The following is a 72089-nucleotide window of genomic DNA, read 5'->3' on the forward strand; positions in this document are numbered from 1 at the left end:
ATTGGCTTAATAATTTCCAAAAAGAGGCCTTGGAAATGCACTTTCTCAACAACAAAAAATATTTAAAAAAAAACAAAACTATTTTTTATCTAAATTGTGTTCATTCTTCATTTAGAAAAAATACATATTTAAATGTACAAATACCTAATGCTGAGATATTTCGAATTACTGTTCATTTGCAATATACTGGGATATAAATGTACATTTTTTTTTGTAGAACAAACAAATAAATTTTTATTGCAGAAAATGCTCAGGTAAGAGTTATGCAATTTTGTTTATTGTTTCAACCAAATTTCTGATAATTGTTACTAATTAATTAGAACTTGATTATTGACTTATGTCAGCTGATAACAACACTGATTTTACAAGTGAAATAAAATTTGCTTGCATTTTTATACATATTTTTTTCATTTTTTTGTCTTTTCTTTGAAAAAAAACCCACATCTGATTAATCATTCAGCTAGCTAGCAAAATTAACAGAATATTTTAATGTAGTGTAGATAAAAAAAAATAATACATTTGTAGGTTTACTATTGAGGTCAAGAATGTGTGTATTCAGTTAGGTGTGTAATAAATTGTGTCTATTTAATTATGAATCATTATGTAACAGGTCATGAGATATTAACTGTGGTGAATTAAAACTGGGGTTGTTTTCAATTAATACTTACACCTTTGAGTGTAATTATCTGAAAATCATGACAGTTGATAATCATTCTGACTCTTACTTGCCTATGGAAAGAATTGGAGTAATACCATTTCAAAAAAGTGTGGGAATCAACTTAGATATATTAATACACAATTGACCCAAATTTCATTTAACAAAAACTTACACAAGCATTAGATACTAATATAATACTTTCAAAATTCTTATCAACTGATTCAATTGATGTACAAATACTTTTTCAAATTAATTCATAAATAGTAAATCATTATAAATTTTGATTTACAAAAGAACTATATGCAAGTGTATATCTAAAATAAAAGGGTTGTTCGACCAACCTTTTCTTAATTTAAGGGCAAATAACATGTCAAAAGTTGGCAGTTGATGATTAAAATGGTGTAGAAAGTTTCTGCAAGTCATAGAAACACATAATTAGTTTCATGATATGTCTTCAACTAAGTATTCTGCACCATCTCCAAAACCAGAGTGATCGCATAGATCCAGCATGGCTGAATAAAAAATTCTCCATCTTTGGACAATAGAATAAAATCAAATATGTTAGTAAGATTATGGAAATGAACTTTACCCTATGCCACTACAGAGGGTTCACTGATTTTTTAAGTCTTCTTTTAACTAAATATTCATCATTAATAATGATTTTGATAGAAAGAGAAATTTCCAAGGGACTTTTATTAGATTTTTATTTCATATATTTTCCAACTTAACAATAACAATATCAAAACATTTAAAACTTGATTTTTGTTTCTGCTCCATTAAAATGGGGCTCATTTTTCAATGCCAAAAAATAAATAAATTCTGCACTAAATAAACAAATACCTAAAACATCTGTTAAAAATCAATTTTTTAGGGAATAAACACACATAATTTTATTACAGTTTTTTCAGGCTAGAGTAATGCAATTTTCTTTATTGTTGCAGGTTGCAATTCTGTAAATATAGACAATGCAATTTCCTATAGGAACTCCCTTTGCGGCTAAAACTGCGCCACTTTTACTAGGAAGTTTCGTGAAAAATTATATCCCAGAACGGAAAGTTGATATGCACTACTATTTTATTCAAAGGTCAAAATATAGGGCTGTGCGGCATATTTTCAGAATTTATATGCCCTGAACTTCTAAGAGTTTAAACTTATACTAAAATTCTATACTACCCCTACCTCCACTTTTGGACCTCCTAAGAATTAAATTTTAGGCGCTACCATTTTTTTCTATACTAGTAACATTCTCAAGTTATCTCTATGAGATGAAACACAGAGATCATATCTCGGAACCAGTACGTTAACAAATTAACATATCTATGAATATTATATATCTCCCCAAAAGAGGCGTGGCTTGTGAAACAGCTGTATTTACAAAGTGCAACCTGCAAGCAAATTACTGATAATTATAACTTAAATTATGGACTGATTTCAGTTAATTATTGCACATATTTGAACAAGTGAAATAGATCCTATTGCTTTTATTATTTATTCAGATTTTATTTTTTGTCTTTTCATGGTGATGAAAAACCTCCATACACATTTTTGTCATCCTATGTATTGAGATTACTGCATTTTGCAAATTTTTGATGCTGAGTGTGGGATAATTTATACTTGTGTCACACACCCTTCCACTTTCATCATATCTATAGATAGAGGTTTAAGATAATAGACAAAACTTTTATTTAAAGACCCCTATGTTCTATTTCTATCCATGTGGACCATGTTGGTTGGTAGGCAGGGTCATCAGACTCATGTTTGTCTTGCTGATGAAAGTTGCAGAATGGGAGACATAGGGATTACAAACCAGTGGCGTAAACTGTTTGTATTAAGATTATATTTCTGGCAGGTGTCATCTGTCTTTGACCTCAATTGCATGGTTCATAGGTCAATGTAATTTCAGTAGTTAGGTCCTCTTCTAAAATACTATAATCAATAGGTCAGCTATATTTGGTGTATGGAATGATTGTAAGGTGTACATGTCTGTCAAGCTTGGTTTATCTAACCTTGACCTCATTTTCATGGATCATTGATAGTGTTAAGATTCTGTGATACTTGTAGTAAAACTTTATCTTAAGGACTATCACTATAAAATCAACCATGGTGTTTGAAGTAGGTGAGATATTTCAGCGTGTGCACTTTTGTTTAAATAATATACCACAATGATGACTTTGGCCAAGTATAGTTAAATTTAGCATGGTAGTTTCAGCAAAGATTTTTGTAAAAGTTACTGGATGTCGATTATGACAGACACCAAGTGATGAAATAAGCTTACTTAGTCCTTTGGTCCAGGTGAGCTAAAAATAAGGAGATGTGGTATGATTGCCAAATGAGACAACTTACCACCAGAGTTAAATGGCTTAACTCATTAGATTGGTACATGCATTAAAACAACTAACATAAAAACACAAAGCGTGGATATAAGAATACTCACAGTTACTGTAAGCTAGTTTAAAGTCAATTGCAACTAATAAATAAATCATGTTCTCCCAGACTACAGTATCAATCAGTACACATCCAACGGATTTAGTGTAAAGAAAAAATAAACAGTCAGAGAAACCCATGATCTTTTGCAATGCCAAAATATAGGTAAACAGTATCTACAGGATGTAAGATTCTCATAGCATACATATATAGCAATATATATTTACAAGTAATTATGTTTTAATTTTTACCAAAAACAAATCTATGTTAATACCTAGAAAGCAATATATAAAGTTCAAAGAAATCTTAAACCCAGCTACAGACACAGGCATACAGAACAAGTTGTGAAATATACACACTGTAAGAAGGGGTCAAAATGAGCATCACAATCCAAAAATGGAAAATTATCAATTAGAAACTAAAAATCATCTCTTTTGTTTTAAAATTTTGTATAGTTTCCTGTGTGAAACTAAATTATCCAAACCTAGTTAACTAAGGACAATTATTGCTGTCTGTATTAGATTTATTTAAAGTAAGTTCCATATAAATTTCATGTTAATCTGCATGGAACACAGCTAGTGTCATTCTTTTATGAGTGACAATAGTCACAATACACCATCTAAACCACTAGTTACCGCTAGTTGAAATGTGCTGCAGTAATATAGAATAGTCAAAATCAATACAGAAGTATGAACAACATCTGGTTTGAGAAATTAAAATATTTCTATAGATGATCATAGATGCTTTAGCTAAAAAAATAAATACAATGAAACATTTGGATATTTCAAAATCTTTGACTGAAATGAAATAAAATGAAACAACATTGAACACTAAAAATAATGCAAGAGCACTTTCTGAATAATACTGCACTCAACCCATCTTAAATAAATATATAATATCTTTTATACTCTAAAATATGAGAAAGAGAAGCTGTCTTTGTTTTAAATTTTGTCTGACAAACTGGAACAGGAAAGACTTAGTTCCCATTTTTCGAACAAAAAATTAAGTCGATAACAGAGGGTCTTGGATAATTACCCAGTGATAATATTTTTTTTTATTTTGCATCATCAATTCAAAACACATTTGTTTACATGACATACATGATTACTGAAAAAAAGCCAAAATAAGTCAACAATTATGACTTTAAGAGAACAAGTATAATGAAATAAAATCTGCTAGGTTTGTTACATGTAGGACACATGGATATTCATACTAGTTTTTTAAAGCTAACAAACAGTTTACCTTATTTAATGATAATACTTATAGGTAAAGGTGTTGCTTTTGTTCTTAAATGAAGAATATGAACTTATACTTTATATAGTGTTGATGTAAATCATGATTTTTTTTATTAGTTGTTATTGGCTTTGAACTAGCTTTCAGTAACTGCGAGTACTCTCAGATCTTGTGTCTTTAGTGTTTTTGTTAATAGAAATACAAAGGATATGGGGTATCCATCCATGACACAAAATCAATACATGCACAGCAAAAAAACACACAAAAAGCAAAGGAACAGCGCTTTTATTGCTGTTCTTGATCTCAAAGTCACAGTGAGGCCTTCAACACAACAAGGATAAAAAAAACTCTCACCTCACTGCAAGTTTAAGACGGCCCCTAGCACCGGCTTGAGCAGAATTCTTTGCAAAAATAATTTGGATAGACTTTGTAAGATGCAACACAACCCAATTGGGCCCCGTCAAAAAAGATCATACTGCAAAGTACTGTAAATTCAGAAATTATTGTGTGCATTTATTATTGCGATTTTGTCATTTTAGACTAAAGTGTGATTTAAAATTTTTGAGATATTGAGAAAAATCCTGTTTAATTTATATAAAGAATTTCAAAATGCGAGTTAAAATTATTGAGATTATAACCCTGTTGCATTTTTTGCAATAGTTAAAACATTGCAATAATTTCTGAATTTACAATAGTATATATTTAAAACAAAATAGTTCTCATGCATAGGTGTAAATCTTAAACTATGTAGCATATATTTTAGTAATTAAGGTATTAGGGAGATACCCCCCCCATAAAAATCAAATGGCAGCTCCCTTAGATGAAAGGTGAAGGACTGATGATCCTTGTAGAACACATAATTTACTGATAATTTTGAATAATACAAAAATGTATGAATGAATTCTAAAATTGAGGGCATATATTGCCTGTTTCTCAGATATGAAGTGCCTGGTTTGGTGTATCCAAAATTCCAGTAACCAGTGCAGTACGGTCTGATGTATAAATACAAGTATATTGATCCCGCTTCTTTAAAATGTTTTGAAGTGAATAATTTAACATGGATAGGAATGAGGACCAAGTTAGTTGTTTTTGAGTTTTGTATCAATCTGATGAGTTAAGATGTATTACACCACTGTCCCAGGTTAGGGGGAAGGGTTGAGCACCTGCTAACATGTTTAACCCCATACATTCTGTATGTGCCTGTCCCAAGTCAGGAGCCTGTAATTCAGTGCTTGTCATTTGTTGCTGTATATTATATTTGTTTTTTTCTTTATTGTGGTGTACATTAATCAAGCCGTTAGTTTTCACGTTTGAATTGTTTTACATATTTGTCAATGTCAGGGCCTTTTATAGCTTGCTATGAGGTATGGGTTTCCCTCATTGTACAGTGACCTATAGTTGCTAACTTCTATGTCATTTGGTACCTGGTGGAGAGTTGTTTCACTGGCAATCATACCACATCTTATTTTAAAGAACTTTTAGTGACTATAGCAAGCTCGCACCCTCCACGTTTCATATAAATAATATGGGTTACCCAAAATTAAAAATCTAAATACACAGTCAGATTTTGCATAACAAATAAATAAATGTGGTCAAAGATTTTACAAATCTAATGCGCCATACTGTGCAATATTAAAGATTACTTCTTGAAATTTTTCAATATTTGAAATTTGAAAAAAAAAAAATATTTGAAGAATAATTCTTTTTAATTTCTGAAATCTGAAATGAGAAAAAATTGACCCCCCACAATTTCTTTTTACCCCCCCCCCCCCCCTTTTTTACCCCAAAAAATTCTTTCCCTCAAGATATGGTCATAATCTCAATTCAAATTTCCAATGGAGTTTGCAACCATAATTACCCATTAAAATTTACCATAGTGCTAACTTAATCTATTTTATAATAGAATCTAAAATATGGTGTCAAATCTTTCATATGGATTTTTTTGTAAAAAAAAAAAGATGCAACATTTGCAGATATTTTTACTGGTCTTCCTTTATAAATATGCATTTCTTTAAACATAATTTAAAAGCAGTGTAAGGGAAGTAATCAAAACATATGTGGATTATCTCCCTTACACTGTTTTAAATTGTCTTAATTGTTCATTAACCATTACTTTATACATAATTTAAAAGCAGTGTAAGGGAGGTAATTCAATTGATGTATTTGATTTATCTCCCTTACACTGCTTTAAATTATGTTTTGTACTAAAGTATTTGTCCATATAAAAATGCTTGTTTTTTGCCCCTTTTTGGCCCCTAATTCCTAAAATTTTGAGGCAATTACCCCCAAAATCAATCCCAGCATTCCCTTTGTGATATGGAACCTTGTGGTACAATGTCAGAGAGATCCATACACTAACACACAAGTTATGTCTGGAAGTTACAAAAATGCTTATTTATGGCCCCTTTTTGGCCCCTAATTCCTTAAGTGTTGGTACCATAACCCCTAAAATCAATCCCCACCTTCCTTTTGTTGTATTGAACCTCATGGTAAAATTTCATAGAGATCCATTCACTTAAACTAAAGTTAGAGTGCGAAAACCAATGTGTCTTCGGAAGACGACGACGCCAACGTCATACCAATATACGATCGCAAAATATTTTTTGTGGTCGTATAAAAATGCTTGTTTTGGCCCCTAAATCCTAAACGGTTTGGACCATCACCCCCAAAAACAATCCCAACCTTCCTTATGTGGTATTAAACCTTTTGGTTAAATTTCATGGAGATCCATACTAAAGTTATTGTCCTGAAACCAAATGTCTTCTGACGACGATATACCAATATAATTTAATTTTGGATGTAACACGTCCTCTGAATGGCTGAAAGTGTTTTGTCTATCAGCTCATAGACATAATTTTGTCATGTGACAGTGACGTCATCAACATTTATATCATGGTTTACTCCTTTTTAGAATTAAATTATAAGGAATGACTTTAATACTTTTTCTGTCTATTCGAAATAACATAAAAAATGTGGTGCACACTTTTAAATAACCTGCTACGCGGGTTTTTCAGTGTGCTCCACATTTTTTATGTTATTTCTTTATACCGGTAGACAAAAAAAATATTACAGTCATTCCTTAAATATGACAGCAAAATTTTTTTACGGTCCTATAAAAACAAATATGTCGGTCAATATTGTTTTAAGATAATCTTAATGGGGACAAATTTGATTGGGATTTTTGTTGTTGACATTTAAGACAAGAAACTGGATTTGAACATTCTTACATTTAATATATTTAACAAATGATAGATTCCAATGTAAAGACATTTTTAAATAAATAAGTTTGCAGTCCTTAGTCTAAATCGCTGCTCATTGTGCTGAGGCCTTCATTATTGTGAGGGGCCATCTTAAATTAGCGAAAATACATTTATTCCTGGAATATTTGGACTGGTGTCAGATTTTTCAATGAATTATTTATTATCTGTAATGAGTTCCATATGCATATCATCAGATCTGATTGAGTATTTCTTATAAAAATACATGACAAGTGCTCCCAATATAAGTCCTGGTATAAACACACCAAAGGCCAGTCCTACCATAACACCTGAAATTCAAGAAAAATGGCAACATTTAGGGGACAGCTTTATTTCTTGATTATATATACATTTTCATTGATACAGGAAAATAATACAATTGTAACCCATATACCTGTTTTACACAAAAGACAATTTACAGGGTTTCATCAAAATTATTCTAAACGAAATGGAAAAAGAATGGATTTGCTAATAATGTAAATTCAGGGAAAACATGTTTTATTTATTAGATCAAATTATGCTTCTTTTGAATTAGCTTTCAGTTACTGAGAGTGCATTGTGTCTTTGTCTTATTTTAATTGTTTTTTTGTTTAGTACCGATTTGATGAGTTAGGCCTTGTTGAAACTGATTTTTACAGTTTGATCTTATGATATGCTGTTACACTACTGTCCCAGCATTGAGGGGGGGTAAAGTGCTCACAAAAATGTTTAACTCCAAAACATTCTTTATATTGCTTTGATTGTTGATTTTTGTTTAAATCAAGGGGGAATTAACTTATATAAGATCAAACACATAAATGATTGATCGATTGGTGATTGCTTTACACCGCATCAGCACAAAAAAGCTATATCGCGGTGAGAGCTATTTTAAATATTATAACAAGACGTAAACACATAAATGAAATCTAAATCAACAATAATGAGGGCAATCTTGAAAAACATACATATGTTCACTCTTTGTTAAAAATAAGATTACCTGGATTATTTTTAGTTTCTACTTGTTTCTGTGGAGAACAAATACTATTGTTTTGTTTTAATGCACTATTTGTAATGGTTGATTTTGAGGCGGTATTTGTACTGGTTATCCCTGGTCTATTAGTAATGACAGGTGTCTGTGTACCATGAGGATTTGTTGTCCATCTTGATGGAGGTAGATTTGAATTATTACATCCTTGTGCAGGTGGTGGCAAATCTGGATTAAAACTTCCTGTAAAAAAATGGAAATTGAAAAAAAAAGTTTTATGCTTTTAATATTCCATTCATTGACAATACTGGTGACTGGCATATATTTTTGTACACTTTTTTCCCCAAATTACCCAACTGATCTTGAAACTTCACATTCTGACTGTAGCTGTTAGTCACAATACTGACTGTAGCTGTTAGTCACAATACTGACTGTAGCTGTTAGTCACAATACTGATTATGGAAGATAACAAAGTTACTATCAAATATAAAAGTTGTAAAACTTTGGAAGACACAAACTAAGATATAAGGAAAAGCACTGGTTATGGAAAATAATAAACTTATTACTGAGGTATAAGTAATTATACTGACTTAGGAAGATACAAACTTACTGAGATATAAGTCACAATATTGACTAGCTACCACTGCCTGTTTGGATGGCATTGACTTGAGTCGACACACAGTCTGGTTACCACAGTATATAAATGACCTACAGTTACCAGCTTCCTGATCTACACACAGTTTGGCACATTGATCAGCAGTTATACCAATGATCTCCTGACTAGAATCTATCATCATATCTCTGCCAGTCTTTATCACGAAATCATTTATATATTTACCTAGAACAAAAAATATATTTGTTTAAGTCTTTTATTCTTTAAATTGGAAACTATTTTTACATACTTATGAATACCATCTAAAAAATAACAACACAATATCTGTTGTTGCAATAAAAAAAAAATTAACAAGTATAATGAAAATCCTAGGGTTTGTAATTTGGTTAAATTAACAAAATACCAAAATCTATAAGAGTATGCATAACTTAAAATAAAAAGACTTCGAGTGGAAACTTCACAAAATGATCACATACATACTATTGGGTGTTCATGGTTGGTGTGGTCAGTGTGGTCAGTTTTACAATCAAACTATTATCTCCTATTATCCTTCTTATCAATTATAACAAATGCTAACAAACTACCTCTTTGTGTCAATACTCCATTCAAAGGATACTGTTTATATTTACTTGCAATTATCCTTTACATAATGAGTACCAGTATGCAGAAATTTATTTATGTTACTTACGTGAATAATGGTTACAGGTTGCCTGAACTGTCATGGTGTTGTTAGGCATTTCTAGTTTATGCGTCCTTCTCAGCTGACATGATAATGTGTTGATACAATAGTCAAATGATTTACAGTCAGGATCCTTAGAGCATTGCTGAGCACATAAATTGTCGGTCTGGATACCAGTTATAGTTTCATACCCTGGGGTTGTGTACATCACACCTGGGGTCTTATCATATCTGTCTAAATACAACCCTGTTAAGCAGTAAGTAAGTACATTAGTAAGAAATTAGTAGCAGGAAAGGTAAGGTAGATCATGAAAAATGATGAAAACCATTTACAGTCTCACAAGTAGAGTTTGTGTATTATACAACAAATTTCTTACCATCTCTGTCTAAACACAACCCAGCAAATTTACAGCTTTAAGCATGATTATTTTTGTTTGTACATTTTCCAATAACATTTATTTAAAACTATTTTCCATTGAGTTAGCCAATTTGAGATTCCAAAACAATATAAAAATAAAACAAATAGAAGAACAAATGTTACATTGTAATTTACACATTACAGGGGTACTTAAGTTAAGATCATACAGTTTTAAAGAAGAAACTGATTGAATGCATATCCTGTAATTTAGAATGTTAAATTGTGTTCTTTAGTTGACACCATCTTTAATTTCACAAATTTTATTAAAGAACATCCAAAATACCAGCCATGCATAATATTACTTTATAGTCTATGTGGCAATTTTCCTAAATAACACTAAATTCAACATTTAATTTTTTATACAATGGCAACCATTTTCAGTTTTTGACTGGCATTAAATAATTCAATTGAAGTAAGAATATCATATATAGTATATCATATACATACAGTTTAGGATATTACCAGGACCATTAATATATATATAAACCCAATGTAATTGTTTCAGTCAGAGATCATGAACTATTGATCGTGACAGCAATCTTAAATTTAAGTCTGCAAAAATTCAAGAGCTTCGTTTCACTTTTAAATTGCTGCTTGGGCAAATTATACTGATTTTAAAAAGATACATTATTTGCAATCTGTCCAGTTTTTATAAGAATGGTTGGTAACTTAGTACTTAATACTCACTTGAATAAAGATTACATGAATCACTCGGAGCCAGTAATGTAGTGTTTATATCTGGTTGTACTTTACTGAGATAACACATCTCTGTAGCTTGACAGTATTCAAAGGATTGACAATCAAACAATTCTTCCAACAGACAGGCCACGGCACAATCATCTACTGCTACTCCTGTCAATATCTCATCATTATGTTTGTAAATGACATTGTTTTTAAATAGACTAAACTTTTTAAGTGGTCTCCCTACAAAAAAGAAAATTTCCTCTGTGAATAATTTTGTTTTTTTCAGTAGTATCCCTGGAATGAAGAAAAAAGAAGAACATTTTTTAAAAAACCCATTTTTAACCATTTATATTTAACTTATATAGTTGGTCTATAAACCACTGATTTTGTCTTATCTCCTCTATCGAGCTAGCATTCATCTATCTACGGTTAATATTAGAGAAAAAGAAAAAACAACAACATACAAATAGTCTACTGATGAGACAAAGACAATGAAATACTTCTGCTAAAGCTTATCCCCTGCTTGCATGCTAATCAAACTAGTTAATATTTTAAAATATTAATATGAGTACATCATTCTAAAGTTTTCCTGGCCATAAATGACTAAAGGATTATTTATAAAGGACAGAATATTCACTGCAAAGCATACTTTATGACTACATGCATTTCACCATTGGAATGGAATATGGATGCTTATTAAATGTACAAAAGACAACAGTCCTATGATTACTTGAAACAAAATATTATTGAGTATTTATTCCATTTGATTCATTTAATGTTAGTTCTTCCGAATCTTTATGTTTATAGAAGTTTTAAATATATACTATTTCACAGATGGATTTTATCCATAAAAAGAAAAAGGGTTATATGCCAATGAAACAGCAACTAAACAACACAAAAAACTTAAAAAACATCTACAGGTTTACAGCACTTCAATAAAGATTTTTTCATTATTAACACAAAAAACCACTTTGCTGTTTTAAATAACCTCATTCCTTTCAAACTGTCTTAGATTGAAATCAAATAGAAAGATATAAAAGATAATAAAAAGAGATATAAAAGATAGTAGAACAGTTCTATTTGACCTTCAAATATTTTTTTTTTTTGGTTTTGTTGTGCTGTCATGTTGCTATTTCACCATCATATATGACACATCACCTTTTATCCATGAAATACTTGGAAATAACAATATGTAACATCAGGTCTTCATCTTGAGGTACTTACCACCTTGTGGAACATTGGTCTGTTGTAAAATTGTATCCCTTATTGTCAATGCTGTATAGGTTTTTATCTGAATCAGAAAATAAACTTGTCATGCATTCTAGGTGACCGTAAAAAACAATTCAGTTTGCTACTGTCAGCAGAAATGTAAAAGAATTATATTGTCTTCAATGGAAGGGGAAAAATCATACAAAACACCAAGCATATATTTAACTTCTTTTTGCATTATTTTTTACCTAAAACATGGAATAATAAAAAAATGTTCTCTTTTTCTTTTAAAATAGATTACGTCTAAGGGACATATAATTTTGTGAAAATCGAAAAAACAAAAACTTGAACTGTACCTTCTAATAGACTGAGCAAAAAACCTAAAGTCAGGTTAATAACTCCACTTAAGCTATGGAAAAATGAATGTTGGTCTCACCTGACATGTGAAAATTAAAAGGCCTGTCAGGCAGGAAAATATTTTTATTTTATTGTTTTTGTGTAAAATCAGTTTTGCTCTACAGAGTATGTGGTTGTTAACCTGACAGTAAATTCTCATTTAACATTCTATATTGTGATATAAGCTATATATATATGTGAAACTAAAGGAATGATAGTTGAGCAATGTTGACACACATTTAAGAGATTATCAGAAAATTAAAAAAACCAAAATTGTCAAGAGCAACACTTTTTTTCATCTACAAAAAAAAACTAGAGGATCTAAAGAGCCTGTGTTGTTTACCTTGGTCTATGTGCATATTCAGCAAAGTATACTCAGACTAGAATAAAATTCATGACAAAAATCTGTTTTGTTGATCTTGTATTGCTAATCATTCAGTCTGTTTAGTTTCTCTCTATCTTCTTTAGTTTTGCTCAAAAAACAAAAAAAAGGTTAAAAAAATCCTCATTTAAGGGCAATCACTCCTATAAAGAGTGTCAGTCTACTAACCATATTGGCAAAATTTGACTTTAGTAGATCTTGCCTTGCTGATCATTTTTGTGATTTAAAGTGTCTATTTATCTATTATAATTTTTATTCTATAAGGTTAAACGCAAAAAAATGGTAAAAATTGTCATTAAAGAGCAATAACTCCAATAAGGGCTTGTCAGACAATTTCCTCCAAATTGTCTTAATTGTAGATCTTGTCTTGCTGGTCATTTTTGCTTATTTAAGTTTCTATCTATCTATTATAAATTTTAACATATGAGGCAAAAATGCAAACAATTGGTAAAAATCGTCATCAAAGGGCAATAACTCTTATAAGGAGTCAACTGACAATTTCTACTATGCAAACTTATTTAAAGTTTTACTCTATTTATTATAGTTTTCAAGATAATAGACAAAAATGAAAAAAAATTGTAAAATTTGTCATTTAAGGACAATATTAATAAGTCCTATAAAAAGTTGTATGACAGTTTTGACATTGTATGGACAATTGGTAGAGCTCAACATTTTGAACATTTCTGCTCTTGTCAGATTTTCTCTGTCAGATTTTCTCTATTTATAACAGTTTTCAAAATAATAGACAAAACTTGCATTTTACCAATATGTTCTATTTTTAGCCATGTCAGCCATCTTGATTGGCAGGTGGGGTCATCGAACACATTTTTTAAACTAGATACCCCAATGATGATTGTGGCCAAGTTTGGTTTAATTTGGCCCAGTAGTTTCAGAGGAGAAGATTTTTGTAAAATTTAACAGACGACGAAAGATGGCCAGGTGAGCTAAAAAGTAGAAAAAAAGAATTAACCCAGATGGTAAAAAAAGAACCAGCAGGGTTAAGGGAAACAAAAAGTCATTTTTGCATGGCCTTTGGAAAAGTGTTGAAATTTTTAAGACCCAATAAATTTTCTATATTCAAGGAACTCAATTTTATGAAAAAATCATACCACACTCCAAATGATGTGATCATAAGGTATATATCAGTTGATATTTGGATACACTGGAACTTATAACTGTGTGACAGAACTTATAACTTATTACTATGTGTGATAGAATTATTACTAGTGCGACAGATTTTATTACTATGTGTGACAGAACTTATAACTCAATGTGTGACACAACTCAATAAGTACTTACAGTATCATTTATAGTAGGTATATTAACTTTTAAGATTCCTGAGTAAATATCATTTTTCAGGTTAATATAGGCCGTATAAAGGTCTGGGCTTGGTATAACTGTAGCGTTTTCTGTTCCTGTAATGTAATATTTAAGATTCAGATCAAGATTCAGATCAATATAGGTTGTATAAAGGTCTGTGATTAGTATAAATGTAGGGTTTACTGTTCCTGTTATGTCAAACTAAAGATAAAGTTCAAGATTCAGGTCAATATAGGCTGTACAAAGGTCTGTGCTTGGTATTAATGTAGTATTTACTGTTCTTGTAATGTAAGACCTCAGATTGAGTTCAAGATTCAGTTTAAGCCATGTTTATGTCACTGTGTAATTTACCAATTTTAAAATACTGTTAAGCAGTTGCCAATCAATCTGTACAAAATGTAGTAATTCAGAGTCCAAATTTACAGAAAAACACTTTTTGAGGCATCTGCTTCAAACAAATGTGGCAAGGGTTCATCTGACCCTGGCTAACCCATGGAAGCACATGCCAATAAAAATATTTTAGAAAAATTAAAAGCCATAATTAAGGAATTTCATCTACAAACAAACAATTTGAACTCATTTTTCTATTTTTCTGTCTACTTTAAGCAACTGTAAACTTTTTTCCAAAAATGTCTATTGTAGTATTAAACAGTGACCTTGAGCTTTGCCCTATTGACATCATAATGAATATGCCTTTTCCTCTTATATGTCATTTAGCTGTATAAGTTTAATCCCAAATAGGCAAGGGAAAGTCAAGTTACAACAGGGAATACATTTTTCCATAAATTACAATGTTTTTTTAGTAACAGTGACCATGATCTTTGATATATGAACCCCTATATCAAGATGCTTCTTTCTCTCCCCTTTTGTGGTCAATCTGTATATGTTTCGTTCCATAACTCAAGTTACCATCATTAACCCATTTGTTCCAAACACACAAAACCAAAAATAAAAAAAAATAGGAAAATGAAAAAAACATGCTTACTTGAATAATGATCACATATAGATCCATTACTAACAAGTTGTCCAAAAGAAACATGCCCTGTACTGATAAAACAATAATGTACTGATGAACAAATGTCAAAACTGTTACAGGGGAAACTCTTTGTCTGAACACAGGCATGAGCACAATCATCTGCTGTTGATATGTCTACGAAAAAACCAGCAGATTTATGTGGCATCACCTTCCCTGCAATCTTTGTGAATTCAGCTATAAATAAAAAGGAATAAATACTGTGTGATGAATAGGATGACCTCCCTTTTAAGATACAACAAGTCTTTAAGAAATTATTAATTTTAATTTTCTCATGATAAAGGAAAGACTTCCATTTGAACTCCTCACTGTAGACAGAATAAGCAAAGAAATTCATGAAAAGGGTTCAAAAGGAACTCTTAGCCACAAAAACACAAAAAATTAATTAAAAATTAATATTTAAATGTAATCGTGAAAAGTTGCTCTCTTAGAATTAATAAATCCATATTTACCAGAAAAAACACATTTCCTATTCAGCTAATGACAGCAAAACTACCCCCTTCTTACAATAAGCAACTGCACCCATGATTTTCTATTTAAAACAGTTTTTACAGGTCCTTCATATGATAAGCCCACGATGAATCAATTTTTATCCGCTATGCATCATTTTGTAAGAATATTTGAGCACCATGACGTAACATAAAATAATTTTTGAATGTTTTCTTTCCTTTATTTCAATATAGAAATAGGGGAGGTTTGCCTAAATACCTGAATATTTCTTATGTTTATTTAACTGTTATATATGTTGACAATGCTTTTTTTTTCATCATTCTGCTGAATAGTTTTTTTTTAAACTATCTAGTTACAAATTCTAAGATTTTTAAATCACCATCATTCAAATATCACCTACCCAAAAATGGTGGTTTGTCCATCAGTGTTGCTGTGACGTAAATATTATCATCATCATGATCAATCCTAGCCTCCTGAACTCGAAGTGGAGAAACACTAGCAGCTTGACTGGTCATTAATACAGCTAATTCTACAAACATCTTCCGATTGATGTCAATAAATGGATGGAAAGGACCTAGTATGTAAAAGTAACACTCATATTTAACCTTCATTTTATATTTTATTAAATACAATCAAATTTGTAAGGTCTTTTACTGTGGATTCTAATATGATGTGCTTCTTTCGCTTTGTAAACAACACCGTGATAAAATTCTCGATATATCTATACTTAGCGCAGACTCAGAGATGTGCATATTGGTGGCTGTTACTATTTACCTCCCACGTAAATCCACATGTATCGTAACCTATGTGCAAACACTATGTCGATTTCGTTGTGTTCAAATTGAAATTGAAAAAGAAACTACAGAACCGTTATTCCTATTATAATGCATAACAAAAAGAATTAATGCACAAGAGCTTAAAAAATGTATAAAATCAAAATAAAACAAAATTCCGTGAAATTTCATGAATAATCTTGGCGCATTAACGTCATGTCATAACATGATGTCATACGAATGAAAACTCTCAAGCTGATGGTTTTCCGTTACGTATACGCCCTAAATTCGGATAATAATGCATTAAAATGGAGTTTTGAGGTAGGTGTTGTTTCATTTTCTATTCCATTACATTTGTTGCACATTTGTGGATTTCAGCAAGTCAACATGGCGGCTCACTCCTTAGTTACGACATGTCAACTCTGGATTTGACAGTAAATAGAAGCCAACGAAAAAAAGTGTTTGGGTCAAGAATTGTGAGAATTGAACACATTTTTTCTAGTGCTTATTTAAGAAATAATTCATCTAAGACTTAGATTTATTTAAAATTTGTAGCTTTTATCTTACAGGGGGTAAAATAGAACAGCCATACACACGGCAATCTTACCTTCGCTTCAGTTTTTAAATTACCGTATTTGTCCTATTAGAATCGAAATAATTCATGGAAGCCATAGATTTTTTGGACACTTACACATGGCCTGGGCCGTGATATTCGTTTATTTTATCCCTCGCTAACGCTCAGGATAAAATTCGAATATTACATTCGTTAATTTTATCCCTCGCTAACGCTCAGGATAAAATTCGAATATCACGGCCCAGGCCATGTGTAAATGTCCAACAAATCTATGGCTTCCATGAATTATTTCTTAATTAATTTGTATTGATGGGATACTGATTTTCATGGATTCCGTAGGTAAAGGTGAACCGTTCAATGAAAAAAACAAATTTGCTATAGGCTTGTATGCAGACTATGTCAAAACTAGGAAATCAAATTCCTGAATATATAATTTTTCCTCAATCAGCAAAAATTGGTACCGGTACTCACAAAAATAAATGAATCCACAGAAAATCATTATTTTACTTCATTTTAAGAGACTGTATATCATTTTAATATCTGAGGAATAATTATAATAAGACGGGAACTTTTGTTTTGATTTAAAAAAAAATGAATGCACAAGGCTGAAGTATAAAAGTATATTTATTTCTTCAACTTCAGTGATTGAGATATCAGTCCTGACTTATTTTTTTTTGTTGTTTATAGATTCAGTATTTAAAAATGTTCTGTTTGTTAATGGCTAAACAACAGATTTTTGCAGTACAGATGGCAAGTAATTGGGTAGGAATAGTATTGACAGGGTAACATCAAAGATAACTCACCAGGAAATTTGATTTGGAATCGATGCTGCTGCTTGTCTGTATAACATTTCTGGATATCAAATACCATTATATCAGGATGACTGACTTCAAAGTTGAAAAAATTATAGGTAAAGAAGAGACCTTGCTGAAAGAAAGGTACATACTCTTAGATTTTCTGTTAAATACAATTGCATTTATATGACATTTGCTTCTTCACATTTTTCTTTGTTGTTATTTTTCTGTTAATGTTTTTATGTTATGTTTTTAACATTCAAAAATGCGCTCCGCCTGCAGCAGCTGGATACGACCGCAGAGGTCGAACTCTGAACAGTTGGGGCAAGTATGGACACAATATTCAAGCTTGATATAGCTCTGAATTTGGATAGTGATTAAATATTTGACAAATTATAGATTTCTCACACAGAATAAATGTGGTCAGATAACTTAAAAATTTGAAATGGGACATTTAATCTACTTAATGGTCCAATATCCAAAATCTAATTCCATGGTTAGATTCAGCATATAAAAAAGAAACCATGAATTCAAACAAAGTTTAATTTTGGACCCTTTGGACCTTAATATGGACTAATTTGAAAACAGAGCCCAAAATTATAAATCTGAATGCACAGTTAGATTCAGCATATCCTAGAACCACAAGAATTCAATTTTTTATGAAATTAAACAAAGTCTAATTTTGGACCCTTTGGACCTCAATGTAGACATATTTAAAAATGTCCAAATATCCAATATAGTAATACATGGCCTTTTTTGGCCCCTTTTTGACCCCTTTTTCCTAAACAATTGAGACCATAAGCCCCAAAATCAATCTCAACCTTCCTTTTATGCTATTGAACCTTGTGGTTAAATTTCATAGAGATCCATTCACTTATACTAAAGTTGTTGTCTGGAAACCAAATGTCTTCGGACAACAACAACGACAACGACATGATAGCAATATACGAACGCAAATTTTTTGCGGTTGTATAAAAATAATTTGTTTACACTCACTGCAGATGACAGTAAATTCTAGTTGTATGTTAATTTTTATTTATATATATATATTTGAAATATTATCGTGTCGTTACCCTACACTTTTCATCTAATGTTCTGTCACCAGCAAAAATTTCAACAATGGAAAAATAGTACTCTACATGAACAAATCCTATAAAAAATGTGACCGATTGGACAACTTGTGACTCTATTATCCAACAAGCAAGTTAACATTTAATTAGAAATTCCTGAAGAAAAATCATGAAACAAATTTAAAGTCATAATAATCAAACAGGGGTAAAACACAAATGAACAAAACATCAACTTAAGAATAAATGACATCCATTCCTAAAGTTCGTTACCAATAGAAGAAATTGCATAGAATATACTATAAAACATCAAGCAAAGGAAAATAACTTATTAAATGTCTGCTATATTACTAACATAGAGTTTAATACAGTCTTTCAGTAGTATATAATCAAAAATAGCTTAAGTAATATTTAAAACATAAAATATAATTATACTTTACATCTACAATAGTTATATCTAGTTTAACAGGAACAAATGGATTGATAGCATCATCATCCTTTCCAACTTCTGTCCAACCACCCTGGAAAACAGTGTATTAGTTTAATAGCTAGCAGACCATTTTTTAGTGTGATATCTAAGAGAACAGTTATTCTACCTTTATTCATCTTTCAAGAAGTCAACAACAGAAAGTGCCTCATGTGTTTCATGACCTTATCCCATGTATAAAAACAAATGCTAAAATTTGCAAATTTGATAGGTATGAAGTTCTCTATTTGTATTGAAAGTCTGAGTAAAGTCTTTGTTTATGGGTCAGACACTAATACACTTTAAATTAATGCAAGGTGTTTAAAACTTCATTGATATGAATAAATCAAAAAGTTGAGTAGAAGTGAGTAAGACAGGGAGTATCTTTATACATTGCAAATTCTCTAATTTGCAAAAGTATAAAAATACAAGCAATTTTATATACTCAGTTTTAAATGATATATATGCTTTGGCATACTATAGATCAACTTATTTGCATGGATACTTTAAATATAGGGTTGTGCACTTTTAAGACTTCTTCACAGTGATGTATTTTCAAGATTTTCTAATTTTCTTAATGCATTTATGTAAGAGAAGATCCAAGTTTTACATATTCACAATGAAAAATATTTTCATCTATATTTTTGTGAATGTCATGAAAATAAATGGCTCACGAAAACTAGTTGGTTTACAGTATATACTTACTGTCAAGAAATAATACTCTAGTATAGCAGGATGTGAACCATTCAGTCCAGGCATTGAATAACTCTGAATCATTCCCAGGAATACATCACATAATAAATTTCTCACAGTTTTCTATAAATAGACAAATTGTTACAATAAATAAACTCATCATCTGTCTAATATAATGATAATCAAACTTCTTGCAACATTCCATATAAAATGGCTTTGTTCCAAAATATGTTTTCCTTTAGCGAAAATTACCACAGATTTGTATTTTTTTGGAAGGAGATCATTACAATTTCCATTAAAAGAAATATATGTTATATTTATGGATACATGTATATAAATGTTGAATGATATAAATTGATGTATTTTCTTTTTGTTAATTGCCAGAACATTGCTATATCTAAATAAATTTGACAAACTTGTAACAATAAAATTACACCATATTTATACCTGTCCTACATATCTTGTTTCTGTATTTAAGTGGAATAGTTCTATTGGACTTTTCATTTTAATCACATACGATTTGTCTTTCATGTACTCTTGTGGATTAAGTTCTGAGTCGTATTGGCCTGGTGTGATTGGTGATATAGTACAGTTCTCATAATACTTGTCTATCACATACTGAAGACCTATATAAAACATGTATTAGGTAAATATTCAAACAAGCACAAAATGTATAATGAATATCTAAATTATGATAGAAAACAAATGTAACTGGATTAAGAACTTTTACTAGCTGTCTTCCTAGAGAATACTATTTTGATTTAACAAAAACTAATGTAGCTATATAATAAATGTTAACAGTTGCTTATTATGTTCATCAATAAAAATAAAACAAAATATATGATTATTGCAACAAAGCAAAAAGCAATGCCACATTACAATGAGAGTTGTTTAACTATTAACAATCAAGTGATACAATCTTCCACATGCGAAAGTCTCTTAGGCATTAAAATTGACCCTTCCCTCACATGGACAAACCAAATTGATGTGATCTGCTCAAAATTTCATCTAGGCTATATCTACTATTAAAGATTAAGAAATTTCTAAATCTAGACTGCAGAAAATTATTCTATAATGGTTATATCTTGCCACTAATTGATTATTGTTGTATAGTGTGGAGTAGTTGTAGCAGTGAGGGTTTAAATAGGATATTTAAATTACAAAAGAGAGCTGCTAGATTAATACTAGAAACAGACCCTTTCGCTCCTTCCGAGCCCTTATTCAAACACTTAAACTGGATGACAGTTGAACAGAGAATAAAATATGACAAGTTTGTGATGACATTTAAGTGCATCAAAAATGACGCACCATCATATCTTACTAACAAGTTCCATTATGTTTCAGACAGAAATCCATACCCCTTGAGAAATGCTATTCAAGGAAACCTCATACTCCCTAAACCAAAACAGAATTGTTCAAAAAATCTTTTACGTATTCTGGACCATTCTTGTGGAATAATTTGCCAATACCGCTAAGAAATATTACAAATGTTAATTCTTTCAAATACAAAATAACAGATCATTTATTGAAATCAACCTAGCTGTATAAAAAATATTGAAAACTGATTATGTCATCACGTTTATTTTTTCATAACATTTTATCAAGTTGTATTGAACATTATTATCATACTTGTCTTTTTATACTAATGTATGCAATGTATATGTTTGCATTTTGTTTGATTTTTTATGATGAGGGCCTCAGGGAAGATTAGTAATATAGCTAACTGTGTAACCCTCTTAAAGTATTGTTGTTGTTGTTGTTGTTATTTCATGGAAGAATCCTCAGAATGCATTCAATCTCTAATATGATGTAGTATTGCTTTTGTGGGATATCAAAAGAAAATGTCCATCAAATCCCATAATTTCCTAACAGTTGTAATAGTGATGTTTGTTACATTTTTTCATGAGTCTTCCAAGGAAAACATTGTGTCGCTTGTCTTCTCCAAATTAAATTTCTAGTTTTGACAATTGACCAACATCAAAGTTTTTGTTGATTACAAGACTTATCATTATGTATGTCAGTTAACTCAAGCAAATATAAACGAGTAATAGAATCCCTTTACACAGATGATCTTTATAATTGTCCCATCTGAAATTTTAAGGATGGGAAAGACACATTTTACCTCATTGAAGTCTACTGGAGGTTAGAGTTGTAACTGTGCAAGTCTACTGGAGGTTTAAGTTGTAAGTGTGCAAGTCTATTGGAGGTTTAAGTTGCAAGTGTGCAAGTCTACTGGAGATTAAAGTTTTAAGTGTGCTTGTCTTCTGAAGGTTTAAGTTGTAAGTGTGCAAGTCTACCAGAGGTTAACATTGTAAGTGTGCAATACTACACGAGGTTAATGTTGTAAGTGTACAAGTCTACCAGAGGTTAACGTTGCAAGTGTGCAAGTCTTCTGGAGGTTAACGTTGTAAATGTGCAAGTCTACAGGAGGTTAGCGTTGTAAGGGTACAAGTCTACTGGAGGTTAACGTTGTAAGCATGCAAGTCTATTGGAGGTTAACATTGTAAGTGTGCAAGTCTACTAAAGTTTTACATTGTAAGTGTGCAAGTCTACTGAAGGTTTACATTGTAATTGTGCAAGTCTACTGAAGGTTTATGTTGTAAATGTACAAGTCTACTGCAGGTTTAAGTTGTTAATGTGCAAGTCTACAAGATATTAAGTTCATACAATCAGTTGTTAAAACCCAATAATTCCAAACTTTGCTCTAGTTATCCTCTTTTTAATCAGTTGGAAGGAAGTATAATTTGGAGGTGGATTTTTGACACATACTAAATACTAGCCAATGGCAAATGTTTTTGTTCACAGATTGGTATTTGAAAACCAAAATTCTTGTACACGGCCTTAATAATGAAAACATTATGCTAACTTCATACAGTGATGAAAAGACTTACCTGTGCTAAAATCATGTATTATCGTCATTGGATTGATGGAATAGAATGGTGGTACACCTTTAGAATCATGGTAGTCATATCTAGCCAATTTGTAGCTAGAGTCATACCATACCTATAACAATATCAAAATAAAGAGATGTGGTGTTATTGTCAATCACCTGTCATTCTGCAAATGTTATGACAGCCACAACAAGATTTTATTGGAGTCATTCCAGACCTATTATTATATAAAAATTAAAACAGTGAGTGAACTTATAAAGGGATACCCCTATTCTACTATACTAATAGTATATTGAAGTAGGTATTTTTTATAATCCCCCTTTTAACATGTTGAGGTTATATTCCTATTTGCACATCCTCAGGTAATCCTCTATATCAGTGTAAAGTTTCATTAATAACTGTCAAGCAGTTTTGGAGGAGTTGCACTGACAAGGCACATTGACAGACAAGGGAATGGAAAGACAGACAGGGTAATTCCTATTTACCCCCAACATTTTGTTTGTTGGGTTTATATGAATGAAATAATTAATTGTCAATGAGACAACTATCTACCCAGACCAAAGGACAAGATTAGAATGTTGATAATTATAGGTCATTGTGCTACCTTCAACAATAACCCAAATAGATGCAGTATAAAAGGCTAAAAAATGCTGTAGGATAACAAAATTTTATTATCTAACAAGTTTATTACACTTATCAAACAAGATAAAGGGGTCATGGCAAGTGGATCAAATCACTGATTTTACAACTTTAAATGTAAAAAATTATATTCAGATTCAAAGATAAAAATATCATCTATTTTAATATTTGGATAAGCTTTTTCAGCATCCAACATCAAACTTTTTTACACAGATCTATTGCATCCTCCTTTAAAAAAAACAAACCAAAGGACTTCAGATCAACATATAACAGTAAGAACAGACTGGAGTTACTTACAGAGAGGATTAGTCAGCTAACAAGACATCTTTTCTAATAAAAAAATGACAAATGTGAATAAATGGTAAACAAGTTGGAAACTCAACCATTTAGACAGAACAAGATCTTATAAGTTGGTTCACAAGATGAACCATTTACCTATACCAGTCAATCCCAAAGTAAAAATAATGGCTACAATTACCATTTACTGTGATACTCACCTTGCTGACATAAACCTGTGCCAAATTTGGAATGACTACTTCTTGAGTGTAAGAGACCTGACCACTGATTTTCGGCATAATTGTAGGTTTGGCAGCACCTGAAATTATAAGGTTTATAATAGAAAATTCCATTACAAAGTAATACCATAACTACTGGGCCACTTTGTTAGAATTATAGCACTTAGCTTATGTGTACCTTTATTTATTCATTTCAGTTTTTTTCAGTTAATTTAAAATTTATCAACATGTACTTTAGTATTTAATTTTAGTTTAATACTATTTATGTTTCAGTTAATTGTAGTAATCTATATTTTCACTAATCAAAGTGCTTGTGAGCACCGGAAGGTAAAGATTGGTTTCATTTTGCAATTTTGTGACACTGAATTGTATTTAGCTAAGGCAAATTATAAAGTTGATCTGGAGTTATCTTCCTTTGTTCATGATTGTACATTTATAGTTGAACCTATATTTAAAACAGATTCATACACCATTCATAACTTATGTAATCTTTAATAAAAAAAAATTCTGGACAAGTATGGTAATTCAAATACACATCATATTTTAACTTTAATATCTAAATATAACAAATAATTAATAAATTGCATGACATTGACTGAATAGGATATAAAGAATGACCACTTCACTGCACTATTTCACTTGAACTATCAAATTTAGTGATAAACCTTGGAAGACAAAGATATCAAGTCAGTACCATAAGGGTTTTGATTGCATTTCATGCAATCTTTACCCCAAAAACAGTCAGAGACACTAACAGGAAGTTAGTTTTCAGACTTCCACTTATTAATGAATAAGTACGACTCACAAATGATACCCACTTAAGGTATTCGGTAAACAGAAAGTCGATGAGTGATTGATGTGGAAACACTTCACATGGTATAGCATGCTAACACAAATCTTGTTTCCAAATTAACATTTAGTTCCCAACATAATTTTATGCAACAGATCTGAGATGGACGGAAATACAAATGGATGTAAATCAGCCTATCCTTTGGTGCAGGGGAATAAAACTGCCTAAAAAACTAGAGGCTCTAAAGAGCCTGTGTCGCTCACCTTGGTCTATGTGAATATTAAACAAAGGACGCAGATGGATTCATGACAAAATTGTGTTTTGGTGATGGTGATGTGTTTGTACATCTTAATTTACTGAACATTTTTCCTGCTTACAATTATCTCTATCTATAATTAACTTGGCCCAGTAGTTTCAGAGGAGAAGATTTTTGTAAAAGATTACTAAGATTTACGAAAAAATGGTTAAATGACTATAAAGGGCAATAACTCCTAAAGGGGTCAACTGACAATTTCGGTCATGTTGACTTATTTGTAAATCTTACTTTGCCGACATTTATTGTTTTTTTACAGTTTATCTCTATCTATAATAATATTCAAGATAATAACCAAAAACAGCAAAATTACCTTAAAATTACCAATTCAGGGGCAGCAACCCAACAACGGGTTGTCCGATTCATCTGAAAATTTCAGGGCAGATAGATCTTGACCTGATGAACAATTTTACTTCATGTCAGATTTGCTTTAAATGCTTTGGTTTTTGAGTTAAAAGCCAAAAACTGAATTTTACCCCTATGTTCTATTTTTAGCCGTGGCGGCCATCTTGGTTGGTTGACCAGCTCACGCCACACATTTTTAAAACTAGATAACCAAATGATGATTGTGGCCAAGTTTGGTTCAATTTGGCCACGTAGTTTCAGAGGAGAAGATTTTTGTAAAAGATTACTAAGATTTACGAAAAATTGATAAAAATTGACTATAAAGGGCAATAACTCCTAAAGGGGTCAACTGACCATTTCAGTCATGCTGACTTATTTGTTAATTTTACTTTGCTGAACATTATTGCTGTTTACAGTTTATCTCTATCTATAATAATATTCAAGATAATAACCAAAAACAGCAAAATTTCCTTAAAATTACCAATTCAGGGGCAGCAACCCAACAACAGGTTGTTCGATTCATCTGAAAATTTCAGGGCAGATAGATCTTGACCTGATAAACAATTTTACTTCATGTCAGATTTGCTCTAAATGCTTTGGTTTTTGAGTTATAAGCCAAAAAATGCATTTTACCCCTATGTTTTATTTTTAGCTGTGGCGGCCATCTTGGTTGGTTGGCCGGGTCACGCCACACATTTTTTAAACTAGATACCCCAATGATGATTGTGGCCAAGTTTGGTTTAATTTGGCCCAGTTGTTTCAGAGGAGAAGATTTTTGTAAAAGATTACTACGATTTACGAAAAATGGTTAAAAATTGACTATAAAGGGCAATTACTCCTAAAGGGGTCAACTGACCATTTCGGTTATATTGACTTATTTGTAAATCTTACTTTGCTGAACATTATTGCTGTTTACAGTTTATCTCTATCTATAATAATATTCAAGATAATAACCAAAAACAGCAAAATTTCCTTAAAATTACCAATTCAGGGGCAGCAACCCAATAACGGGTTGTCCGATTCATCTGAAAATTTCAGGGCAGATAGATCTTGACCTGATGAACAATTTTACCCTTTGTCAGATTTGCTCTTAATGCTTTGGTTTTTGAGTTATAAGCTAAAAACTGCATTTTACCCTTATGTTCTATTTTTAGCTGTGGCGGCCATCTTGGTTGGTTGGCCGGGTCACGCCACACATTTTTTAAACTAGATACCCCAATGATGATTGTGGCCAAGTTTGGTTAAATTTGGCCCAGTAGTTTCAGAGGAGAAGATTTTTGTAAAAGTTTACGGACGACGGACGACGGACGCAAAGTGATGAGAAAAGCTCACTTGACCTTTCAGGTCAGGTGAGCTAAAAATGAGAAAACTACTGTATTTTCAGAATACAAATGTCTTTTGTACATAGATCATTGCAATTGAATCTCTGATGCCTACAAAAAAGACAAATGTGTTTGATTGATTATTGTTTGCTTACTGTCCAGTGGTAGATTTTTTTTATGTTCATATAAAAAGTTGCTACATGATAAAAAGGTGTAGTTTTCTTTTACAATAATGAGAATAATTCAACAACTTCTGAATATACTGAACTCATGGCTTTTTCAAAGGTGAAATAAATGTGTTATTTTAGGTATCAAACGTTCTTTGAAAATTTAAAAGATTGGAAAAGATACTGGGGTTGAGTTTAAATATCATGAATTTGACACTTACAAAAACTCTACTGATGTATCAACAGCAAGATAGTATTGACGCTTACCAAACTCTACTGATGTATCAACAGCAAGATAGTATTGACACTTACCAAACTCTACTGATGTATCAACAGCAAGATAGTATTGACACTTACCAAACTCTACTGATGTATCAACAGCAAGATAGTATTGACACTTACCAAACTCTACTGATGTATCAACAGCAAGATAGTATTGACACTTACCAAACTCTACTGATGTATCAACAGCAAGATAGTATTGACACTTACCAAACTCTACTGATGTATCAACAGCAAGATAGTATTGACACTTACCAAACTCTACTGATGTATCAACAGCAAGATAGTGTTGACACTTAAAAAACTCTACTGATGTATCAACAGCAAGATAGTATTGACACTTAACAAACTCTACTGATGATTCAACAGCAAGATAGTATTGACACTTACCAAACTCTACTGATGTATCAACAGCAAGATACTACTGACACTTACCAAACACTACTGATGTATCAACAGCAAGATAGTATTGACACTTACCAAACTCTACTGATGTATCAACAGCAAGATAGTATTGACACTTACCAAACTCTACTGATGTATCAACAGCAAGATAGTATTGACACTTACCAAACTCTTCTGATGTATCAACAGCAAGATAGTATTGACACTTACCAAACTCTACTGATGTATCAACAGCAAGATAGTATTGACACTTACCAAACTCTACTGATGTATCAACAGCAAGATAGTATTGACACTTACCAAACTCTACTGATGTATCAACAGCAAGATAGTATTGACACTTACCAAACTCTACTGATGATTCAACAGCAAGATAGTATTGACACTTACCAAACTCTACTGATGATTCAACAGCAAGATAGTATTGACACTTAACAAACTCTACTGGTGTATCAACAGCAAGATAGTATTGACACTTACCAAACTCTACTGATGTATCAACAGCAAGATAGTACTGACACTTACCAAACTCTACTGATGTATCAACAGCAAGATAGTATTGACACTTAACAAACTCTACTGATGTATCAACAGCAAGATAGTATTGACACTTAACAAACTCTACTGATGTATCAACAGCAAGATAGTCTTGACACTTACCAAACTCTACTGATGATTCAACAGCAAGATAGTATTGACACTTACCAAACTCTACTGATGATTCAACAGCAAGATAGTATTGACACTTACCAAACTCTACTGATGATTCAACAGCAAGATAGTATTGACACTTACCAAACTCTACTGATGTATCAACAGCAAGATAGTACTGACACTTACCAAACTCTAATGATGTATCAACAGCAAGATAGTACTGACACTTACCAAACTCTAATGATGATTCAACAGCAAGATAGTATTGACACTTACCAAACTCTAATGATGTATCAACAGCAAGATATTATTGACACTAACAAACTCTACTGATGTATCAACAGCAAGATAATATTGACACTTACCAAACTCTACTGATGTATCAACAGCAAGATAGTATTGACACTTACCAAACTCTACTGATGATTCAACAGCAAGATAGTATTGACACTTACCAAACTCTACTGATGTATCAACAGCAAGATAGTATAACATCTGAAAAATATACAAACATCATTCTTCAAGTTGTAATTCTTTCAAATTCTTCCTTATCTGCTTCAATTTTAACAATCTAAATGCATAACATACCAGTATTTTACAAGTGAAATATATAATTCTGTTTTATGCCACACTTTCCAAATTCAGCTGTTTAAAATAATTCTGCACACTAGCAAAGCTATTACGTATTATATCCCACAGAATGCTTGTTGAAGTTAAATTTGAAATGTAAAATTTTCGGCTTTTTGCAGATGAACTTTTTCCAGGGGTGTTAGTAAAATTTGTTCACAGATCTTATAGGACACATGACTTTCATTTCTACCTTTATTTAAATTAAATGTCATATTTGGCCTCTTACCACATTTTTGACACTAATTTTAAAAAACACTTATTTGAACCCCTGTACTCAGTATTATCTTACATTTTCATATATTTTCATATATCTAATTAAAATTTTAAGTTTCAAACTTTTAAACATTTTCAATAATATATATATTTTCCCAACAAAACAGAACATGCATATCAAAATAATTTGTTTGTTTAAATATGTAATTAAACAAAATAACAGTATTAAATGTCCCTGGCAGTTGCACATATTTTATCTGTCAAAAGTCAATTTACCCTCAAATTTTTTGGGGTTCTTTCAAACTTTTTTTATAAATATTCTACATGTAGACATGATATTGATAACTATGTTATTTTCCATATAATTCCTATATAAACCTTTCATGAATATTTTATCAAAATTTAAGAAGAAAATTGTAGGTGTGAGAGTGCTTACCGTGCAATGTTAAATATAAATTAAATTGCAATGGGACATTACTCCCATAATAATAATTGATCAGCAATGATTTTTCGAACTTGACCCAGACATTACTGATATAAACCTTTGATGGAAATTTCATAACAATCCAGCAAGAAATTTAGGTGTGAGAGTGCTTACAACACAATCTTCCATGTAATTTACAATTCCAAGGGACATAACTCTTGTAAAAATAAATTGATCAGTTTTTCCAACTCTTCCAAAACATTGTTGATATAAAACTTGATATAAATTTCATAACAACCCTACAAGAAATTTAGGCTTGAGAGCACTAACAATGCAAATTTCCATGTGATTTATATTTCCAAGGGGCATAACTCCATTAATTTGGTTGTTTGGAACAGTTTCCTAACTTGTACGAAACATTGCAGATATAAACATACATGATTTTCATCAAACCTGGCAAGAATTGTATTGAAAAAAGGACAGACTGACACATGGTTGGACAAACAGATGAAACGCCTGGAATGTCAATGTCCCTCACACCGCCTTGCTCAGGGGACAATAATAATATGTTGAAAGGGAGATAATCAAATATCAAGAAGATGAAAACTTTCATACACATCTCTGTAAAAAGACCTTTGACTATTTATACATCCATACCTCCTGATTATCCATTTCTACTTGTATTTGAAACTGTTTACTATAGACTGCTAATCTTAATGACTGATAAGCTTGTAGTATGGTCTTTTCTGGTATTCTTGGACCGTTCACTGTTCCTATAAATGACAACTTTACTTACATTTCAGAAGTAAACATTCTATGTCAGTAGTTTCTTGAAAGTGTTAGTACTATTCCTTCTAATTGTAGGTAACTGATTGGGTTGGAGATTAGTATTTAACTTGGCATAAAGAAAAGAAATAAAAAGTAGACATAGCCAACAGATGCTACCAATCAGCACATGAGGTAAAAGCAAGTACTAAAATCTACAATATTGTAACCCAAATAAATTAACTATTTCCTCATCTTAAGGCAATGCATGTGGCAGTACTATGAAAGAGTTAAAGATACACAAGAGTAAATTCCATAGTTGCCAACTGACATGATATTCGCGTGTAATACATGCTTTTTCAACGGTTTACACTAGAGGATTTTGTCACATGGCGTGTACACGCGTTTCGCCACTCTACACGCAATTACACGCTTTTTCGTTGTTTTGATTTTTTGGTCGTTAGTGATATCTTGATTCTGGTTTTTTTTTCATTATTAGACAAAAAAATACCTAAAATTATTGTATCGTCGCCATTGTTTATTTTTCTATATGTCCTATATGGACGAACAGCAAAAGCCCTTAAGGTAAGAAGTTTGTGATTAGTTTTTACGATTTTGTGACTTTCTTTCTTTCAAATTCACTTAGGGGAAATAGTTCGCTTTCAGGACCTGTACCGTCGTCTAAAGAGCAGATTGCTAAGCGAAAATGATTTGTACGTACCAAGATAAATTTCAAGATTTACAAATTATATTTGGGAGTTCCAAGTTTAAATTATCAAGAGACGAGTAACGCATTGTGCACCCTATGTTGCAATCATGACAATACATGTGAGAGGAGAACTACAATGTAGCGATTTGATTAAGCATTTAAGGTGTTAAATGGTAATCAAATAATAATTTAAGTGAATACTTTTCTTTTTCAGTTTCAAATCTAGCCAACAGATTCCCACAGGCCAAAGGGGATGAAAATATCACGGAACTGTTGGATCAGTTCTCATCTGTCTTCTGATGAAATACGGCAAAGATAATAGATGACATTTTAGATAGCAAAAAAACGTTATGACACTCTTTCAAAGCTTGATCAAGCTATTTGAGTTCAGCCAAATATCAATTCTGACTGTGAGAGAACATTTTCAATTACAAGAAATGAATGTAACAGGATGCTGTTACGAAGTCTCCCAAACGAAGCTCCCATAATTCGTAATTCCCAGGGTCGCCTGACATTGGGCAACATCCATTGAAAATTGGTTTGGTCCAGTAAAGTTATATGCATTAGTGATGCCTGGGGACTAACCTTGTATATCATTCAAATCATCTTGGCATGACAAACAAGAATATATATGGTTTAGGGGTGGGGATCTCAACCATTTACAAGATACTAGAATATTGGGGGTGGGGAGGAACCCCTGGGGACTGGCCCTATACGTCATTCAAATGTTCATTACATGACGAACAGGAATATATATGGTTTAGGGGTGGCGATCTCAACCATTTACAAGATATTAGAACATTGGGGGTGGGGGGAACCCCTGGGGACTGACCGTATACGTCATTCAAATGTTCGAGACATGACAAATAAGAATATATATGGTTTAGGGGTGGGGATCTCGACCATTTACAAGATATTAGAACTTTCTCAAATGACAGGGGGTCGGGATGACCCCTGGGGACTAACCCTGTCTATCATTCAAACCATCTTCGCATGACAAACCAGAATATATATGGTTTAGGGGTGGGGATCTTGACCACTTAGAAGATATTAGAACTTTCTTAAATGGCAGGGGGTGGGGGTGACCCCTGGAGACTAACCCTGTATTTCATTTGATGTGCTTTATCATGACAAACCAGAATATATATGGTTTAGGGGTGGGGATCTTGACAACTTAGAAGATATTAGAACTTTCTTAAATGGCAAGGGGTGGGGGTGACCGCTGGGGACTAACCCTGTATAACATTTGATGTGCTTTATCATGACAAACCAGAATATATATGGTTTAGGGGTGGGGATCTCGACCATTTACAAGATATTAGAACTTTCTCAAATGGCAGGGGGTCGGGATGACCCCTGGGGACTTACCCTGTATATCATTCAAACCATCTCAGCATGACAAACCAGAATATATATGGTTTAGGGGTGGGGATCTTGACCACTTAGAAGATATTAGAACTTTCTTAAATGGCAGGGGGTGGGGGTGACCCCTGGGGACTTACCCTGTATAACATTTGATGTGCTTTATCATGACAAACCAGAATATATATGGTTTAGGGGTGGGGATCTCGACCATTTACAAGATATTAGAACTTTCTTAAATGGCAAGGGGTGGGGGTGACCCCTGGAGACTACCCCTGTATTTCATTTGATGTGCTTTATCATGACAAACCAGAATATATATGGTTTAGGGGTGGGGATCTCGACCATTTACAAGATATTAGAACTTTCTCAAATGGCAAGGGGTGGGGGTGACCGCTGGGGACTAACCCTGTATAACATTTGATGTGCTTTATCATGACAAACCAGAATATATATGGTTTAGGGGTGGGGATCTCGACCATTTACAAGATATTAGAACTTTCTCAAATGGCAGGGGGTCGGGATGACCCCTGGGGACTTACCCTGTATATCATTCAAACCATCTCAGCATGACAAACCAGAATATATATGGTTTAGGGGTGGGGATCTTGACCACTTAGAAGATATTAGAACTTCTTAAATGGCAGGGGGTGGGGGTGACCCCTGGGGACTTACCCTATATAACATTTGATGTGCTTTATCATGACAAACCAGAATATATATGGTTTAGGGGTGGGGATCTCGACCATTTACAAGATATTAGAACTTTCTAAAATGGCAGGGGGTCGGAATGACCCCTGGGGACTAACCCTGTATATCATTCAAACCATCTTAGCATGACAAACTAGAATATATATGGTTTAGGGGTGGGGATCTTGACAACTTAGAAGTTATTAGAACTTTCTTAAATGGCAGGGGGTGGGGGTGACCCCTGGGACTAACCCTGTATTACATTTGATGTGCTTTATCATGACAAACCAGAATATATATGGTTTAGGGGTGGGGATCTCGACCATTTACAAGATATTAGAACTTTCTCAAATGACAGGGGGTGGGGATGACCCCTGGGGACTAACCCTGTATATCATTCAAACCATCTTAGCATGACAAACCAGAATATATATGGTTTAGGGGTGGGGATCTTGACCACTTACAAGGTATTAGAACTTTCTCAAATGGCAGGGGGTGGGGGTGACCCCTGGGGACTAACCCTGTATTTCATTTAATGGGCTTTATCATTTAGAACATTTTCAATTAAAAAGTTTGTGTCTATCACGAACGGTTTTCAATTTATAATCATTTGAAAATTTTAATCAAAGAGCTGAAAGCTCTGAGGAAAAATAACGCCACTGTCTCTAATATTGTGATATTTTTTATGCAAGTCTTGATTTTCACATACCGTAATTAGTTTAACATTCCAACATGTCTCATAAGCATATAGTTGATATTCGTATATGTGTGTGTGTTATGTGAAGATGACAACTGGCTGATTTTTTAGTACAAATGTATAGGTCAAGACTACCTGAATGATCTACAGTATCCAATGACTACTGGCTGTTTTTTTCTATAAATAAATAGGTCAAGACTACCACAATGATCTACAATATCCAATGACTACTGGCTGTTCTTTTGTACTAATAAATAGGTCAAGACTATTTGAATGATCTACAATATCCAATGACTACTGGCTGTTCTTTTGTACATATAAATAAAGACTACCTGAATGATCTAAAGTATTCTAAGTAATGTGATTTTTGTCTTGCAATTACATTTTTCTAAATCAAGAATATAGACTACTAGTATCCTTTTCAAACCAAATGATTATGAAGAGCCTGTTGTTATCAAGCTCCTATACCCCACATACTCATTAAATAAGTTACTAGTGACCTAGTTATTTCTGTTACTTGAAGCAAATTATATTTCTGTAGATTTAGACAATAGTATAATATTGTTTTACTAGTTTTATTTCACCTTGAAGATTAGACAAATAGGGATACTCCTTTGATTTTTTATTTCATGTCAGTCAGGTCGCTTTATATGAAACTTGAAAACCACTTCTCTGCCATATTGTTATTTCATAACAACTCTGCCCTTGACCATGTTGACCCATGTAATTGATATTCATTCTTTAACCATATATCATAGTCAGTTAGTTTTTGATTTTGCACTCCCACACCACCTTTCAGGTCAAATGTCTGTCTCCATTTAAGTTAATGACATTGAACAATCATGGTATTAAACACAATTCCAATAGTGATAATGCTGTTCTAGTAGGTCACCATATATTCAACTCGGGTAGCATTCCAGTTATTGAAATTTGTGTCAGATTAGAATAATGATCTAGACCTTTAGGAATGGATCTTACAATTTAATATGGAGCCATAGTATGGGACCCCTACACGGTAACAAAAAAAAAAAAAAGCTTGAAAAGATACAAAGTCAAGCGGCAAAATCTATCACCAGAAATTACAAGTCAAGAGAGGATGGACGGGATACGTCTCTAAAATACTTGCCTAACTGGAACTACAACAAGATCTCCAGACAAGACGAACAAGGAGTTGAAGCCAGAAGTTAATATTTATGTAAAAAGTAGTTGAGGGGCTGGTTCCCGCTATTGAACCATACTGTCATTCTATAATATTATTGCGTAAGTATTTCTGTATTGTCCTTGTTATTGGTCCATGTCTTGGTGTATTGGTCTGAGGCGAAGCCGAAGGCCAATACTGCTGGCCGAGGACCAACAATAAGGCCAATACAGAAATACATGTAATAGTATCTTTATTTATTAACTACAGTGTTACAATATTTTTTTATTTCATTTCACAAGAGATAAACATTTTTACCTTGAAGTGGAACTATCCAAATCTCAGTTTCTTTTTATAAGATGCAATATCTAATGATTTGGTGCCGTTTCCATGCATCTTCAGCCTTTTCTCATCTGATGAATTTTTCTACCCTTTCCAGTCACTATAAAGTGTTACAACTTTAATTTAGACACAACACATAAATAGTAATTGGAAAGGTACTGCCATTGCATGTGTAATGTAAATATATTTAAAAAAAAAATAATGTAAGAGTTGAAATTGATACAACTATCCATAAGCCAATTGACCAAAGAACGAAGATTTGCGCAATTACAGAATGCATATGCCTGGTTCGGGTTTAAAAATAAAAGACCGTTTACAAAACATGAGAAGCGAAAGTGAACAGTAAAAATCGACATGATGAAATTATGAGGTCGTCAAGAAATGAACTTTGTGATAATTTACTCGTTCCCTAAACCTGAAATAATTCCATCGTCTACTTTCAAAATGCTTTTCAAATGAATGGGACCGTCTTTAACCTAAAATATATGCCATACTGAACGGAGTAAATAAAAACTGCGTCGTACAAACAACTGTTTACTTTCAGTTTGAGTTTATCGTGACTTACGATCTAAAAACTAGAGACGTTCCGAAATCCTGTTTTGGCCGGATCAGAACTCGGCCAATACGGAAAAAAAATCTGTATTGGCCGAGTTGACATCTTATATTGCATATGCAGTTTTCATCATTTTAAGTACAATAACAGTGTAGTTAATTAATAATGATACAGTTACAGACTCTGCTGCTATAACTTTGTGAACAAAGATTCATACGCACCGCGTGGGTATAACCGTATTACTAATTTCCGATTATTAAAATCTTCGTAAATCTTGATAAAGACCAGTTTCTATCCAATGGATATCAAAATGATTCTGATTATTACTTTTTTAATGATTGTAAAGTTGAAATGGCATGAAAGGCTGACATTATTTAGGAGAACTATTTTGTCTAGCGATTGCTGATCATTGAAGGGTAAAAAGTCCAACACCATAACAAAACGGATCTATTTATCATGTATACATACCGATTGTTTACGATTGTAAGACATGTGCATAAAAGTGAAAGCTCGAATAAATATGAAAAATATAACAAAGGGATAGCTCCAAATACCATTTAATAACAAAAAACATATGGACAGGTCAAGATATCTTTTTGGTAAATAAAATAACGTATGTAAACTGGTTCCCGTCCGACTACAACACTTTAACAAAGACTTTGTTCGAGTGTAGCGTAATACAAGCAGATTCCAGTTAGTATGTAAAATAGTAAATATGAAACCGAGTGCGGTAGGCGGAGGCATAATCAACTTCCGTTAGTTCTGGTCAATGGTATCGGAAACATGCCGCTGATAGCGTCATTTTCCAAAAAATAAAATCCCATAGGGTTCTATAGTAAAACCCTCTTTTCTTTTTGCCCCTCAAAGTACCCCTTTATAAACCCCATTGCAAAAACAAAACCCTGATTGCACCACTAGACATGTTAGTCTAACATATTGTGAAACCCTAAGTTAATCCGACAAGCGGTTTTGGAAAACGGGTGCGGACAAGTTCAAATTTAAAAGCGGCGGAAGAAGAAGAAGAAGAAGAAGAAGAAGAAGAAGAAGAATAATAATAATAATAAGAACTGAGCAAAAACAATAAGTCTTCCCAAACTTCGTTTGGGAGACTTAATAAAGAAATCTACACTGAATTCTGATCAGAACTCGACAATGATTCATTGTGTGCCTTGTTATCAAGTAAATGTAATCAAACTGGTAGTTGTTTTGAATATGTGCCTAAGCCTAGGGTGTTGCTTTAAAAGCAGCAAAACAGACCACTGTTGAATACAATAAAAGTTTACTCTAGAATATTGTTTTTATTATGTATTAACAAATTTGTATAATCATGATAATATGAAATTATGAACATTGTTCATATAAAAAAGTCCGTATCTTCGTCACGCGTTTTCACACGCTTTTTGACATGTCATGTCATGTCATGACATGATTTCTCATTGTCAGAGGTTGGCAAGTATGGTAAATTCATCTGGATCGGCATTGTGTAACAGTATTGTAAATATATCAATTTTTGTTGGTGTAGCAACTCAGTTCAGTGAATATTTTTTCTTTTCCTTTTTATGAAAGCATTCAACAAGATATATCTTCTCACATTTTATTTCAAAATTCTATGATTTCATTTTCTTTCTAGTCACACAATAATTAATTTTTTTTTATATGAGACTTTGTATAACATATTTGAATTGAGATTATTTACATGATATGGACTAACATTACTTATTTTTGGGTTAGCGTTGGAGTATAGATAAGAAATGTTAATATTGTGTATGCTAAATTGCCAAAATTAAAAAATAATTCTTTCATGCCATGCTCTATGCTCATTTTAACATGGGTAGGCATTATATTTGTCAATATCTTTTTACCGAGTGTAAGCGAGGTGCAAAATGTTGACAAATATAATGCCTACCCATGTTAAAATGAACATAGAGCATGGCATGATAGAATTATTTCGATTCTAATAGTAAAATTTAGAACTTTTGAACTTTGAAGCGGACCTATAATACATGTTCGAAAGGCAGCCATTTTGATTTCATGAAGCCAAAATGATAGAGAAAATCAACCGTTTCACAATAAAAAAAAGAACAGATTCATGTACACTTTCTTTTAGAATGATTTTATTTAATTTCCTTGCAAGCAACACCTACACAAATGTCCATTTTGATCTTAGGCGTTGTTCAAAATACAACTGACGTTGCAATTTTAATTGTGACGTCAATCACATGCAGCCCATGTTCTATTGCAATTAGAACATGGCTTTGTTTCCAAAGCGAAAGAAGAGCGTCATATTAGAATGTAGTGTATGTCTTGCTCTTCAATGAGAAAATAATAATCAAAACTATCGATCATTTGGTAAAAAAATATAAAATACAAACAATAAATAAAATCTAAGTTGTGAACTCACTTGAAAAGTGACCACAGACATTGCTTGTTTGTGTCTTTAATCCATCAGAGACATGTTTTTGATTGAGTCTACAAGTTTTCTGTGGGTCTTGTTGACAGAAGTCAAAGCTGTTACATGTAAAATTTACATTTATACACAGATCAGCACACTGCATTGGAGTGAGGACATTTCCAATATACATATCTCCTTGATCTATTACTTCTATATTCCCAACATAATTAAATTGAGCTGAAAATAAAATAATGAAATGTCTTAAAATGTGTAAAAATAGGATATTGCAATAGATTATTTGCTCTTATTTTATACATTCAGAAAGCAGTAAGCGTTTTGAATAAATTTGAAGTGACCTTAATATTGTTGATAAACAGTTAGCTTTGCTATTTGTACCTGCAGAGGACATAGCACCAAATAGGATTCAAATTTACAAAAAATGGCATACAAGTGATATTATCATCATATGGCATTATTTCTTTTATACAGTCTAAATAAGACTGACAATAAATTAAACAATCTTATTTTAAAATGACCTATACTATATAACAAACCTTACATGTGGCAGGAGTACGGTCAAGTAAGGAAGCATGTATATACACATCAGCATAATCTATATCGATCCTTAAATTTTGCAATCTGGTTATTTCAATTCCCATTGTTTCTGCCAATTTTAGTTGGGTCAACTGTAATGTTGCTTTATGTCTGTCTATAGCCATTCTACCTAAAGTTTGTATAAAAATCCTATCATAAACTTCAAATCTTAAATTGTTCCTATTTTGTATCTTGAATTATATTGAAAAAAAAAAAGAATAAGAGTTTGATGTTAAAACTGAACATTGACATCTGAAATTTGAAAGTTTATTCAAATTGACCTCATAATGACTATCAGCCAACCTTAAATCAAGTTTTGATCTTCATTAAAAGGATAAAAAATTACTTGAAAATCAAATATAAAAATACATCAGTAATCCTCTATTCATCAACCTCAATACAGATTTACTACCATAGTAAATATTTACCTGGGAATCTGAGATTAAAATTCAACTTTGACATATCATTGTAACATGAAGATACATCAAATACAGAGATATCAGGATCACTATCATCAAAATCATAAAACTGTATTGTTTCTGAATAACCAACCTGAAAAATTACAAAGGTTAACACTGAGTCTACTTCATTTTTTGTTGTTGTCTTTATCTACTGTGTTGATTTTATTCAATAAAAAAATGTCAAATTTTTTAACCTAGAGTTGTCTTTCTTTTTGTTCTATTAAAAGTTTCAGGAGCGACAGAAAAGAAATGTGAGTATTAAAATAGGAAATGGTTCACGTTTCAGCCTGTTCATGCCTTTAACATGTCTCAAGAAAGCATTTTTTTCAAATGCAAAAAATCAAACTTTTTCCAATAGAAACAAGTTAGGGAATTGTTTATTTGAGGGGTATCATTATACAACCATTTACATGTCAATTTCATATCATATTCATCATAGCTTACTGAATCAGCATTTAATGTCATCATAACTGGTACAACTGTTGGAAGGTGTAGACCATTCTCTGGATAAATAGTTAAACCACTATCAGTCTACAAAACATGGCAGAAAACCTGAAAATTTGATAATCTATACACAAGTCTGAAATAATGTTAAGGAAATATTCAATTAATATAAATCATATAATACTGATTAGGATACATATAACAAACAACTCATTTCTTACATACATTATTCAATTTTGCAGTGAAATCACAAAATTTATATGTTAGACATACATTCTACTCTCAGAAATAAAGACACAACATTTTGCATAATTTACCAAACACATTTCTATTTAAATGAATTTTCGTTTCAAGCTGTTTGGTTGTACACAAATGTCATATGTTTACAATAACTGCAAAGTATTTAACACACATCATAACTGATGGTTTTTGAAGTTTATCTAACTTTTCCAGTTATACATTTAAAAATTCTAGAATCTCCATTGATTCTATTTAATATGTAATTTAACTTACAGATAATAAAAAAACTTCAATGGTAGTATTTGCAGTATCCAACTGTCCATTTATTACAAAATTGTTTTTAATAGCAGAAAATACATCACAAGTTAGTTCTCTACAGGGTCTCTACAAAAACAAAATATAAGCTGTGATAATTAGTTATCTAAGGGTTCCTTTATAGAGGAATTTGAAGTACCCTGTGTAAATATCAGATATTTATATTCTATCTAATCCCTGTAAATCTAATGAACATTTGTCCTCATCATATATGTGTAACCAGAGTCATATCCCATATTGTAGTTGTGATAGACTAATGTCATCACTATTATTGATACTAACCAACTACCTGGTGAGTGGTCAATGGACCGATCAGCCACTAAGGCCTTCTTTAAAAACAGAAAAATTTCTAAATCATAAGCTCTTAAGCTACTTTGACAATGCAATATATCTTTTAATATCTAAAATTATGAAATATTTCTTAAAAATGATTGTCTATATTAAAGGAAACAGATATCTACAGAAGACAATGAAATTCAGGGATTTATCCTAAGAATTGATTGTCAAACGACCAATAAAATCATCTGCTATGGTTTACTGTATTTTCACATATATTTTTTTGGAAATACATCATGATTTAATAAAAGTGAACAACTTATTATTACCGTTCCCACAAAAGTAAAGCCTTTATCCAGATAGAACAATTCCAGTGGGTTCTGCATTCCCAACATAAAATCACCTGTTTGATTTGTCAATTTACGGTTAAATTTGGCACCAAATGATGATTTCTTCAGAGGTAATATCGTACAATTACCCAAAATATTATCTTTATAGAAATAAACACCTGAAAGAAAAAAAATAATTGAAGACCAAAAGTTTATTTGTTGCCTTTCTGGTGAAATTACTAATTAATAACCAAATGGTATATAAGAAGAAAACAGACATTTTAGTCAAACAAAAGTAAAAGCTAGGCATTAATGACAACCTTTTGTAGTAGGAAAAACATGAAAATTGTACTGAATTAGAAAGAAAAGACAGTACAAATATAAGGTAAATTTTATATTCAAAGATTTTGAACTTATCTTCAAATAGATCAAATGATAATTTAAAATTTTTTTAAATCAAATTAAACTGTCTTAAGAAGACAAAACTGTAATAGAACGGCTACATCATGACATAGAAAGTAATCAATTCAGTTTTCAAAATTGTTAGCCAAACTATGGATACGTCAGTATTTTGTGTTGGTAAAAATATTTCTCCCTTTATGTAGAGGTTTTTAGACAATATTTTGAAACTAAATATTTATTCAATCCCGTCAACTCAACACATTGATAAGGGCAATATCAGAAGGATGTCCAAAACATAATGACAGTTGTTGCATTCTTTACCTTTACTTTACCTGTAACTAGCTTATATCTGATCAACTATCTAATGGTCAACTACCTGTATTATAGTCCAATACTTCTGTCACTGGGTTAGTTGTATAGAAAGCATTGGTAGGCCTTAGTGGACGGGAATCGTATCTTAAATATTTATACTTTTCTATATACCACACCTGAAATATGTAAAGTAAAGTTAGTAGGATAAACAAACGGCCACATTTCATAGCAACTTCTTATTACTGACAGAAATAATACAGAGGTGCACTCTGGCTGGATGTATGGAAGGCATGCCATGACCAACATATAACTGGCAAATTCAGGAAAAATAGATATCATGGCATTTAAAAAATTAATTAAGAATTAAATGCAGGATTTAACAATCATCTTAATGAATATGAGACAAAATTTCATCTGATTAATTGTTCAACAAGAGGCTGTCAGAGCGACAGCAAACTGGATTTTTTAACATTTATTTTGTGTCCTGGCATTTTTCAATATCACAAGGACCATAACTCCCGAACGGTAAAAGTGAAAATCTTCAATATTGATCTTGACCTCCATTTTGTCATCAGTAACAACATATTGAAATTTGAAAAGCTTTGGTTGAACGGTTCATGAGTTAAAGCACGGACACGACTGGAAAGACCATTTTTCAATCTTTCAAGAACCATAACTCCTGAACAGTGAAAGTGAAAATTGTCAATATTGAACTTGACCTCCATTTTGTCATCAGTAACAACATATTAAAATTTGAAAAGCTTTGGTTGAACGGTTCATGAGTTAAAGCACAGACACGACTGGAAAGACCATTTTCAATCTTTCAAGAACCATAACTCCTGAACAGTGAAAGTGAAAATCGTCAATATTGAACTTGACCTCCATTTTGTCATCAGTAACAACATATTAAAATTTGAAAAGCTTTGGTTGAACGGTTCATGAGTAAATGCACGGACACTGTTTGGCAGCCGCCCCCCTCCCGGATGCCCGCCCTCCCACTGTACATCCCCAAATCAATAACCGATTTTTCCTTCGGAAAACCGGTTAAAATTTAATATTTCCATTTTCCATGAACACAAGTGTCATCAAATAGAAAAAAAGTCCTTTTTTCAATTAATTATTGCACCAATAAATATGTAACTAGATTATGGATCATTGGAGCTATAAGAAGAAAACACTGACAACACATCCTTTGGAGTGTTAAACATCAATGAGCTTCAGAAAGTGATACATCTTTTATTATTGCGACATAACAAGGGTCCATAAAAAAAATTCTATCACTAGCATAAATACATTAATGTACTTACATCTATATATGTAACAATTCCTGACACAACAAGTTCTTGTCTATAGTAAAACTGTTTAGGGAAATCTGGTACTGGCTTAGTTTTTTTTCTTCCCTGACATATTACACCTGGAGGTGTCTATAAAAACATGAGATTCTGTTAATAAGCTTTTGATTATTTTTTTATAACCACATATAAAACTTTATTTCATTATTATTCAGAAAAAAATATGCATCATTTACAAGGGTTGGCTAACCCAAATCAGATTTCAACAACTCTTTTATACACACAATTGTTTGTGTGAAAACATTTAAATTGAATAATCAGTAAATACATAATAGAAATGAACCAATAGAAGCTACAATCTGTCTGGCCTTGCAATTCACTTCTACAAAACTTGAAATACAGATTGTCTTTTGTATCTCTAAATTGTTGTACAGATGTGGATATAATAAAAACAAAAGTGCACACGCTGAAATGTCTCGCCTACTATACTGACCATTGATTTTATGTTGATAGTCCTACATATAAAGTTTAACTTCAAGTATCACATTAACATTTATGATCCAAGAAAATGAGGTCAAGGTCAGATAAACCAAGCTGGAAATACATTAAACCTTTAATACAATCATTCCATACACAGAATACAGATGACCTATTGCTTATAGTATAAAAGAAACAGACCAAACCAAGGAAATTCTATATTGACCAATGAACCATGAAAATGAAGTCAAGGTCAGATGAACCCCGCCAGACAGACATGTACACCTTACAATCATTCCATGCATCAAATATAGTTGACCTATTGCTTAAAGTTTAAGAAAAACAGACCAAAACACAAACACTTAACATAAGTAATGAACCATAAAATGAGGTCAAGGTCAAATAAAACCTGCCAGACTGACATGTACATCGTAAAATATTTCCCTACACCAAATATAGTTGACCTTTTGCATACAGTATTAGATAAACAGACCAAAACACAAAAAACTTAACATTGAGCAATGAACCGTGAAAATGAGGTCAAGGTCACATAAAACCTGCCAGACTGACATGTACATCATAAAATATTTCCATACACCAAATATAGTTAACCTATTGCATACAGAATTAGAAACACAGACCAAAACACAAAAAACTAAACTATTACCACTGAACCATGAAAATGAGGTCAAGGTCAGATGACACCTGCCAATTGGACATGTTCATCTTACAATCATTACATACACCAAATATAGTAGACTTATTGCTTATAGTATCTGAGATATGGACTTGACCACGAAAACTTGACCTTGTTCACTGATCCATGAAATGAGGTCGAGGTCAATTGAAAACTGTCTGACAGGCATGAGGACCTTGCAAGGTACACACATACCAAATATAGTTATCCTATTACTCATAATAAGAGAGAAATTAACATTACAAAAAATCTTAACTTTTTTTTCAAGTAGTCACTGAACCATGAAAATGAAGTGAAGGACAATGGACATATTACAGATGGAAACTTCATATCATAAGGCATCTATATACAAAGTATGAAAGATCCAGGTCTTCTACCTATTGAAATATTAAGCTTTTAAGAAGTTAGTTAACGCTGCTGCCCCTGCCGGATCACTATCCCTATGTCGAGCTTTCTGCGACAAAAGTCACAGGCTCGACAAAAACTATTTGGTAACTTGTGAATGAAATATATGTTGAGAATGTCCAAATTTTGTAAGGATTAGTTCTTAACTAAGAAAATACCTCAAAAACGGCTGGATTACTATCAAGGTCTAGACTTCCTGCAAAAGCATGGTATTCATAAATATGGTGGAAAGCTTTGTTGCCGCCATCTGCATGAATAAATTCTCCTGTCACATCTGCTCTAACAGGTACAGTGAGGAAATCTGAGGATGTCTTCCAAGAATTAGGTTCTACAAAGGAAATAATACATTAAAAACCAAAATGATATTATACAGAGGCTGATAAATTACTTGAGCCTACAGTTTTTGTTCAACATGATATTTTTTATGTTCTAAATCTGTTATTCAAGTTAACCAGAGGTCATCATACAGTCTTCAACCATGGCTACTACTAACACTTTATCTGTAGTACAAGATCATGTGTCATAAATCCTAAGGTAAGAAACAAACGGAGCTATGTTATACAGTCGAACCTCGTTGTATCGAACTCGGTTGTGTCGAAAACTCGAATGAGTCGAAGTAATTTCTCAGTCCCGGTAAAATTCCCGTTTGATCAATGCATAATTACCTCTGATGAGTCGAACTCGGTTGATTCGAATACTCGGTTAAGTCGAGTAAATTTTATAGTCCCGACGATGTAAAATTCATGTAAATTGACCCCGATGACTCGAAGTTCGAAAGTAAGATTTTTTGCAGACCTAATAATGATTTTTAAGCAACCTTATCATTTTTAAAAGAGATTAAAGTTGAGTAAACATACTTGTTTGTATAACAGTTAAAATGACATGTTTATGGTGACCGGTAATTAACACCTTTGTTGATCGTTCAAGCGGAATGTTAGTGTGTTGAACATTTTTTACATCAGATAAAAACAAAACGAATTTAAATGACCCAAGCCGAGATTAAATGAATCGTTAGATTTAAAACTCATTAATTAAAATAAATAAAAGGATTAGGACAATTATGATATATATTGATGATAATTATTGTAAAGCAGACGACCTCTGGCTCATCAGAGACCGTTTATAACTGAATTCGTTCGGCGAGTGATTTCATAATTTATAGTGACTGACCTTTGTAAATATTTGTGTAGACTACATTATATTTTTATTTATTTTTATTTGTGCATGATTTGTATCTGTACTTGTGTGTTTACTTATTATGAAGGACCAAAAAAATGGAGATTGAATACACAATCATGAAGTGTCATATCGAAAAAAGGCACACCGTTCATTGTATCTAGTTTACACAAATCTCATACCGTATTTCATGCATTCCAAATTTATGACGACACACTCGACCTCGGATGAGTCGAACCTCGGATGTGTCGAATACTTTGGTCCGGTCCCTTCGACTTCGACACAACGAGGTTCGACTGTATGTCAACAAAACAGTAACCAAATGCCACCAAAAGCAATTTGTGGTAAAAACGTTTGATTATCTATATTATTGTGTAGCAAAGCTACAAATAAGAGTGACAGTAATGTGGATCTATTAACACTTTTTTGTAATAATTTTGTCCTGTTGGTTACAATTACATCATCTTGTTAAGCATAGAAGTAAACAAAACACTTTTACTCAGTTTTATTTGTACTGAAAATAAGAATGCATGTTTTGTTGTTCTAAACACTTCCATACTCAATCATTCAACGTATAGGTAAACAAAAAGTAAGAGCCTGAAAGATCAAAAAGTAGCTAGCAAGTTACAACTCATCATTGTAAAGCTGCTGATCAAAAATGAAATCATAATGTTCAGTAGTACATTGCACTGGAGGAATGAGTTTTTATTTAAGTTCATTCAACAATAAAAATTCAAAGTATTGGAAAACAGGAAGTAGGTATCTGACAGATCAAAATAAGGCCCAATTATTACAATTCATCACTGGCAAAATGCTGTCCTCATATTAAGTTATTCGGTTCTGTAATAACAGAGAAAAATGTGACAGAAATATTTGTTGGACAAACAGATGGACAAGTTGAAGCAATATTGCTCCCAAACATATAAGACTAAAACTTTCTTATTGACCGAACACAATGACAACTATCTTTTGGCTTGACACCAATGCTTTAGATGTTAACTGATATCATTAGCATCATACGCATTTCAAATATGAAATTATACTAACTTGAGAAGTAATAGTCAACAGTAAAATTAGCATTAGACCTATTCCAATGTAAACATGCTCTCCAATGGTCAACATTTATCCCTCTTATTATATCTGTTCCCATGTAAGTCTGAAAAATAAAATATTTTATTTTTTATTGTAGCAGAAGCTTCTATTTCTGGTTGATGTTCCTAAAAACATTTAATCTGATGATATGTCATATGATCTCAAAAGTTTTCGTCTGAATTTCTTTGGATGCTTCAATAAGGACTGTTCAATGAAGTGCTTTTTATGTGTATTGTCCTGCTGGCCAACCTGTTTTGTATAACTACATAACTATATACAAGTCTAATATTGAAAACAACGTTCAAACCTATGATTACGTTGGATAAAAACCGCAATTTTTATATGTGTGCATGCAAAACAAATTTCTTGGTAGAGGGGTCTAAATACAGTACAAACAACATTTTCCAAAAGACCAAAAAAAGTGAAAAAGTATATTTATACAAAACGCATTTGACTAACAGGTCGAACAACGGATGTTCTTATATATATAATTCGTCTAAATAACAGCCCAACAATGTTAGATCTGTAAATTTGCGGAAGCAAATTTTTTGTTCTTCCCTGGCAGGGATTCAAACTCATGCTACTGAGATATCGTGGCACCAAATCGCCTTGCACTATGCCCGACGCGCTAGACCACTCGACCACCTAGGCTCGTCCCGCAAATTTACAGATCTAACATTGTTTGTCTGTTATTTAGACGAATTATGTATACAGAATGTGTTTTCAGCCTTGTATCACCATCACTGGTGATCCGATGGATAAAATCTGTCGTAGAGTTGTCACTGGTTCAGACGTACTTATATATATATATATATATTAATTGTCGAAATCCAGATATGGTGTTCTAATTTTTGCACCTTTTGTTTGCGGTATACTATCTTTTCCGCAAGTTTATTGTTTTCTGTTTGATATTAAATTAATATTTAAGATCCATTTTGTTACATCTGGTGATCATTTTATTTGGCAATCGCCAATGGCAGTCAGCAGGGTTTAAGAACATCCATTGTTCGACCTGCTAGTCAAATGCGTTTTGTTAAAATATATACTTTGTCACTTTTATGATCTTTTGGAAAATGTTGTTTGTGCTGTATTTAGACCCCTTTATCAAGAAATTTGTTTTGCATGCACACGTATAAAAATTGCGGTTTTTATCCAATGCAATCATAGGTTTGAAAGTTGTTTTCAATTTAGACTTGTTTATATATACATATATATGTATATGATTCTATACAGAATGCTGGAGCAATCTCTTTAGTGTTTATTTAGAAAGCATCAATGTTTCACATTACTTCAACCACAAAAATAAACCCTTTAAAATGTGAAGATTTGTCCAAATACCTCATTGTATTTTTGTCCAAACTTAAGGGCAGTACTACTGGTCATTACATGAAAGAATCCATCTGACTCGGTCACTCCAAACAAGTCAGCTTCTGGTCGCTGTGTTATGTTGGCAACCAAACAAACTCCATCTAATATAAAAGCAATTGTTTGATTTTAAATAAAGAAAAGAAAAGCTTTCAGTTGGGAGTCAAGGTTAATATGAAACTGCAATGAAGAGAGAAATACCTTAAATTATTTTCAAATAGAAGTAAAATTTCCACCATATGATCTATTTCAATCAACAATCCAAAACCTAATTCATATCATGTGCTCACAGATTATTGTTTACAAAATGTCAAGATCAGTGATAGTTATCCATAGCATTAATTTACATTCATGTGTGTATATATATATATATCATACCTACCAACTTATCAAAATCTCAACATGCTCTATGGGGGATTTTAAGAGCAAGAGGACCTACTGCTCCTCTTATATTGTTATAAGTGTTTTTTTATCTACTTCTATATTGTTTAAATGAGTATGTATGTGCTTAATTACCCTTTTTACTCATTTGAATGCTTATTTTGAGGTGTCTAGTTTATACAATAAAGAATTTCAAAATTCATGTCAACACCTCCCATTGGGGAAATCCCCCATAAATCATAAAGGATTCAGAAGTATCTTTTGAAATTTGATATACTGCATTTCTTTGTTCAGTCAACTTGTAGAGCCACATTAAAATATGGGTATCAGAAGAGGAAAATTTATAACCCACATAACAAATTATAATTTAGGGTAATATTTTCGAAAGTGTACACCAAAATGTAACTTTATTATGTTGTGATTGGCCAACAGGGTTGTCAACAATGGAACATCAACCAATGATGTGACATTATTTCCATTTTGGGGTATGAGCTATGAAATTACCCATAGTCCTTTAGATTCTGATATGGCAATTTACTACCCTTATTAACTTGAAATTGTACCTTATTTATATATTTTGACACACAAAAAAGTGACCCATATAAATAGGTCCCATACCAGCACTATGGAATGAACTACCAAATGAAGTATATATTATATATGCAAAGATACCATGCAGTCAGTTCAGCCAGTTCAAGTTTGATGAACAGTTGGTGTGTTAGTTCATGCAAGTGTGGCACTAGTCCAAATAATTAAGACCTTTTGAAAGGACATGTAAATCTTTTGTTGTGACACTGTAAAAGTGGCACTTGCAAACCTTCATTTCAGCTTGACACATACATGTATAATATGTCTCTGATTTGGACTAGCTCTGTTTGTGTCGGGTGAATGTGTTCATGCTGTTTCTTAAATAACTTTTTGTCTACTTTAATGTGTTAATTGATTGTTGGTTGCTTAACATCTGGGAACAGTATATCTATATATATGTTCCTGTTAACACCCAGTGGCAAATATTTCATGCATGTTCAGTGTTATGTATATGGTCGTATGTGTTATATAGTAAAGTCATAAGAGTTGTGTCCCTTTGTATACTGATACTTATTTGTCATGTGATGTATCCTGGCTCTTTGAAATAAACTTGCTATGGAAATAGATGCGTTTTTGTTTGCTCTTAAGCAAATATAACTTTAGCGGCATGGGGAGGCAAGTATATGTTCCCCCATGACCATGTACGTAATATCAGTGTTATCAAGGACAAGGATTTGTATAGTAAGAATATGTGTGTTGTGTAATGCATATGAATATTCTTTGTTTGCTTCTGTCGATTAAAAGCTCTAACGAGTATATATTCAATTTTTGGTATTATGTAAGGTCCCAAACTGTAAATACAATATATATGCTTTACGTTTTATGTTTTAAGCAACTGCGAAGGTAGGGAGGGACATGGAACCAGTTTCCCGCTATTTTTCCAATAAAATATAAAGTCTTGCAGGAGACGCATATGAATTATAATTCCGGAATACAAGTAGTCTCAATTAATTATTATTAAGTTAATTTCCATTGTGACATGTCAAAGTAATGACATTTTAGCGTTCAAAAATTTTATTAAAGAGAACTGACTGTCTGATTTTTAACCGTGAGTATTGATTTTTTTGGTCAGATTACTAACTGAATGTAGAGAGCACCAGAGCTAAGCAAATCGTTAAGAAAATATGGTTAGACTGTCCAATGGTGGAGGGAGTAACAGCACTGTATATAAAGAGAGCATCTGTTCTTCATATGAAAATATCGTTCCTCTACAAAGGGGGTTTAAAGATACGTTAGATTAGATTAGACTAAGTGCAAAATTTAAGAACTACAGTTTTTTTTTGGTGTTTCGATTTTTTTTGCTGCAAATATTTTTTAATATTTTAACTTTTGTTTTATTTAGTGAGTTCTTGCTATTTATATCCATATGATTTTACAAAAGTATTTTCATGATGCGGCTCTATTTTTATTTTCCAATGACGCCTCATTCAGGTAAAAGAGTGACCAGGACAGTCTATTTTACCCTCTTTAAATAAAGTATTTATTATATTATTATTATTATTATTATTATTATTATTATTATTATTATTATTATTATTATTATTATTATTATTATTATTATTATTATACTTTGTTAGTATAGAAAGTCCCTGGAGTTACCAAGTATCCAAGTCACGACTACTATAGAGAAATTATTGGGTTTGCGAGTTCTGACCACAGTTTTAAATATTATTATCATTTAGAAAATCGATATCTTGAAAGGTTTGCACGATCGTATGATTTATTTATCATTGATTACATAATACGATTAAAAGTTCCTGTAGATAAATAACTCGCCCTGATTAAGCATTGTATATTTACCAACGGCCGTTAAAAAGTAAGAAAAATAAACAGGCCATCAAAAACATAAGACGAAGAAGGAACGACAGCACCGTGCACAAAAGACGAAAATACAAACAAAATTTAGCAACCGACAAACCTCACAGAAAAAAGAAGACCAAAGTAGGTGCTCTGGATTGGCTTCCTCTTCCATTAATAAGTAACTGCCTTTTGTTTTAACCATACGACATTTCAAAATGCTTATAAATTCTTTGGCCTTAATTCATGATCGAAGAGGAACATTTCAAAACTCTGAGACATCATTGAGATGGGAGCCATCTCTGTGGGCCCCGCTATACTGAATAACGTGTGGTAAAAAATGTGTATGGATAAGCTGATATGAAGCACTTTCTTAAGTTTTGACCTTGAACTTTGACCTAGGAAGTTGTACAAACATTATGACACACCCTCTGGTGTTGGTTAAGATACAAGTCAAGTATAACGTATGAAATTATAACGGTTCTCTAGATATAGAGAGGACACAATTTGCCGGTTATGGACGGACGGACGGACGGACGGACGGACAGACAGACTGATCACTATAGGGCGACCCGCCACTCGGCGGGGCCCTAATAAAAACAAAGTTTTTCATCATAAACGAGAGACAAAACCACAACCTATAAAAAACATACACTAACAACTATAAAAATAACACTGAATGAAAGAGCACACAGTTTAATATTTAATATTTCCTTTTGTTTAAGGTTTCTTTTTTCATTTCATTTTACATTATAAGACATAACCTTACGTGTCACATAGAAAACTTCATTAGAAGGGAAGTCGTACACAGCTACTCCATCCAGTCCTTCTTTTGTTGTATATAATGCAACCCTGTTACCAAAATTATCGAAATATTCCACTGCATCTAAAGTAGAGCTTTCTTCAATAAGGTTTATCTCTATATTTGTTTTGAAAGACTCTGGGAGATCTGGAAGTTTGGGCCACTTGGTGGGATCTGGAAAGAAAATATAATTAGGTTAGTTACTCAAGTATTGCTATTCAAAACATATTATTACTAGCATTTGGAATTAATCAATTTAGAGGAACATGGATCAAATCTTTTTCCAGACTTATAGACCAAATGGGAAAATTAACTCGTTGGAGAATAGATGGTTTTAGAAAAGTTCTGTTGTCAAAAGTAACTTATATGATTTTATCATTAATGATCATTTTCCAATTAACAGTTTAAAATAAAGACTAGTCACAAGTTTTCCCGGTGATACAATGACATGAAAGATCTAGGACGTTTAGTGGTAGATATTAACAACATAGATGTTTGAGTAATTTAAAAAGTTGTCCAGGTTAACTGCAGAAAAAAGAACTTCTACATGTGCAAGTTAAACTACAACGAAATTTCACTGTCCTAAACTCGATCGGAGTAGATGTGTTAGCTATACCGAGTCAATTTTGTCTTATAAAGGCGGAAAGTGGTCAAACTAGAGTCTTGTTAAAACTTTTTATTAATAAGCTAGCATGTCCAAACTACTACTAATAATAAATAATATGTGAAGTACTTAATTTTTATTGATCTTATAGAAATAAACTCGATGGAAATTAAATCTGGGGTAGATAAAACCTATTTGTAATACTTGAACGGACCGAAACATACAAATCTGCTCCTGGTTCTATGAAAACTGTGTGCTCTTACACACGCTAATATTATAGGGACCCTTTAATTCAATTAAGATAATAAGGAAGTGATAAAATCAAATGTCCAACAGTGTCTTGCACAAAACAAAAAGAACGTAGTCAATGATCTTCATGACTTCAATGTTCCGAATTTCGTCGCCTACCGTTTGATTAAATCGACACCGTATACCTCTGACCGATAGGACAGTGAACTTTACAGAAAAACAAGATTGCACGAGACTTAAAATATCGTCGTTAAACCCCAAGGGGATTTACACTACTTGAGAAAAAAAGTAAACATTTCAACTTGCTTGTAGGTTTTTAATTATTCACGCGTATAAGTGCAAGTTACATCCGCCTACATTAAGAAGGAAGCACACACTTCGCTCACAACTAAGTTTTGATATCCGTATGATAATTTTTATAGAATATTAAAGGTATTTATATTTAAAACGTATCCGTTTATCCTTTAAAATAAACTTCAAAGTTAAGTGACTGACTGTGTTGTTTTCTATGAAAAACATGTTAGCATAGCTTTAGATTGTATATATGTTCGACTGTATGATATAAAATCTACGCTGTCTCAAAATAACTCGTGCATTATCCCCATATACTTTATAATGGTGAGCCTTCAATTCAGTACTTTGCTACCAGTACGTCACTGCTTTTAGAAGTTCATGTACCTTAATTTTGTAATCAAATTAACGCAATGTAATGAACGCATACAGATATTTTTTTGTTTGTTATAGTTTTAGTAATAAAAAGAATTGGCTATGATCACGGTTATATCTTCTTAGAGGAATATTTATCTTAAAGCTCCATCCAGACTGGGAATAATTCGTATTTTTGAAAAGGAATTTTCATTGTAATGACACTGTGTCAACGTATATTTGTTCCGCCTATCATTAGTTACCATGGAACATTTGTTATATACAATGCCATAATATCTGTTCCTGTTGGAACACATATTCTATACTTTTTATTCCGTAAGGAACAACTACTGTAATATTTGTTCCAGTGGAAATAATATTACAGAATATTTCTTTCACTTGGAACTTATATTATGAAGGAACTTCTATTTCGTGACAACTGGAGTTGATGGGTGTAATCGGTTAATGACGCATACCAGCGTTTTGTATGAGTAGAGTACATAAAATGAATCGTGGAGTATATGTCATTGATACAGCAACCAAACAACACAAGGATACTAATCAGACATTTGGAAATTAACATACAGCCTTCAAAGAAAACAGGTACCCATATTGTATGCCAAGTCCTAAATATCACAGATTTAGTCAAGTAGCGGAGTTAATGCAACAGAGACTTTCAAAGACATACAATCCGAACTCGAAAAAACCAAGTATTGAACGTTTATAATGGGCAAGGTTCCTGATATTAAACAAGAACATTAACACATTTCGGGGTTAGTGTTCATATATGACATTAACATATAGAATACAAATGAATTTTATAAACATCATAACGTTACTAATCTTCACATGTTACCTCTAGACTAAAACATCTTAAAGTTTTCTTTGGTTGAGAAATTATATTCATAACTCCAAACCAAATCATTGTCGACCACTTAATATGGGATGTATTATACTCATTATATTATAAAAACCCACTCTGGTTCAAACAAGAAGTTCTTCGAAACTGAAATCACCAAGATTCTTAATATTCTGATTGACAACGTATTTGACTCATTTGAAGAATGTTGACCCCGTATATGTCCCACTTCTTGTCGCTTCCGCTTTTCCTCGATTGTGACATCACCGAATTTTTACATGTCATGGACAACACGACGGGTGCTACTAGTGAAGCAGAAACTGTTCACCCTTCCAGAGTATTTGAGTTCATCCCTTGTTTTGTTTAAAAGGGGTTCGTGTTGCTTTTTGAAAATTCGTTTTGAATAGTTACAGTAAGAAACAGTCTTGTCTATTATTTGTCCTGAAAATAGTATATTCGTTTTAAACTTTCACATAAGGTCAAAGTTTACAGAATTTATGTGTACCGATGGTTTGGCGATGTCTTTGGGTTATACGGGTTATATTCACTCAATTTTTAGTGTATGTTGTGTAATCACTTGGCATGAATCATTAATGAATTTTAAGTGGACGGTAACACGGCGAATGTTAACAATGGAGGATAAAGTGCTGACCCTTACGGAGCACATGGGTTTTCGGTGGGATTCGTGTTACTCAATCTTTAGTTTTCTGTGTAGTGTTTTCTGGTCTTGATTTGCTTCTTTTTTGTTTTTGTATTGTCGGATTTTCTTTGACTTAGAATAGTTTTGTATTGCCACCATTGGTATCTTACCCCTAATTCTATTGACCTACCTCCTCCAACACTAACATTGCAAATGTACGATGTGCCGCCACTAAACAGGCTGGTAAATACGATAAACAAACTGAGTGTTGTGCTCTATAACAAGAAAATGACAATGGAAAGAAAAACATTTCTAAGCAGGTCAAGGAAATAAAATCTATCAAGATAATTTTCATTCAAAATTAATATTCTTTTGGCAATACACAAAAAAGCTTGACAGGCCTTTAAACATAATGTAGAAGAGAGGCGAAAGATACCAAAGGGACATAGCTGTACAAACATTATTTGGCCGAAATTATATGACAATAGACTTTAGGTCAGCGACAAAGACTGGAAAATTGAAACATCCCCAAGGTATAACACAGCAAAGACTATATTTGATACTAACATATATTCGTAAAACATCAGATAGTATACCGAATTTCATCAATAATAAGATGACGATGAAGGATTGGTGTTTAACGTCCAGTGACAAATATTACATGCATAACAGGACGAGAACATATTAAGGTGGTATCAATATCAGCCCTGCTTTAAACTAGACCGACAATGAGCCGTAAATGTAACGTGCTAGTTCACAAGGAAATAGTCTGCAGGAAGATTTGGCACATTATTCGGACACATTATTCCGACTCCGAGCCGACTATACTTTGTTCTTAGTGTCAAATACCGCTTTTAAGGGGAGAAGCAGTAAATACTAATTTCAAATCTTGATTTTACCCGGTCGTGGATCGAACCCATGACATCCTGCACAGAGGCGATTCCACAAATAAATTAGTCTCTACAATATACATGAACAACAATTGCTGGGTTAAGTGGTATGTTTCTACTTAGCAATGAGACGTTGACAATTCACCAAAGGGTCAATCCTTAGAGGTCTATTTGAACACTTTTTCTCAATTTATTGTTGGACGTTGATATGCCGGATGACTTTAAGCATGTAATGGAAATATTAGAGGTTGGTATTGAAAAGAAACGTCTTTACTTATAATTTTTTTATGTTGTCTTTCATTATTTTTTATGTAAAAAAATGGAATTGCTAATCTATGCCTTAGGTTGTATATATGTACATTTTATGATTTATGTAAACAAAAATAATACCAACCTTCATTTTGAGATCCTAACATAACGTACCCTTAATAGACAGGCACTTTGAACTTACTGATTAACATTTTATCATTATCACAACGGTGTGGCCAGGTAACAACTTAGTATAATTAAGTGCATTTTCACATAAATAGATGGCGATCACCATGAAAAACTTTTCCTGAATTGTCAATTATATAGTGCGTACTATTTCAGGCGGCCAATGTTTTCTTGACTGGCACGCGCTCAATTTTTCTTTTCTTATTTTGAAAAAAATCATGGTGCATTAAAAATCATCCAAAATTATCTTTTCCGGTAAATGCTTCTAGTAAGGGTAGGAAATTAGAAGTATGAGGATAATGATTAAAACCAGGATTGATAAAATTATAGAAAAGTAAAATAACAAGCACTTTACGCTCGATTGTTTCACCCAGTAAAATTACACTTGGTTTTCGATATAAAAAAGGGGGAGGGGGGTGTATAAGTCAGTAGTCGAATGCATTTGTTTTCTCTCCCCTTCGTAAATATTTGCCCATAGGTCACAATCCTTACCAACAGATTTTAAGTTTCAATAAAAATAAAATATTGACTAAGTTGATTCTGAATCCCTTTGTACAATACTGTAATTGTATTTGGTTGTCATGATTTTCAAATAAAATAAGTTTAAAACTAAACATTGTATAATCTTTGTTTATGTGTTATATAATGTAATAAAAGATCCTTTATCTTGTAACCTACTACATTTAACCCTGCAAATGCCTCACAGGTAAATCAAAACTACAGGTAATTCATTATATCAATTTCATAAAAATATGTTGGTTTTACGTTTAAAAATATAGCATAGATGGCATCATCATCCATATGTGATTAATCTATCGATCAGGTCCACGTTGGTAGCTGTGGGTTATCTAGTTTTTTATTAAGAACACAGGTAAGTGTCACACATTTTATCAAATATTGCAGTTTGCATATTCTTATTACGCGTCGTTTTAACACGTTGCTATTCCCTTATAAAGATTAATTGTCGATTGCTCAACACCTAGTATGAAGTATTTCAGGCATCTTCTGTAAAGCATTGAAATATTATGTAATGTAGGCTCATCATAACATATCATGTATCAATATTTCTTAGGGCAATCATGATTTTCTTTCATATGTTGTTGTTTTGCATAACTATATATAGGACATTCAACTTTACATTTACATAACAAATAAAATATTAAAAACCGTAATGTCGTTAAACGGTGGCATTTACAGACGCCCATAATAACGAGATTATTTTTTTTTCAGGTATTAAAATGAAAAGCAAACCATGCGATAGAAATGCGGTTTGGGAGAAGAATTATTCATGTATTTGTCTCTGTATTCGCCATCATTGGCACTGTGTATTTCATTTGGCTTCAAAATGAAAATTCCGAGATACCCAAAGTATTGAGAGAAAAGAGAAGACCAAAAGATTTTATTGATCATCCAGTTTTCGATCGTAAAACATCCCTACCGATTCTATCGTTTCCAAAACTAAATATTTTTAAAGGGGGAACAGAAAATGAAAGTAACAAGATATCATGCGTAAAACTGAATACATTTAGAGGGCAGACACCAATATGTATATTCGATCCAGAGATAGATAGAATGATATCGTCCTATGTAAAAGATTATGGAACGTGGGAACAAGATTTGATGAATGAAACAGGACAGGTGCTCCTACAAAAACCTTATCTGACCTTTGTTGACATTGGATGTAATATAGGAACTTTCACACTGTTCAGCGCTAAACTTGGAACTCGGGTCATTGCTATTGACATTTTAGAATCTGCACTAAACCTTGTGCACAAGTCTCTTTTAAAAGGCGGTTTGAAGCAAAATGTAACCCTGGTATTGAATGCCATATCAGATACAAGAGAAAACGTCAAGGTTCATGTCGTGAAAGAAAACCCTGGAGGAAGCTATATAGAGCAAAATAACACAAGTGATAAGTCCGTCGATGCTATACTGTTAGACGACTTGATAAGTCTTGTAGGACCGGGTTCCGTTTTCTTAAAAATGGACATAGAAGGTAATGAGCACAAAGCTTTGAAAGGAGGAAGTAGATTTTTCCAAGTTTTAAACGTGGAACATATCTTTATGGAATGGATGCTACACAGATACAGTCCTAATGGAAAAGAAATCGTCCATTTTTTGCTCAGAAATGGCATGTTGCCTTACGAAAGCTTGTCAAGACAAACCCCGCTGGACCTAAAAAGATCATACCAGTGGCCAGATAATATATTCTGGAGCAAAAGATGAAAGAAAATACATCCTAACTGTCTTGTCGAAAGAACAGTAGACTGAACATCATACTTGATGTTTAAGACATGGACTGAACATTTTTCGCAATTTGAAGTGGTGTAAAAAATCGTGGATGAAACACATGGTTTGAATCAAAAGTCCAGTGCAATCAATTGAATGAAACAAAAACCATTATATAGTCTATATTTCCAACAGAGATACTAATAGACAAGAGTTGAGTATTGTTTTGATAACGACCATTCCTTCATGTCCTTACGGGATAGGATCGGGTAGGGAAAATATGTAGTATTCACATACATCTTACATCCCTAAACAATAACAAATATATGTGAAAAAAAGGATTAATTTCCTATGATGTCATATCGTACTGAATAGTTTAAGACATTATTACAATGGCACTATACAGCTACTTCACCGATTTAAAGGACAAATCTAACCCTCTGGTTTCGGATTACTGCATAAATTCGAGTCGTTGAAAAAGGGTTATTGCTGTCGTCTGTCTACTTTATGCACGACATGCAAATAAATTATTAAGAAATCAATGGTTTCTGTATGTAAATCGTATCAACATTAACAACAAAAGGCAGGGATATACTGTTACCCGAAACTTTTTTCCGTATTTCAGATTAAAAATATCTTACTAGTATTTTATTTAGTTTTTGTTTTATTCAAATGTACTTTAGATCCTTTTTATGTGAAGACATACACATGTAGTCTGCACGCTTTCTTTCTTTCAATATCAAGAAATGAGAAAAAGTTATTTTGTAAAGGAAGTCACTGGATGCTCCATTAATACCGTCAACATAAAATAATATTTCCTACAATAACCTTTTTATGCATATGTTAAATACGCATGGTCACATGGAAATTATGGACACTTTAAATGTAAACCTCTTAAATTCTTTTTTTGTTTTGTTCTATTATGTTGTTGGATTGTCGTCTCGCTGTTGTTTACTCCACATTTCATTTTAATCTCACTAATTGTTTACTTAACGGATATACCGGTAGCAAAAGACCAAGAAGAATGGACAGTCTTTCTATGTTGTGATGTTACACTATTGTTTCAGGTAGGGTGAAGGTTGGCGCCTATTAAAACGTTTAAACCCGCTGCATTTGTTTGCACCTGTCCTAAGTCAGGAACCTGATGTTCAGTGGTTGTCGTTTGTTGATGCGGTTCATAAGTGTTTCTCGTTTCTCGTTTTTTATATAGATTAGACCATTGGTTTTCCTGTTTGAATGGTTTTACACTAATCATTTTTGGGGCCCTTTATAGCTTGCTGTTCAGTGTGAGCAAAGGCTCCGTGTTGAAGGCCGTACTTTGACCTATAATGGTTTACTTTTACAAATTGTGACTTGGATGGAGAGTTGTCTCATTGGCACTCATACCACATCTTCTTATATCTAGTCAACAAGTAACGTTACTCTTTAACATGATATAGTCATAGCTCCAGTATCACAGTATACACATCAGATTTCGCGTTGACCTTTTCATTGTTTCGATTCAAGTGATAGACACGTGTTTCTGGAATAACTCTCACGAGCCTTAACAGTTTGGGATTTTAAAAAAACATTAACATTTAAAAGATATAAAATGAACAAGTTTCCAACCAGACGACCCAATATTCTCAAATCTAAACTATTTCTGCATGGGGTTTTGTCCAATTACGTAAATTGAGGAACTGAACATTTACAATCAAAATGGTCATTTTAAACTTGCCAGTAACAAATAACTGGATACGGGGCGGATGATCTCCTAGGGAACTGGCAATAGCACCGACTCAGTAATTATGATATAGATGTATGATATCGATTGAAGCCAAATACATTGAAATGTAGTGTGTGCTAACTATACTTTCTTATAATATATCTTTAACATTACATATGGATATATAAATATATATTGTGTTTACCACATTTCTTTGAATGTAAAATGAAAGAAGATTGTCATAAGTGATTTCGTCTATATATTTTTAAATCTGTTCTACTTGAAAATATATTTTATTTTTTACGCTCCCAGTATCAGTTCATACAGTTTTATTGAAAATTTTCGTGTTGAGGAATAACCTGAAAGAATAACATTACTTTTGTACTTTAATAAAAGAGTAGAGTATAGCTTCGTTAAAATGAAACAAGAAAAAAAATAAAACAAGAATAGAACATTACATATGGATATATATAAATATAAATTGTGTTATGTACGTATACCACATTTCATTGAATGTAAAATGAAAGAAGAATTGTCATAAGTGATTTCATCTATATATTTTTAAATCTGTATTAATTGAAAATGTATTTTATTTTTTACACTCCCAGTATTAGTTCATACAATTTTCGTGTTGAGGAATTACCTGAGAAAATTAAATTACATTTCTTTTTTTCTTTAATAAATGACTAAAGTATTGCAAACGCTATTTACATTGTAAGCCTTGTTAAAATAAAGCAAGAAATACATAAAAAAAAAGAATAGATCATTACATGAAAAGAAGATAGCATTATGATCTATTCTCACGTTCCAGTATATGATCCTATATAAATAATGTCATCTCACTGAGTGAATAAAAGACAAGCTTGTTAAGACCATCTTGCCCTTTGACTTGAAATAATCTATACCACAAATACAATAAGTCTGCTTCACAATTTTCATTTACTCTTGGAAATTGACAATGAGTGTCGATCAAGAAGTAGCCTAATCGTTAGGAAATACGAAAAATATATTTAGATTTTCCTTATGTGAACTATACATTTATATTAACAACATTCCTGCAACACCTGCCGATGAAGTATATATATCCTAGTAGATATGATATCAAAGGGCTTGCGTTTTCTATCATATTTTTCAATAGTTTGTTGCTTACCAGGAAGCCATTGAACAAAGGGTTCTTAATGGTTAAGTTGAAGTCATTTCTTCGAAAGACCAACGACGCCATCGTGATTTGGTTGACCGTTATGGCATACCAATTGTCAATGATGACCATGGAGATGATTTACTTGTCCATAATCCCGTCCTCTTTTCCTCGATTATACCATCACCGAATGCGACTGATAACGACCGAATATTGTTTACTTGACAGGAGAAACAAGACGGGGTCATTTGTAGAGCTAACATTGCTGACCTTTTCCGGAGTTCACCTCCGGTATTTTAAGGGAACTCGTGTTTCTCAATCTTAAATTTACAAGGAGATTCTTTTCAGACTCCAAAGAGAGACTCCATTTTATTTTACTTATTCCTTTTTTGCAATACCGAGAACAAATGTTTTAAAGAATAGCATAGAACATAATGTTTTCCATCTTTTTGAAAGAATCATATTGGCACAATTGGTAAATGATATTATCTAGACTTCAGTTGTTGAAGGGTTATAATTTGAAAAAAGTAAAATAGCTAAATACTAAACTCCAAGGAATATTCCAATCGGAAAGTCCCTTATCAAATGGCAGTTTAATATCAACCAAGATCGTAGGCGGTACCGGAGGTGGCTGTGTAACGTAGCTGTATTTCTCAATATTTCTTAAAATGTACATCGGTACAGACTTTTTGATTCAGTGTAATGATATCATTGCAAGAAATGGACAAGTAAGAGACATTTCATATTAAAAATAAGTTGTCACATTACTCAGTTATACTAAACTGTTTGGTTTATTTTAAGTTCGAAGTGGGAAAACGCCTCTTTAACAGTTAGAGTGTTATCTACTAATGACGTGTGAGTGATTCTTGGAAAGATGGATTGAGTTCTACACAGTTATGGACACCAAGTGTTGTTTAAAAGTATACGTAAATGAGAGGATGTCATTTGGGGCCTATATAACCACAAAGAATCATTGATAGTATTGTCTGCTTACAATTTTTATAGTCTGATAAAGGCTTCACGAAATCTTATAAAAGCTATTGCTTGATGGCATAATTTTACTGTGACATTATGAAAAGTACGTCAAAAGTATAAAATTCTTTTGTGTTTGCGAAAATAGGCAATTTTAGTCCATTTTTCGAAACATTGAGCACAAGTCATATGAACATTTTGGTTTATCATAGAGAATGTAATAGTATTACACAGTTCCATTATGAATATCGTTTTGGGCGATCGTTGTACTGTATATTAACTTTCGGCATTTATGATTCCAAATGCCAATATTGTATAACTTTGCTTTTTTGGCATATACTATTTCATCTAACGTCTTTATGATACATAAAAATGCAGCGTTTTAAATGATGATAGATAACTAATTTGTTCTATAATAAAAGTACACAGATTTAACAATTAATCATGCTAATTTAAATAACAGATATAAATCATAGTATTGCCGCCTTTATAAACTTGTTAAAGATTTGTTTACACCCAATTGTCAAGATTAGGCGTATTTCATATTTAATTTTGGTGTGGTGTCTTTAGGTTTACCGACATATAGTAAAATAGAAACAAAATTATCGTTTGAGAAAAAACAAAAAAGTACTTAAGGATTACGTAACTAAAATGGATGCTTCAACACGCAGTCATCCGAGATAGATGTTTCAAATCAAAAATAGATGATTATAACGTATTACAGCTAAGACATGAGATGTTCAACACTGATAAAACATGAAGACGACAGAAAAAAAAATGAAAACTTAATAATAATACATAGAAAGGCGGATAAAATTCACAAATCAAAACAGTAGAAACAAGATCCTTTAAACAAAAAGAAGGAAAAAACGTAAAGTAGTCCACAAAATATACTAGTTTAATCCAATTCTGACCCTGTATTAAATCAGGCTATCTAGACCATGTGTTGTTCGTTTTTGTTTGTCTTTGTTTGTATATTCGTTTTTCGGAGGAGTCGTTTGTTGTTTATGAAGTCTTTTGTACTGTGTGACATATTAAAGTCCGTATTTGTAAAAAAAAAAAAAAATGAGACGGAAAATACCAAGGGAACATTAAAACTCACGAATCGAAGGAATGCTCGTCATGGAAAAAATTGAAAGATAACGAATAGTCCACAAAAACCATTTGTAAAACAAGATCAAAGACGCTAGATCATTTAATTCACATCTATGTATCTTAAGTGTTTCTCGTTTCTTGTTTTTTATATAGATTAGACCGTCAGTTTTCCTGTTTGAATTGTTTTACACTAGTCATTTTGGGGCACTTTATAGCTTGCTGTTCGGTGTGAGCCAATGCTCCGTGTTGAAGGCCGTACTTTGACCTATAATTGTTTACTTTTTACACATTGTGACATGGATGGAGGGTTGTCTCATTGGCACTCATACCACATCTTCTTATTTCTATATATTGATGATGCTCTTTCCATTAACAATCCGAACTTTCCTAATTGGGTCCCATAAATATATCCCCTGCACTAGCGATTAAAGAAACCGAAGATACCGCTTCCTCTGCCTCATTTCTAGACATATACCTCGAATTTGACTACAGTGGTCATCTCAGTACCAGAATCTATGACAAACGAGACGATTTGAATTTTGAAATTATAAATTTTCCTCAACTTAGCAGCAATATACCAACTTCACCCGCGTATGGAGTATACATTTCTCAACTCTTAGGACATTCAGAGGCTAGCAGCTGCTACTCGGACTTTGAAGAACGTCATCGGTGTCTGAGCAATACTGATAAGCCAGGATTTGTCAAACAGCCTTTCGTCCTTTTTCTTTACAAAAATTCATTGAAAGCACCAAGACCTAATAGATAAATATTCAGCGTCTATTTCACAAATATTACACTATGTTCTCGAGTTATATATTCTAGGTGCTTAAGTTGTGTATCTTTTTATTTACATTACAGTTTTCCCTTTATTTATCTTTGTGCTATTATGTTCCTGTCGGACGTGAATTGGTATTCATGCAACCAGCTTTCGTGATTTTGGCTTAGGGCGTTCCTTGATGCTGATGGGTCTGCATGTGCGATTCGGACACAGTGGGTTTTTCGAGTTGTTTTCATTTTGTTTTACCTTGTCTTTATATTTTACTTTAATTTATACTTAATTGAGAAAGTGTATACTATATACTGTGTACTATCAACAACACAAACTTTTTGGTTGGCGACTTTGTCAAATTTACTATCACCTACAACAACTATTGATTTGTACTGTATGTCTTGTGTTGTATCTCTGTGATGTATGGTTTACATAGTTTTGGCTGCTGGATCCCAAATATTGTCTCATTAACGTATCATGTCTGTTTGGTTGCTCATCAAATTTTGCCAATATAACGGAACTATAAACAACTATAATACAATTGGGAGGTTTAGCTATCTATAAAACCAGGTTTAATCCACCATTTTCTTCGGAAAAGGCTTGTATCAAGTCAGGAATATGACACTTGTTCTCCATTCGTTCCATTGGTTGTTAAAGTATAACGTTTGATTTTGTCAGCTTTAATGGAATTGCCCTTATTGAATTTTCCTCGGAGTTCGGTATATTTGTTTTACTTTTCTACATAGAAAACAATGTAGCTAGCTGTATATTTGGAATATCCTTTATTTCAAGAGCAATGGGTACGCGCATCACAGTCAGCAAACGCTGAATTGCAAGGTTTGAAAACATGAAAACACTGTAAAACCTCTATCATTATTTACACTTCAAGTTAAGCAAGACAGACATCTTATTTCATTTTGAATATCAATTGCAATAACACTTTCCAGAATGAATATGAAAATATGGAATGAAATCAACACTTTATAAACATAAAAAAAAAGAATTGCAACAAAATGTGGAAAAGTCAATTGCAGGCGTCGGCGCTTGATAATATGATTTAAATGAAGTTAAATGCTTAGTATAATGAAGTCTAACTATATAGTTTTTATCGATGAACACATAATTGAATTTAAAAATAACATATAGAAATATGTTATTTGTTAAATTCTTTTTAAAACGAATGGAAAAATCAAATAGACTGAAATTTTTTTCACTGATAAATCTTATGATGTAGGCGGTAAAGTAAAGTTTTTTCATGTTAAGTATGCTCGTACCGAAAACTGCAACTTATAATGTCAATCACCTTTCGTATGAAATTAAGCAGATGTAGTATGATTGTCAATGAAACATTTATCCATTCGTCCAAGTCCAAATGTCGTGTTTGTAAGCAACCAACGGTCACCATACGTCCTTCAACAATGAACAAAACACGTGAAACAATTAAAACGAGAAAAACATGTTGGTTATTAATGCGCTTTAATATTTGATTTGTCTTTGCATACGTTTGATTCGAGGGTCACTGATGAGTCTTATGTAGGCAAAACGTGCGGCTATTGTACAAAATTTGATGAATTTTCCTAGCTCTTCACTTTTATTGCTGAAACGTTAGCTATTGCCCAGTAATATCTTCTCTATAACGTTTAAACTGTTTTCTTTGAAGAAGGATTCGTTGCTATAAGTGAATAACTAAAACCAAAGTACTAAAGTATTTGTAGAATGTACGCATGTAATAAACTTCTAAATTAAATCGTTATTTTATTCAGCTATCTCAATAATAAGGATAATATATTTTATTATTTTAGTTTTCCTGATTTACTTCAATGTAATTGATTGAAGTGCAGATATACAGTAACAATTCCAACTGTCATTAATTTGATACACATGCAGTTATAGTGTAAATGTTAAGTGTGTCAAACTATATCAATTGTCGTTAACTTGATTCACAGGAAATGTGCAATGGAAAAGGTCGAACGAACAGAAGACTGACCTTACAACAGGTTCAGTATTACATAGACTGAACATGCCTTGTAGTCTAATGTGGTGTGGAGAAACCATGAATAAAAAAGAGAGGCGAACGATACAAAAGGGACATTCAAACTTATAAGTCGAAAATAAACTGACAACGCCATGGCTAAAAAGAAAAAAACCAACAGACAAACAATAGTTCACAAACCACAACATAGAAAACTAAAGACTGAGCAACAGGAACCCGCCCAAAAACTTGTGGTGATCTTAGGTGCTCCGGAAGGGTAAGCAGATCCTGCTTCACATGTGGCACCCGTCGTGTTGCTCATGTTAGTACAAACCCGGTAATAAGTCTAATTCGGTAGGTCCCATTAAGGGAAAATTGGACGGGATTGTAGTTACGACATTTGGAACATATCATTTGTCAAACGGATATTCCATAACGGTCAACCAACTCGTGATGGCGTCCGTAACTCGACTCGTGATGGCGCCCGTAACTCGACTCGTGATGGCGCTTGAAACATATGGTTTGAATAAAAAGTCCAGTGCACTTAAATTAATTGAACAAAAACCACTACTTAGTTTATATTTCCAACAGAGTGACTATTAAACAAGAGTTGGGTGTTGTTATGAACACACCCACCATTATTTCGCCTTTTGTGTCATAAGGATACTATTCAGTACACAAATACATCTTACTCTCCTTAACAATAGAAAATATGTGAACAAAGGTTAATTTCCTATTATTACGTGTCGTACTGAATAGACTTAGATAGACTATACAGTTATTGCACCGATTGGAATAACAAATCGAACTCTCTGGTTTCGGATTGATTACTGCAAAAACAATGACGTATGGAAAACAATATTGCTTATCATCGTCTATGCTATGCATGAAGTGCAAATTACATTCTAAGAAATCATTGTTTTCTATATGTAAATGATATCAACAACAAAAACGACAAGGATATAACTTTACCCGAAATTAATTTCCTATAATACCATACTAGTACTTTAATTTTGTTTTTGTTTAATTCATGTGTACTATGTATCCTTTCTATATGCAGATACACACATGTAGTCTGCGTGCTTTCTTTTTTCATTTAAATATCTATATGGAATGAGAAAAAAACGTTATTTTGCCTAGAAAGTCACTAACGTAACATTAGTACATTCGGTATCATTGATCTTACATTTCCTTGAATTACAATTTGACGTATACTATTAATGGTTGCTTCTTTATAAAGCATCTAGGCAAGAAGGATTTAGAGCATGGTATGGACACTAATAGTTTGATATCGTATGTTGACCTCTAAAGTTATTTTTACTTCATTGTGTTGTTGGATTACTACTTTGCTGATGTTTATTACCCATTTCATTTTAATATTACCATTTGTTTATTTTACTAATATACTGGTAACAGAAGACGACTATAGATGGGACAGGCAATAAGTTACTTTTAAAAAAACTAAAGTCACAGCTCAAGTAGCTCTTGCAAAAAAGCTATATTAAAAGTCCATAGTCGTCGAAATACAAAAATACAATATTCTCAAACTGTATTATCGTCTTTGAAAATTGTATTATGGTCGACCATTTCTGTAAATTCAGAAACTTTTGCTCGCATTTCTATTTCCGATTGCTCAACAATGGACAAACATGCGAAAATAATTATTGCGACTTAAATAAATGCTGTATATAAATAATGCTCTCAAAATTCAAAATGAACGTTTTTATTTTTGAAAAAGCTATCTCGTCTCAATTTTTCCGTGAAGGTAGATTTATGAAACTCTTTCGTTTTTTCTATTGTGAAATATTATTTTCTTCTTATCAACATTCAACAGTTAATAAAAATTTCAGGGCTTCCGCTTATTATCATGATTTCCTATCGAAGGGTTACTTCATACAAGTAAGCGTTTGTACCATTGCTACTGAAATTGAAGATATCTCTACCAGAGTTTTAAGGATGACATCTTGATTGACCATTATGAAAAATATACAATACTGTTACCGGAAGTGAATCAGTTGAATCTTTAACGAACGTATTTGGACTAATCCTTATTTCCTAGAAACATACCTCCCTACCAAATATATTTTTATTTCATTGTAATGAGATCCTGGCAAAAACTCAAAATATAAAAAAAATATCATGAATATCAAATAATAACTCAGTGACGCATGTAAATAAACTGTTTGATTGATTGTAAGATCGAAACGAAAACAATCCAGCTTTATGACAGTAATATTTTAATATATTAATGACGCTGGTGTGATTCCCAGAACGACTGATTAATTATTGTTCCATTTTTGAAAGCAGATATTGTTTACAAGTATACCAAGTGAGAGGGTTATTATATAATATAAATCCACCAAAAATATATATTACATTGATACTATTAATGTTCAAAGTATAAAAAATACTTTACGATAAAATAATAAAGCTGTTTTTTAATTACATTTTTACTTTAACATTATGAAAAGTACTAATCTCCTGAATTCTCTAGCAAAAGTATAGGATATTTTAAACCATTTTGGCAATATGAACATTTAAACAAAATAGCTTTCTTTTTAAATTGACTCCATCCTTTTTACATTAATTACACAATTAAGAAAATTAAAATGATACATGTTTATCATAGCGTAGTCAAATTATTAACTTGCTACAGAATTTTATACACCCATATGTCAAGATTACTAGGATAATTACATATTTAAATTTGGTGTGGTGTCATTAGATTTACAGAAACATTGTCAACTATTATTTAGTGTACACGAAAACAACAAATGTTCGTATATATGCTAGAATGTACGAAATATCAAACTGATTCTTTGACACGAATAAATCGGAGATGGATGTTTCAGCACACGTTTTATCACCAGCCCAGTGGTCAGCACTTCTGTGTTCACATGAATTATTATTGATATGGTCATAGTTAACTTCATTCTCTATACAACTTATGTTTGGAAACCACTGTTACAAACCCCCATTCAAACCAATAAAAACTTACAGCTATCATCTCGGATATTGCAAGTCAGGCTTTTTAAACCAGTTCGCATTGGAAAAGATGAAAAGGAGAACAGATCCCTTCTACAACTTCCAACAAAGGTCTCGATGCCCTGAACTTGGACAATATCCTTCATCATAAATCAGTTCACTCGAAAATCCCTCCCTATTTCAAAGATCAATCTGTACCTATCATTTCTTATACCTATACCAAACCAATTGTTATTTAAAATTTTAATTACAAACACGTGTTGCAGGATCTCAATATTGACGACTTCAAGTATAAACCTCCTGATAGCACCTGTGCTAGTTCCCTATTTACATATAATCCAGCCACGTTATTACTGGTGACCTGAACATTGTCAATAACTCTTCTCTGCGAAATGTGTTATCCAAAGGCCCGTGATTCCTTAAGCCTAAATCCATCAATTGGAAACACAATTTCAAGATACTGATGGATTCTGTCGAGGATTATATTAGGCAATTGGTTAAACGCGAGTAATAGTATTAAAACATTTGACTTTTCTACACTTTACATAAGTATTTCCCATTCCAAACTAAAAGACAAATTGAAACAGTTGGTCCTACTTTGTTTCATAAAAAAGAATGGCCAACGTAGATACAAGTATCTTATCTTAGGGAGGGATAAATCGTACTTTGTGAAAAATCACTGACCTCTTCTTGCCGACTGTTCCTTTATTCATATGAGACTGACTTCAAACAGGGACTTCTTAGAAAGAAAGAAAAGAAGTTGGCAGTATCTTTTAACTTCACTTTCCGCTATATAGATTATGTTCTCTCACTTCAAATTTGGCGACTATGTTGAACACATCTATTCCATAGAACTTGAGATAAAGGATACAACAGATACAGTTAGGTCTGCTTCATATCTTGACTTACATCTAGAAACTGACATTGAGGGTCAATTGAAAACAAAACTTTACAAAAAAGATGATTTCAGCTTCCTAATTGTAGACTTTCTATTTCTATGTAGCAACATTCCACCAGCGCCTGCATGCAGAGTATATATCTCCCAGTTGATACGATATTCCAGGGCTTGTATTTCCTATCATGATTTCCTTGATAGATGGTTGCTGCTCACAAGGAAGCTATTAAACCAAGAGTTCCAAGTAGTGTTGAAATCATCCCTTCGTAAATTTTACGGACGCCGTCACAAGTTGGTTGACCGTTAAGGAATATCTGTTTAACAGATGACAACGGATATATTCCAATTGTCGTAACCACAATCCCGTCCTCCTCCCCCCCCCCCCCCCCCCCGAACGTGACCTACCGAATTAGATATATCACCGGGTTTGTACTAACATGAGCAGCACGACGGGTGCCACATGTGGAACAGGATCTGCTTACCGTTCCGGAGCACCTGAGATCACCCCAAGTTTTTGGTGGGGTTCGTGTTGCTCAGTCTTTAATTTTCTATGTTTTGTTTTGTGTACTGTTGTTTGTCTGATTGTCTTTTTCGTTTTTAGCCATGGCATTGTCAGTTTATTTTCGACTTACGATTTTGATTGTCTCTTTGGTATATTTCGCCTCTCTTTATTTATCAACTGTTTACAAAACTTTGAATTTTTCGAAATATGAAGGATTTATACACGAGGAATAGATAACCTTAGCTGTATATGGCAAAACCTTTCGGAATTTGGGTCCTCAGCGCTCTTCAAATTCGTTCTTTATTTTGCCTTTTAAACATTTTTTTAGCGTCACATATGAGTCTTTTGTAGACGAAACGCACGTCTGGCGTACACAATTTAAAGCCTAGTATCTATGAGGAGTTTATTTGAAAGTATGAAACTTCGCCAAAATTAAAAGCAATAAATTGAGACGACAGTAGTTTACCGAAGTTAAAATCACGTAAATCGATTAGAAAGAGACAAATCAAGGTAACAAAACAAAAGCTGAGGGAATCACATGAGAAACAAGACCGGTTATGTCGACAGCTATGCTTGAAAACACCTTAAGATAACAACTTTGAGAGAAAGAGTGGAAAGGACAGTTAGATAAACAAAGTATTTGTATTCATCTATGTATAGTTTAAAGTTTTTCTGGTTAAGCATAGTTAGGGGACACTTCTGTGTAGGTCAAGGTATGAATCATAGTGAGGAGACAATTATGTTTAGGTCAAAGTATAAAGCATAGTTAGGAGACACATCTGTGTGGATCAAGGTATGAAGCATAGTAAGGAGACACTTATGTTTAGGTCAAGGTATAAAGCATAATTATGAGACACTTTTGTGTAGGTCAAGATATGAAGCATAGTGAAAAGACACTTCTGTTAATGACAAGGTATAAAGCATAGTTAGGAAACACTTCTGTGTAGGTCAAGGTATGAAGCATAGTTAGGAGACACTTATGTTTAGGTCAAGGTATAATGCATAGTTAGGAGACACTTCTGTGTAGGTCAAGGTATGAAGCATAGTTAGGAGTCTTTTCTGTTAATGTCAAGGTATAAAGCATAGTTAGGAGACACTTCTGTGTAGGTCAATGTATGAAGCATAGTAAGGAGACACTTATGTTTAGGTCAAGGTAGAAATCATAGTTAGGAGACACTTCTTTGTAGGTCAAGGTATGAAGCATAATTAAGAGACACTTCTGTTAATGTCAAGGTATAGAGCATAGTTAGGAGACACTTCTGTGTAGTTCAAGGTATGAACCTTACCTGGCTGCACAAATCCAACACTGTAAACTTCTATCATTACATACTCTGCAAAGTTACGTCAAGACCTACGTTGATTTATTTTGATCAATGAAAAGTTTCAAAATCAATATTGGACATACGAAACACTGACAAAGAGATATCGAAAAATGAACAGACGGACATAGGCAGATTGCAATATTTGTTAGACGAAGTAAGATGGTTAGCAGTGTGTAGCTTGCAAAGCTTGCCCAAATATTTTATATATTCTAGCTATATAGTTTGTATGGGTGAAATTTGAAGTTAAATAACAGAAATATGTTATTTGCTTATCTTTTTATAAGAAAAAATATTAAGATGTAGACGGAAATCCAAAATGGTTTTTTCTCAAATATACATCTTAAGATGTAGGCGGTTGAATAATGAAAACAAGTTTTCCAAGTTAAGTAGGCTGAAGTAAACATGTACCTAACG

General features: G+C 32.5%; 2 protein-coding genes across 3 annotated transcripts; one reads left to right on the plus strand and one right to left on the minus strand.

Moving 5' to 3' along the window:
* Positions 1 to 7527: 7527 nt before the first annotated feature.
* Positions 7528 to 48299, minus strand: LOC127732286 (uncharacterized). The gene is made up of 28 exons (XM_052241362.1): positions 48175 to 48299; positions 46792 to 46900; positions 44727 to 44896; positions 43005 to 43121; positions 41762 to 41873; positions 40984 to 41162; positions 40337 to 40447; positions 39824 to 39910; positions 39347 to 39470; positions 38884 to 39048; positions 38334 to 38561; positions 30334 to 30449; positions 28865 to 28904; positions 24114 to 24211; positions 22978 to 23089; positions 20534 to 20712; positions 20099 to 20209; positions 19368 to 19448; positions 17870 to 17993; positions 16120 to 16293; positions 15222 to 15446; positions 14216 to 14331; positions 12154 to 12220; positions 10933 to 11169; positions 9838 to 10074; positions 9147 to 9374; positions 8549 to 8779; positions 7528 to 7862 (listed from the first exon to the last, which is right to left on the minus strand). Exons 1-28 carry the CDS (start codon positions 48217 to 48219, stop codon positions 7729 to 7731), a joined length of 3957 nt encoding a protein of 1318 aa, XP_052097322.1. The 5' UTR covers positions 48220 to 48299; the 3' UTR covers positions 7528 to 7728.
* An 8481-nt stretch (positions 48300 to 56780) lies between these two features.
* On the plus strand, positions 56781 to 58971 carry LOC127732364 (uncharacterized). 2 transcript variants are annotated; one of them, XM_052241408.1, is made up of 2 exons: positions 56781 to 56814; positions 57322 to 58971. In XM_052241408.1, exon 2 carries the CDS (start codon positions 57355 to 57357, stop codon positions 58315 to 58317), a length of 963 nt encoding a protein of 320 aa, XP_052097368.1. In that variant the 5' UTR covers positions 56781 to 56814; positions 57322 to 57354; the 3' UTR covers positions 58318 to 58971. The 2 variants fall into 2 exon arrangements, with proteins under 2 accessions (XP_052097368.1, XP_052097360.1); XM_052241400.1 differs by lacking the exon at positions 56781 to 56814 and adding an exon at positions 56821 to 56962.
* Positions 58972 to 72089: the final 13118 nt, after the last annotated feature.

The sequence above is a fragment of the Mytilus californianus genome, unplaced genomic scaffold, assembly GCF_021869535.1.
Source record: "Mytilus californianus isolate M0D057914Y unplaced genomic scaffold, xbMytCali1.0.p SCAF_1, whole genome shotgun sequence".
In the NCBI taxonomy this organism is placed as follows: Eukaryota; Metazoa; Mollusca; class Bivalvia; order Mytilida; family Mytilidae; genus Mytilus; species Mytilus californianus.

Coding starts and splice junctions, on each gene's coding strand:
- LOC127732286 (XM_052241362.1), bottom strand. CDS start 48,219: ATGACCAGTAGTACTGCCCTTAAGTTTGGACAAAAATACAATGAG. Junction 39,911..40,336: donor TTGAAGTTTTTTTATTATCT/GTAAGTTAAATT, acceptor CATGTTTTGTAG/ACTGATAGTGGTTTAACTAT. Junction 28,905..30,333: donor TAGAAATGGATAATCAGGAG/GTATGGATGTAT, acceptor TATATTTTTCAG/ATGTTATACTATCTTGCTGT.
- LOC127732364 (XM_052241408.1), top strand. CDS start 57,355: ATGCGGTTTGGGAGAAGAATTATTCATGTATTTGTCTCTGTATTCGCC.